The sequence below is a fragment of the Chenopodium album genome, chromosome 3, assembly GCF_948465745.1.
Source record: "Chenopodium album chromosome 3, dcCheAlbu1.1, whole genome shotgun sequence".
NCBI lineage: Eukaryota > Viridiplantae > Streptophyta > Magnoliopsida > Caryophyllales > Amaranthaceae > Chenopodium > Chenopodium album.
The window spans coordinates 5,854,049-5,926,137 of NC_137836.1; the positions used below are offsets into that span (position 1 = coordinate 5,854,049).

At 35.6% G+C, this 72,089-nt stretch overlaps 2 protein-coding genes, 1 long non-coding RNA gene and 1 other non-coding gene across 4 annotated transcripts in view; 2 read left to right on the forward strand and 2 right to left on the reverse strand.

Annotated features, from left to right (window-relative positions):
- The window catches only part of LOC145624768 (uncharacterized), a 2,673-nt gene extending 1,437 nt beyond the window's left edge, over nt 1-1,236 (reverse strand). Inside the window, exons 1-2 of the mRNA XM_081677860.1 lie at nt 921-1,236; nt 1-132 (exon numbers count right to left, since the gene is read on the reverse strand). Coding sequence (XP_081533986.1) covers nt 1-132; nt 921-1,236 — 448 coding nt within the window. The remainder of the gene's footprint in view (nt 133-920) is intronic.
- Nucleotides 1,237-28,674: 27,438 nt separating this feature from the next.
- On the forward strand, nt 28,675-40,367 carry LOC145624769 (uncharacterized). The gene is made up of 6 exons (XM_081677861.1): nt 28,675-29,584; nt 31,901-32,166; nt 32,534-32,745; nt 36,590-36,600; nt 39,129-39,403; nt 40,071-40,367. The coding sequence occupies exons 1-6, from the start codon at nt 28,675-28,677 to the stop codon at nt 40,365-40,367; spliced, it is 1,971 nt and encodes a 656-aa protein (XP_081533987.1).
- A 12,565-nt stretch (nt 40,368-52,932) lies between these two features.
- Nucleotides 52,933-54,010, reverse strand: LOC145623775 (uncharacterized). Its single transcript, XR_014110232.1, has 2 exons — nt 53,559-54,010; nt 52,933-53,210 (listed from the first exon to the last, which is right to left on the reverse strand). It is a non-coding gene; the product is annotated as an uncharacterized LOC145623775 (long non-coding RNA).
- Nucleotides 54,011-57,779: 3,769 nt separating this feature from the next.
- On the forward strand, nt 57,780-57,886 carry LOC145625730 (small nucleolar RNA R71). Its single transcript, XR_014110636.1, has one exon. It is a non-coding gene; the product is annotated as a small nucleolar RNA R71 (small nucleolar RNA).
- The last annotated feature ends 14,203 nt before the right edge of the window (nt 57,887-72,089 follow it).

The following is a 72,089-nucleotide window of genomic DNA, read 5'->3' on the forward strand; positions in this document are numbered from 1 at the left end:
CTGGTTGATACTGTTCGATTTCATCTTGCACGGGAACTCTATCTATTGTTTGGACAATATTGAAAGATATCCTGTCATGGCCTTTATAAACATACTTATACAGATACTTCACTGCTTCAATAGTTGAACAAACTTCAACATTTAAGTGACAATTGAAATAAGCTAAAAGATATGGATTATATGGAATCACCCATGAGTATTGTTTAGGGTAAAAATAAACCCCAAAGACGTGGTCCAATCCCGTAGTGACGCGTGGCCCAGTCAAAGGGCGACACGTGTCCCTACAGGAAGATGACGCGTGTCAGATGCCCTAAAGAGCACCTGAAAACAGCAAGTGAAAAGGGCCTTTATTACATCAGGGCCCAAATCCCGAGAGATATCATTGAGAGCCGCAAAGCGGTGCCCCCCCCCCAAAACAACACGTGGCGTTCTCTGATTGCGCAGCCAATCATGTCACGGAATTTCAGGGTACAAACCCTAAAAGGGAACACTCTCCCACCCCTATAAATACCCCAATCATTTATGATGGGAGGGGTGGATTATGACATTACAAGAAAAAGAGCATTAATAGTTCTAACTTCTCTCTACTTTCTCTCTCCAGCCTTTTCCGTTTCAGATCACTAACTTGATCGTCGGAGGCGAATATGCCGACAAAGAAATATTCATTGTTTTGCAGGTGTCTCAGTCTCGTTGTCAGAAGAATGCGACCAGTATCCGAGGAAATCCAAAAAATACCCGAAACAAGTATCACACGTAGCTCTACTTCAATACAAAGGATACCCATCACTATTACTTTTTGTTTCTTCACAATTTTTCTTTGGATAATCATACTTACAATGTCCACGGTGTTCTTTATGTTTCATACAAGGGCATTTTGGATTAAGATGACCACATGGACCATGCATCATATGCTTGATCACAATCTCTCTTAAAATATCCATTTTCAGAAGATGGAATTTCAGCACAAACAAACTTATCAAAGTCATCAGGAGTCTTTATTTTGAATTCTGATTTCAAAATAATGAGAAGATGGGCATGAGGTAAACCTCTTTTTTGGAATTCAATAACATAAATCATTGCAACCACTTCTCCAAATATTTCTCTCTTCCTAATTAAATGTTTTAAAGCAAGTACCTTTGCTCTAAAAACTCTTGAAATGATATCTGGCCTATTTTGTGCTTCTTCTCCAACAGCAAGTTCTTGCTTAATTTCAGGCCAATTAGGATTGCATGTCATTGTTATAAATAAATCCGGCTTGCCAAACCTCTAAACTAATGACATCGCATTCAGATATCCCTTCTTCAAATCTCAAGGGCCACCTATAAATGTCGCAGGCAATATAACTCGTCTTCCAACATTTTCTGCACATTCTTCTCCACAATCTATAGTATCAAGAAGTCCCTAATAAAGATCAGCCCTTATTGTCTATTGGTTTCTTTGAAAGAAATCCAAGCGTGTATTCTCTACCTTGACATACGTATCAACGATATATTGTTGAAAACATCTTCCAGCTCTGAGCAAGTAATTTCCCGGACGACACTGAAGTCTATATGCATAATATTCTCAAGCTGAAATATGTTTATCCGCCTTAGATGAACCTCCATTTGCACCTACAAATCAATATTTGAAAAAAAAGAATAAAATAAGCAATAAAAGCATGTATATGACATATATAAAATCAAATATACTTTAAAAATAAAAGATATGAACTCATACGCCTAGCTTCTTCATCTAACAACTCCTGAGTAGTATGTATACTACAAGAAGAAACTGGATTTGTCTCAGACTGTAGCTGTTGTACCCCACCCATAGACATCTTCTTTAGTCCTTGATTCCACCCACAATCACCATATGGAAACAGCAAAGGATACTGTAAAGGATCATAGCAACCATAACAGTGTTGGATATTATGAGAAGAATCATTTACACCAGTAACCAATATGTGTGGACTTTCAGACTCACTGGAAGAAGTATTCTCTGGCCAAATAACAGCAACCTCATCTGTAGTCGGAGCATTATAAACACGCTAATCTGGAAATGTAGTCTTATTCAGCTGAATTCGTGTAGAATCACTAATCGAAACTCCCCTCAAAGCTCAAAAGAATCTGGCATACGGATTTAGATTTGTAATCTCCATCAACATAGCCAAAATATTTTCTCTTAATGTAGTAAAACACTTTAGACAATTAGCTAATTCTTACTGTCCATCATAAAAGTACAATTGCATATATTGTGACCCTTTTTCTCCAAGAACTAAACTGGGAATATGATGATGAATCTGTCCATGTAACTTAAAAACATATATTCCATTCTTTGTTTTTTCTTTATGATCACCACCCAATGAACTGAAAGCGAACAAATTATTATACAATCGCACATACTTCCTGAAATGTCTTGCTTCTTCATCTGCAGAAGTTAATAACCACACAAGCTGTGGAGGGTAATCATTAACATCAACCCTGATTTCTCCATCATCACAACAGAAGTGAAGTGATTCAAAAGCAAATTTCTTTGGCCATACACTTATGACAATAGGTAGGTGCAGGAAGTAAATAAGACTTAGTAGGAATTTTTTTTCCAATTAGAGCATCACATCCCTCTGTGAAAAATATGAACAATGATCATTACAAAGTATTTCTAATACAAATATTTTTTTTGTGTAAAGCTGTAATACCAAAAAAGAAAACTCTAAAATTACTTGTCACTTGGACTCTGTTAATTTCCCTTTCCTGAAAATTTCCATTTGGTTGATCCTGTAACCTTTTAAATAGGATTTGAAGCACAAATTCAGTCAAATTTTTACTATAAATACAAATATCAACAATATACCATAAAGTCTCAAAAAACCTTTGAATTTGACAACTACATTCACCCTCCACATTCGTATGACGTTTTTTTTTTGTAACCTTTTGCTAACGAAGCTGCTTACAATAGTAAACATCAAAATCAAAAGATAGAATCTTTAAATCAGCTGTATATAAAATATGCAACACCAAGAATAAGTCACTAAAATTAGTTGTCACTTGAATTGCAGGTAGCGCGAAAACCTGTACAATAACTCATTCACCAGTTATTACATCAAGAACCCATGTGAAAAATGTGATCAATGAAATTTTAAATTCTAATTTGTTGGCATTAATACTTTTTATTATTTTTAAACACATGTAAAAATTCTCTTAAAAAACACTAAAATTACTTGACACTTCAATTGTGCTGCCTTTTTCTTTTCCAAAATTTTCATTAAGCTGCTCCTGTAACCTTTTACAAATTACAGTAACGCATATTAAGTTTAAGTTTAAGTACAAAATTTAATAACAATAACACAACAAAGTTTAAAAAATTCTCTCTAATACCAAAGTGTTCAACCTCTGAGTACCTTTGCATTTGATCAGTACATCTTCTCTCCAAATCTACAAGGTGGCTATTAGTGTCTCCTTTTGTTGATGAAGGTACTTATTAATAATAAACATCAAATTCATAATCAATTATCTCCACCTCAATTCAATTCAATATAAAATATGTTTACTACAAATGAGAGTTCTGAAATTACTTGTCACTTGAATTCCTTTTCTTGTTTTCTTTTTCGACCCATTGCCAGCCTCTACTTCATTACTTTCACTTTCCAACCCTCTTTGACGTTTAGTTCTATATTTATATTATGTCCTTGGTGCTTGTAATAATCGATCTAGATAATCAGTGATTAACATTAATTTTACAAACTATTATCCTCAAATCACTGCACTGTAAATAAAACTTCCCTAAATCTTAATTGTTAGATACATGAAAAAACTCACCCATATTCTGTTGTTCTTTGCAAATTCCACAATACGTCCCTCTTGTGTTCTAATTAATCTGGATTTTCATAACAAGACATACCATAAACTGTAAAATTCCATAAAATAAAATAATTAACAAAATGCAAGAAAGTTTTAAAAAGTAGAGTATAGCAAAAACCAAAAAGAGTTCATTGTCATTAATTATGTATAATCCATTACAATCATTACAAAACCAAAATCTTTACTTTGAACTCTTATCTATGTATTTACTTAAAAGAGTTCAATGCACAAGTATCACCAAAAACTATCTTGTGCAACATACATAAGCCAAGCAACTTCAAATACATGCTCCAACAAAAACCTAACCTAGTTAAAGAAACAAGCAACAAAGACCACACAACAAACAGTTAAAACTTCTTCAATTCCAACTTAAACCTAAAACATCTAATCCTTTAAAAGCCTTACACGCTTAAAACGTCCATGTAAATGTTCTGAGTCTGCCCCCTTTGGGATTTCTTCAATGTTGGAATCAGAAATAGCAAATGATGCTGAATCTTGAGACTTTAGTTCAATGTTACTGAAAGCTATAACAGGTGGATTAGACATTGGAACCTGGAATTCCTCTCCAACAGGAACTACATACACAGTCATGTTCTACAATACCTGTAGAAGGTTCTAGTTGTTTTTTAACTCCTAACACACGTTCCTTCACACTTAAATAACTTTCCCGCTCCAAAACACATAGCAAAGCATCAAACCTACATGTCGTTGCTCTATAATTAGCATCCACTATTTCAAGATTACGCACATCAATGAGATAATCAACAGCTCTCCTAGCTAGATTTTGCTTAGCTGCATCTTGACTCAAACAATAATCACTGAACAAACACCTAAATCCTGAACTGTTCCTATGGTGAATGATGGTAAACCAAGAAATTAAACATATTGATTTGGGAATTGTTCAATAATTTCAATTGGAGTGCACTTTACATCAACACAACTGAAAATAGACCTCAGCACCTCAAGAAAATCTATAACAACTTTCCTCTGATTGTGACCAATGTCAGTAGAAATATCCCCATGAAAATAAACCTTTGATTTTCCTTTCTCAATCGCCTCCAACTCCTCTTTCTTGTATCCATACAATTGACCACATCGTTCATACATCTGCTTATGTAAAGCAGTTACATCTTCAACAACTATGTCATATCTTTTTATAAGATCATACACAGCCTTTTTAGCCGCAATTTCACAAGATTCATCTACATTGTCCGTATCTCCACCAAGATAAACAGTAGGAACAACACTACTATTACTCCTAACAGCCACACAAGCAATGCTTTTTCGGAGATTGAGATATTGGTATTCCAGATCAGGGAAATCCAAACATTTGGTAATTTGCTTCAAGAAAGGACGAAATGATATCACTACTTGTGTGAGCGGAGCATCCATAACCTGTAATTCACGTACAATCAACCAGTTTAGACTAAATTCTGCCCAAAACAAATACAACTACAAACACCAAATATCAAACACTAGACACTCAAACCATATAAATCAACTACCAATAGACCAATAAGCAGTGTTAACCTTAACTTTCTAATACTCAATGTTAACCCCAATAATATCCCACGATCTTCACATAAACTGCATGCAAAAATTATAGACTTGTAAACCATTTCAAGCCCTTGTCAATAAACCAATAAAAATTAAAAACAAAAACTTGTGTCACTCTCACTAATACTTCTCTCAAAACACAAAACTTATACTCAAAACACTAGCTATCACACTACAATTCTTCTTAAAAAAAAAAAAAAAAAAAAAAAAAAAAAAAAAAAAAAAAAAACTACTAAAACTTTCAACCACATACATGCATGCCAACTTTTAAACCTCAAAAATTATTTTCAAAACAAAGATAGGCTCAAGTCATTAAAAAACAATAGCAACCTAAAATGCATGCAATAGTACTATACATTATTTAAGATTAGGAGCATATTGTTCTTCTGCTTCCTCTATCTTAATTTATCAACCAATCTAAATGCATGCACAAATCGAAAATAAACTTAGTGTCACAAATAGATTCTAACCAAATCACTCAAAATAATGCAAACAAATAATAACATCACATATATAACATCAATCTAAAATGCACTCAATAAATCAGTAAAATATTTAGCATCTCAAATAAAATAAAACCATATTAAAACATCAAAATCAAATAGACAAACAATATATGCAAGTAAACTCACACATCAAAAACAAACACATAACATAATTCTTAAAAAATAACTCATAAATTTGCTTCCATGCAAAAAATCAATTAAACACTTAGTATATCAAACGAAATGAAACCATATTAAAACACCAAAATCAAAATCAAACAAAAAAATAATACATGCAAGTAAACTCACACACTAAAATCAGAGAAAAAACATAATTCGTAAAACTTTAACCCATTAATTACCTTAGAAAAGGCAAGAACCATGCACTAATCAAATTCTAAATTAATGGATGCTTGCAAAATTACCTTTTTTTTCTGTAAAACAACTTGCTAATTGAAACATCTTCTATCACTGGAATTTTTGCAATCGAAACAGTTTCAGTAATTGTGTTTAAGTTATCTCACAATGAAGTTCTTTTATAGTCCATATATATATATATATATATATATATATATATGAACAAACAAACAAATACCTAACCCACCCAAAAAACAAGCTAAAAGCTAAATATTTCATGTTATTAAATTAAACTAAACAAAACAAATAAAGCTACATACACATCATCAATTAATTTTAATTAAAACACATAAACCACAATTATTACTAATGAAAGTCAAGAAAGTTAAAAAAGTCAAGAAAAATCAACAAATCTTGATGGCAATTTTGCAATAACCAACAAAGGAGTTAAATTTGGTCATTCCATAACTCATTTTGTCAAAAAAGTCAAGAAAGTCAACAAAATTCAAGGATTTGATGACAATTTTGCAATTACCAACAAAAGAGAAGTAAATTTTGGTCAATACACTATTCCTTTCACTATTTTTTGCCAAAACTCCTAATCTTTCTCAAATCCTCACTTTTAAATGTTGTAGATGCAATGAGAAATGTATGTGATATGTCCAATTTATATAGTGTTTTACCCCCCGTCCCATGGTCATAGTTAGTAGTGTTTTTGGCTCTTTAGAGCCACTTTTATTACTAATTTGTGTTTTCTAGTGTTTTCGTAGTTTTAGTTGTATTTTACAGGAAATTGCACTTTTGGAGCATTTTCCCGGGTTTTCATGGATCAACTACGGAAGCTGGAAGGACACGACCACTCTTGAATCCCATGATCGATGAGAGGCGGTGATTAAGAGATATCGGGGCTATTGGATCGATTAATCAAGACCCGATGAGGAAATCCAGATTGGGCCGAGGAATTGAGCCCAATCGAAATCCAAGCCTCGAAGAAGAAGACTAGGCCCGATCGGGCAAGCATACGCCCGATCGGGCGGCTGTGCACATAAGAACCCTCAAGGAAGAGGCGAACCCGATCGGGTGAGCGTAAGCTCAATCGGGTGCGGCACACCAGCAGCGGGCAAGGCAAAAAGGCGGGCCCGATCGGGCGGCCCTTCGCCCGATCGGGCGCGTGTTTTTCTCAAAGCTGATTAGATTAGTTTTTATTTTTGTTTTGAGGAATGTTTAAGTACGAATTATGTACGTAATTTTGGATTACCTTCTTCTTTAGATTTTCTCTCTCTAATTAGGATATTTCTCTCTCTTAAATTCTCTCTCAACTTTTGTTCTTAATTACTTTTATTAATCCAGATTTATTTTGGTAACAATTTCTTCTCTTTTAATTTCAGATATTTTATTTACTTCTTTGATTATGCTTTGCTTTATTTATTTGATTAGTTTAGTTATGATGATGCTTGAGTAGTTTTATTTCTAGGGTTTATGGGGATCTAATAAATGATATGAAGGGGTAATTTTGTAATTGTTAATTATCAATGCTTGGTTAATTTCCTATTGATTGATTTAATGCTATGCAATTAGGTTTGGCCAGATTTAATTGTATGAGTTTAGCAATATTAATTCGAGATTCGACAGATGAGAATTGATGTTTAGGCTTAGTTTCAATAGGCGGACTAATTTATAAATGGTTAAGTCGAGATTCGACAGATGAGATTTAATACCGGCAAATTAACTCTGTGATTATAATACGTAGCGAAAGCCCTTTATAATCTGATTAATCAATGCTTGATGATTGCTTATTATGATTTGCCCTGGAATATTGTTTATTAGTGAACCTATGCCCTAGGTCTTTTAATATTTGATTTTCCCCTACTTTATTTCTTTCGACCTTATTCTTCGTAGTATAGAATTTATTCACAATAATATTGGTTACTTGGATAATTTAGATTATAATAATTAATTAGGAGTAGAAAGACTTGTTTCCCTATGGAGTTCGACCCTACTTCCCTGTCTACATTAGCTAGAGGACTTAGGTAATTACTTTTGATTAGGGGATACGACTTTACCCTGTCAAAATTTGGCGCCGTTGCAGGGGAAACAGTTTTATTTTTATTTTCTGATTATTTTTTTTGTAGTCTAGATTATCCCCTTTTGTCTCAGAGAACGTTAGTTCTTTGAGGCAATTCTCATATTTGTCTTTTAGTTCCTTGTTTATGCCCAGGTGTTCCAGATCAGGTTACATCCCATTCGATCCTGAGATCGAGCGCTCTTTTCATAGGCAAAGGAAAATCTGTAGACAAATTCTGGCGGGTTCCAAGGAGGACAATAGTCGAAGAGATCCTCCCTCTAATTCTAGTGACACAGATATTCCTTCAGATTCCGAATCAGAGATGACGGCCCAGAAGAAACTCAGTGACTACTCGCAGCCGAAGCTCACAGATTTCCCGCACCTTACTCCCACTCCGGCACTAGATGAAGTTCAGTTCGAAATCAAGCCCCAATTTATCACTATGATAGAGAGGAAGCAATTCAGTGAAGCTAAGGGTGAAGATCCTAATCTTCACATCGCAAATTTCAGCCAGTATTGTAACACCATCAGACAAGCCGGGGTCACGCAGGACCAAATAAGGGAGATTTTTTTTCCTTTTTCATTATGTGGCAAGGCTAAATTATGGTTTAATGGAATGCACTTGGTATTACTAACTGGGAAACTCTTGCTTTGAATTTCTATAATAAATACTATCCTGCAGAGAGAACAGCAGTACTAAGGAGTGCTATTCAGAACTTCGCTCAAGAGGCCGACGAAACGCTATATGAGGCTTGGGAGAGGTTCAAGGATCTACAGAGAGAGTGCCCCCACCACAATCTAGCACAATGGCAACTGATCCAAGCATTCTACAATGGACTTGGAAATTCTTGTAGATCGGTGCTAGATTCTGCAGCTAGTGGGAGGTTCATGAATTTAAATGTGGACGATGCAGGACAGGTTATCGAAGACATGTCAATACACAATTCCCAATTCGGGAATCCGAGAGGGTTTGCAAATAAAGGAAAACATAATGTCGATTCTGTACCCTTTTTGCAAGCTCAATTAACGTTTATTTGTCAAAAATTAGATAATCATACTGTTGCTCCTAACTATGTAGCTAATGTTTCTGCTGTTGCTAACAATGAAGCTTTTTGTGAAAATTGTGGAATTGTAGGGCATTGGGAGCAAGATTGTAGGAGCTCTATGGAACAAGTTAATGCCTTTCAAACCTATGGGCAGAATAACCCATATTCCAATTCCTACAATGCCGGTTATAGGAATCATCCATATCTTTCATACCGGAGCACCAATGTACAAAACCCTCCACCTCCGCAACAACCACAACAGCAAACCCCACCAAAGCAAAAATATTACCATCCTTATTCCGGCCAGAAAAGCCAAGCATCACCCTCATGTTTGCCAATATGCAAAAGAAATGATTGCCAATATGAAAAAGCATATGGAGAGTAGGGATGCGCAAATTGATTCCATTTTATCCCAAAATAAAATCATGGACAATCAAATTGCACAACTTTCATCTACCCTACAATCCCGTCAGCAGGGAGCTCTACCATCACAACCTATCCATCCTACAGATCATGCCAATGCAATCACTCTAAGGAGTGGTTCACATTATGATGGACCTCCTATGCCAAAGGAAGATAGACCAGTTCCTGATATAGATTCCTCTAAGCCAAACGCTAATCCTGCTAGCCCTGCAGGGCTACAAATAGATACTAACTCTACTAATGTTTTTGTGCAGGGTAAATCGCAGGATAAGGGAGGAGATGTGCAGATCCCGGTTATCAAACTTCCATTCCCTAATAGACAACTGAAGAGTAAGTTTGATAAACAATTCGGTAAGTTTTTAGAGGTTGTGAAAAACCTGCAGTTAACAGTTCCTTTTACTGATTTAATCACTCAAGTTCCTGCTTATGCTAAATTTATGAAAGACATTCTGACTAGGAAAAGGGCCTTTAATGAAGTAGAAACTGTAGCTTTCACAGAGGAGCGTAGCGCTTTATTGCAAAACAAATCCTCTCCTAAATTAAAGGATCCAGGTAGTTTTTCTATCCCTTGTCATATAGGGAATGTTTATATTGATAAAGCTTTGTGTGATTTGGGTGCTAGTGTCAATGTCATGCCATCGTCTGTCTATGCTAAACTTAATATGGGAGAATTAAAAGTTACTAATATAACTTTGCAAATGGCAGATCGTTCGGTAAAATACCCCTTAGGTATTTTAGAGGACGTCCCTGTCAGAGTTGGTAAATTTTTTATTCCTGTTGATTTTGTTGTGTTAGACATGGCAGAGGATACGCAAATACCCATTATATTAAGTAGGCCTTTTCTCCATACTGCAGGAGCAATTATAGATGTTAAAAATGGTAAACTAACCCTTTCTGTAGGTGACGACAATGTTACTTTTAATTTAGGGAAAGTTTTGAAAGGGCCTATGCTAGAGGAAAATTGTTGTTATATTGATGTAATTGATATAATGGACGATATTTGTGATGATAGCTTGCCACAGGTTCTTGCGATGGATCCCCTAGAGGAAGTTCTCTGCGAGAATTTATCTAGAGACAATGCAAGCGTTTGGGGTAATGAGGTACAAGAAATTGAAAGGCTCTTTCCTTAAAAGAGTTAAGCCCCAAGGAAACAATGAAGGTAGTAAATTTAGTTCAGGAATCAAAACCTGCAGAGGTCAAGAAACCTGAGCTAAAACCTCTCCCTTCTCATTTAAAATATATTTTTCTTGATGAACAGGAACTATACCCCGTGATCATCAGTACTGCACTTACTGAACTACAAACTTCCCAACTTTTAGGGGTTCTCAAAACCCATAAGAAAGCTATTGTGTACATTATTGATGATCTCAAGGGTATTAGCCCTGATTTTTGTATGCACAGGATACATCTAGAGGACAACTATAAGCCCTGCATTCAACCCCAACGAAGATTAAATCCCAACATGCAGGAGGTAGTCAAGAAGGAGGTTATGAAATTACTTGATGCAGGTATTATCTATCCTATTTCTGACTCCAAATGGGTAAGTCCTGTGCAGGTTTTGCCAAAAAAGGGTGGGATGACTGTGATATCCAATGAAAAAAATGAATTAATTCCCACTAGAACTGTCACAGGGTGGCGTATGTGCATTGATTATCGTAGATTAAATATCGCCACTAAAAAGGACCACTTCCCTCTTCCCTTTATAGATCAAATGCTTGAGAGGTTAGCTAATCATAAATTTTTTGCTATTTGGATGGGTATTCGGGATTTTTCCAAATTCCGATTCACCCTGAAGATCAAGAAAAGACTACTTTTACATGCCCTTATGGCACTTTTGCTTATCGTAGAATGCCCTTTGGTTTATGTAATGCACCCGCTACCTTTCAACGTTGTATGATGAGCATTTTTTCTGATTTCATAGAGTCTATTATGGAAGTCTTTATGGATGATTTTAGCGTGTATGGTTCTTCATTTGATTCATGCTTAATTAATCTCGCTAAAATTTTGAAAAGATGTGAAGAGTGCAATTTAGTTCTAAATTTGGAAAAATATCACTTTATGGTGACAGAGGGAGTAGTCCTAGGTCACATTGTATCTAATAAGGGCATACAAGTAGACAAAGCTAAGATATCAGTGATTGAGCAATTACCTCCCCCAGTTAATGTTAAGGGAGTTAGAAGTTTCTTGGGTCATGCGGGGTTTTATCGCCGCTTTATCAAAGATTTTTCTAAAATTTCTAAACCACTGACTCAGCTTTTGCTCAAGGATGCTCCTTTTATTTTTACTGACGAGTGTCTTGAGGCTTTCAACAGGATTAAGCAGGCTTTGATATCCGCACCCATCATATGTGCTCCCGATTGGAACCTTCCTTTCGAGATCATGAGTGATGCAAGTGACTTTGCGCTAGGAGCCGTGCTTGGACAGAGAAAGGACAAGGTTTTGCATGCTATTTATTATGCAAGCAAAACTTTGGATGAAGCCCAAGTCAACTATGCCACTACGGAAAAGGAGTTTCTTGCTGTTATTTATGCTTTAGAAAAATTTAGATCATACCTTGTTGGTTCTAAAGTCATTGTTTTTACTGACCATGCAGCATTAAAGTACTTGATAGCTAAGGCGGAATCAAAGCCAAGGATACTCCGATGGGTTCTCTTGCTCCAAGACTTCAACAAAGAAATAAAAGATAAAAAGGGAGCAGAGAACGTAGTGGCAGACCACTTGTCACGTATCAGGTATGATGAGGGTAAGGATTCTTTACCTATAGATGATTCTTTCCGTGATGACTACCTCTATGCAGTTGTAGATCAACACCCATGGTATGCGGATTTTGCTAATTATTTAGTGGGTGGAACTCTACCTCTTGACTTGTCCTACCAACAAAAAAAGAAATTCCTTTCTGATGTTAAACATTATTTTTGGGATGATCCTTTTTTGTTTCGTTAGTGTGCAGATGGATTGTTTCGCAGGTGTGTTCCCGAATGGGAAGTCCACGGTGTGCTTAATAGTTGCCACACCTCACCATATGGAGGACATCATGGCCCCACTAAAACGGTGGCCAAGATTAATGAGTCAGGTTTTTATTGGCCTACGATGTTTAAGGATGCTAACATTTTTGTGCAGGCTTGTGACTCTTGCAAGAGGACTGGCAACATCTCGCGGAGGCATGAGATACCCTAAACAGGAATTTTAGAATTTGAAATTTTTGACGTTTGGGGTGTTGACTACATGGGACCGTTCCCTTCTTCAAAAGGGAACCGTTATATTCTTGTCGCCGTCGACTATGTATCCAAGTGGGTTGAGGCCATCGCCACTCCTACCAATGATGCCAAGGTGGTCCACAGACTTTTCAAGAAGACCATCTTTCCAAGATTTGGCGTACCTAGAGCAATAATAAGTGACAGAGGATCTCACTTTCATGAACGGAAGTTAGACACCCTCCTCAAAAAGTATGGTGTCTACCATAGGACAGGTCTAGCCTACCACCCCCAAACTAGTGGCCAAGTTGAAGTTTCTAACCGTGAGATCAAGGCCATTCTAGAGAAGGTGGTGTCAAAGTCAAGGAAAGATTGGAGCGACAAGTTGGATGACACCCTTTGGGCGTACAGAACTGCATTCAAGACCCCTATAGGTACTACTCCATTTAGACTCGTGTACGGTAAAGCATGCCATCTCCCGATTGAATTGGAATATAAGGCATATTGGGCTATTAAGGAGCTCAATTTAGATACCAAACTAGCGGGAGAAAAGAGGTTACTTCAACTTAACCAATTCGATGAGTTTAGGTTGACGGCCTATGATAGTGCTCGAGTCTATAAGGAAAAGACAAAGAGGTGGCACGACAAGATGATCCTTCCGAGAGAATTCAAGGAGGGTGATAAAGTGTTACTATTCAACTCTCGACTTACACTTTTCCCAGGAAAGTTAAGGTCAAGGTGGTCGGGTCCTTTTATTATAAAAAGGGCCAATAAATTCGGTTCTGTAGAGGTTTTCGACGAACATGGTAACGAGTTTAAGGTTAATGGCCAAATACTCAAGCTATATCATGAGGGGGCTACACTTGGTGCTGTTGAATTACTTCACCTAAGCGGTTCCGATTCACTCTGAGTTTCACTGTGGTAAGAGGGTCGTGCGGGACCTAGATAAACCAACGCTTTGCGGGAGGTGTAGACACCCATTTGTGTCTCCCTAAAACCAAACCCAGTGATGAGTACCTTTCGCGTCGAATCATAATCGAATGAAGCGAAAGTGTGGAAAGATTTAGTGTTGCGGAAAGTTTTTATTTTCTTTTCTCTTCTCTCTGTTTTTGAAAACTTATTTTAAGAAAACAGCCAATCCAGTTTGGTTGGTCCATGATATGGGTCCAATAGTGGTTTAGTTGTATAGGGCTTGCAAAGACCTTTCCAACGATATATTATAAGCCCAATTCCGATGAATATTGAGGAAATTATGGCCAAATTACCAAACTGGGCCCGGTTTGAGCTTTATGTACGGCCCAATGATCTTGGGGAGGGCCTAATATGATTTATCATTCCTAATGCAATTAGGAATGGTTTTAGTCTTCTAGAATATTCTAGAAGGTTCTTTTCATTCCTAATTCAATTAGCATTGATAAGTTGTCTTTGTTGACTCTTCAGAGTTTTAATCAAAATCAAATAGCATTTTCGAAGAAATTATATTATTTTATCCTCCAGTACGGTAAACTTATCGGATTTTCGAAAACGCGTTAAAATAAAGCTTGGCGTCCAACCCCAGGCCTTGGCGCCTGGAACCAGGCCTAGCGCCTGGCGCTAGCCATTAGCGCCTGGCGCTAAGGCTGGTGCCTGGCGCCAGCTAGCCAGGGTTGGCGCCAGCTCTGTTTCCTGAGCGTCAGACTCTGTTTTGTTAATTTATCTTTTTTGGCTGATTTTCTCTATAAATATCGTATTTAAAACTCTGTTTTCATTCACGAATCATCATCAATCATCATCTACATCTATCATTCACCATTCATTCACCAATTGAATCATTCATCTCTCTCATTCTCTCTTTTTCTAAACTTTGCTTTTTTGCATACAAAATTCCGCATTCGCAAGATCTAGAAACACCTAGCCATATTCGAAGTTGCCTTCGCCTTAGACGTGAAAGGTTTTAATTTCTGAGGGTTTGGTCCTAAATCTCTCTTTCAATTATTTAATTTAATTGTTGTTTTTATTATTTTCCTTGAAGTTACTAACGTGTGTATTTTGTAATTAGAAAGAGGTACGAGGCATCAAAGTAAGTACTTTAATGGTTTTAATTGATATTATGATGTAGATATCATGTTTACATTGTTATTATGATATTCCTAGTATCATGTCTAGGTTAATTTTAATATTAAATATGATTGCTATGATGCCTTTTATTCTTTTCCTAATATTTATGATTGTTAGTATCATGTTAGGGCTAAAGATTTGATTTTTATTGCTTAGTGACATGCTAGGGTTTGTTATTAATCTTGTTAGTATCATGCCTAGGATCTTGCTATTTTTATTATGCTTTAACATGATTATGAATATTATTATTATTATTTTGATGATGATTATTTTATTGTTACGATTATAATTATTATTCATGATATTGATTATTTATTTATGTTGCTTGATTATATATATTTATTGCTTGATCACCTTTTATGCATGTTTAAAGGGAATTTGTACTTGTAATCATGCTTAATAAGATAATTAATAATCTTGTTAAGGTTAATTGTGATTATAATTCAAGTGATCGCCAATGATAGTTTATTTGTGCATTAATATTCAACCAACATAGATTAAACAGGTTTAGGGTTAATCCTATTGATTGTATGTTAATCAGAAAGCGCACATGAATACGATCAGAATAAAGTAGAGGCCTATTATTAGGGCAGGTTCAATCTCTTTTAGGTTGGATTTGTACCTTCATCCCCGAACCCTTATTTGGTTCTAGACCTTATGGAGTTGACGATCTCTTGGATCGTTAAGGGGTGTAACCTTCACCTCGTGAACGGTTTACAAGTTCCTAAAAAACTTGTTGGCGACTCTTTTGCTCTATCTTCTTCCCATTTGGACGCCACCGTACTTAGTGTATGATCACAGTGGGGTTCAAGCTAGTGGGATTTTAAAGGCTTGAAAATATTCCCTACAGGAGGCAACCCGTATTTCTTGCTTTCTAGACTAATTATTTCATTTATTTTTATTTTTATTTTTTCTTAGAGAGGTGAGGAGAGTGAATTTTACCTTTTATGAGTGTTTTTGTACAGGTTTTAGATTACAAAGTACAGAGGTTTTAAGAGAAAAAAAATAGGCGAAGAAAGAGAAGCTCCAGGCCTGGGTACGGGCCCCGGGTTAGAATTGCAGAAAACTTCGCCCGATCAGGCGCGCAATATTGTTTTTATCGGAGCTTAATTTCGCCCGATCGGGCAAGGAGTCCCGATCGGGCGCGCAAGTCAGGGAAGAAATCAAGGAAAATTTCCCCCAATCGTGCGGAATTTTGGAGAAATCGAATTCCACAAAAAGAAATATCGGGCGAAGCTCGCCCGATCGGGCGAGCAAAGTGCGATTTCCAGGTTCGAGTTCGCGCCCGATCGGCGCACTTTACAAATCTTCCTGAACCACCTTCGCCCGATCGGGCGCGCCTTTTTAATCCGGGGCTTTAAACCCCCTTCTCCCTTTCTCTTTTCTTTTTCTTCCTTACTTCTTCTTTCTCCTTCACACTTTCTCTCTGTAAAACCTCCATTTTCAAACCTTCAACTCCACCTTCAATCCAAGATCTCCTCAAATTCACCCATCAAAACCTTAAATGTCTTACATATTCTTAATTTTCACACCTTCCTCTACATTTTTCACCCATTTTCTCCCACTTTCTCTCATACTTTCTTCAAACCCTTAGAGAGAGAAAGCTCCAAATATCCAATTTTCCACATACAATGGCTTCAAAACGTTCAAGGACACAAAGGGGTGAAAGTTCAAGGGCACAACAACCCACAGTCAACCCGGAGCTTCAAGTATCGGGATGGGAGGAGGTTGTTATCACCTCGGAGGAGCAACGGGCTAGGATGCTAAACCTCATTGATCGACAGGTAATCTCAACCCGCTTTGTTCATCATCCCACACTAGCTAGATTAGGTCTAGATAAATATGTGGAAAAATTGTTTAAAGGTATAGGCATGAGTGGTTTCTTTCAAATGTGCCATGATACATATGACTATTTAACATTAGAATTTATCTCAAGTTTTAATGTTATTAAAATGAATGCATTAATCACTCATGTGCAATTCCGATTGTTGAACAACGATGTGAGATTAACTCTTAAAGAATTTGGAAAGTTGTTTGATTTGAAATCGGATAAACCGATCGAACCCTCTCAAGACCACACTGCTGTGGTCTATAAGAGGCTAACTAGGGAGGATTTGGCTAACCTCCAACACGCCAAAGGGATGTGGATTTAACATCTCGTCCCAAAATTTTGGCAAAGATTTGCCGGCCTCACTATTTTTGGGAGGCATGAACCGGCAAATGTGAGGAGGGATGAATTGGAACTATTGGCATCCTATGTAATTCCTAACGCTGAAAAATTGAACATACCCCATAGGATAGCCAATCACTTTCAAAGGGCGGCCAATGCGGCCGAAGCGAGTAGGTCTAGGGCACCAATTTATTTTGGGGGGTTAATGACCCATATTGCCAAAAAACACCTAGGTTGGAACCTGGATGGGCATAGGAAAGTTGTAGGCTCAAACCTCATGGACCTAGCCTATTTAGGGAGTCTAAACTGGGTGCAACCCGTGGGGGGTGACACTTGGTGGATAGTCCACCGACAATCGGCTAGGAGGGACCAAGCCTTCACCTTACCCAACTCCGCCTTGACCAAATTTGAGAAGGGGAAGCCTTCCTATACATTTGAGATTAACGGTCAAGGTGAGGTTCAAGCACCTTACCCTTCACCACAACCCCACCAATCTCCCCAAGACCATTCACCCCAACACCATTCACCACACTACCCACCACCTCCACCCTTCACCTATGGCGTACCCACTTCCTCGGTCGACTATAACGTCGACCCCAATGCCCCTTATGACTTTTCGGCTTTTAGGAGCCAGTTGGACCGTATAGAGATGGGGCAAGGGAGAGTTGAGGGTATGATGCAAAACCTAGATTCTAGGTTAAGCACCTTGGATAGTCGGGTAGGACACATAGAGAGGAACCTCGGGAGGGGCCTATACCCCATGTACGATGACTATGCACGCCAAGGGGCTATCCCCCCCGAGGCATTAGTTCCCGACAGGTTCCAATACCCCCAATGAGGGTATTCTAACCCCGGTGCATTTGGTACTAATGTGGACTACTCTTCAGTCCATGGATATGGGGGTGACGCTCCTTTTGGGGGTATGGGGGGGAATGTGAACCCTAACTACTTTGCAGGTGGTTCTGGTTATGGTGGTGCTGGAACAAGCCAGGGTAGTGCCGGCTCGAGCTATGGAGGAGGATATGAGAGGATGGGTGACGAGGAGGAGTAGCTTCTCCTAACTACCCTCCCAAGTCAATGAGGGCATTGCTTGATTTGGCTTGGGGGGAGATTTCTTGTATATATGGTAACTTTCTTTCTCTCTTCTCTATTTATTGATTTCCTAGTGTAGTTTTTATTGCTTTTCCTTATGAAAAAAATACAAAAAAATTAGAAAAAAAAATTCAAAAATACGTTCCAATGAATTGTAATTCATGCTTTCCTGTGTCCCATACTTAGAAAATATTGTTTTGATTCTTGGTATATGATAATGAGCTTTGTGAATTTGTTGATCATGATTTGAAGTTTAATTGTCTGGATTCCTAAACATGCGTCAATTTTGCCAACTATTTGTGAATATAGTGCTCGACTAGTTGATTTGGTTAGGAATGTGTGTTAGTTCCTGTTATGTCAATGAATTTGAGTATTGGTTTGCAACTATTAGTAATGTTTATATAGCTCAATATTATGCACATTGAGGAGGACGAAGGCATTTGTTCTCTTAGGAAGCCTTCAGACAAAATTAGATACATTTGTTCCCTTCTTGTTACCCATATTGTTGCTTGTGCCCTTTTATTGTTTATTTAGCCGCATTACAAGCCTATATGAGCCCCATTGGTTACTAGTCCCAAGCTTGGCTTGGGGGAGTTATTAGTTGGTGAGGTGAGTGAGTTGTGGTGTGCACATTATTTGCACAATGTGGGAATAAAAGAAGAGTGATTGTTCTTTGATTTTATGATTGGAAAATATTGATATGTTGTGTTACAAAGTTGAAATTTCCAATATGAGTTAAAAAGAAAAAAAAAAGCAAAGAAAAAAGGTTGTTTCATTTGTTCAAATGTTCTTTTTGAAGGTTGTTCAAGAAAATAAAAAAGAAAAAAAAATTCAAAAGGAAAAAAGAGTTCAAGTTTGAAAAAAAGAAAGAAGAAAAAGAATAAGTGGTTCAAAGTTTGTTTTAATTCACTCTATTTTCTATTATCATACTTTGTGAGTGAATATGTAAGTGTTGGGATTGTTGTTATGTATGGGATTGTTTGGTGGACTTTTGTAGAGTTGGTTGTGTTGGAGATGTTGATCATTATTTATTTTGATCATGGGTTTTATTAGGATTTGCTCCCTTAAGCATAGCTTTTCTCTCACATATTCCCAAATTTATCCTACCCTTTACCCTAGCCTTACATTACAAGATTTAAAGACCTTCCGACCTTTGTGCATAGAGTTGTATGAATGTGAAAGTGTTGTTTATCAATGCAAGTTAAGACTTGACATATTTCGAGTCGACTAGTAGGTTGAGCGTTCATTGTTTTAAACACACGAGAGTGTGAGATGGGTGGGAATTGTTCACAAATAAAGGGGTTGGTTGGAGAGCGACCAAGTACATCTTTTAATCGCCACATAAATGAGAGTTGAGTGTGTGAGCACTAGTCTTGAATTCTATATGCTCATGTGGTTTGCTTTACTTGACAATTGTTGGGGATGAATGATAATTAGATGTATGAGATTGATTGACATTGAAGCATGTTCATTTGATTTATCTTGAATCGTTTGTGCTTGATTTTGTTTATTGGGATGAGGCATGTTTTATATGTTCATTGATGAGCTCTTTGCTTAGGGAAAAGCAAAGGTTTGGCTTGGGGGAGTTTGATATGTCCAATTTATATAGTGTTTTACCCCCGTCCCATGGTCATAATTAGTAGTGTTTTTGGCTCTTTAGAGCCACTTTTATTACTAATTTGTGTTTTCTAGTGTTTTCGTAGTTTTAGTTGTATTTTACAGGAAATTGCACTTTTGGAGCATTTTCCCGGGTTTTCATGGATCAACTACGGAAGCTAGAAGGACACGACCACTCTTGAAGCCCAGGATCGGTGAGAGCCGGTGATTAAGGGCTCGGTATGAGATACCGGGGCTATTGGATCGATTAATCAAGACCCGATGAGGAAATCCAGATTGGGCCGAGGAATTGAGCCCAATCGAAATCCAAGCCTCGAAGAAGAAGACTGGGCCCGATCGGGCAAGCATACGCCCGATCGGGCGGCTGCGCGCATAAGAACCCTCAAGGAAGAGGCGCACCCGATCGGGTGAGCGTAAGCTCGATCGGGCGCGGCACACCAGCAGCGGGCAAGGCAAAAAGGCGGGCTCGATCGGGCGCGTGTTTTTCTCAGAGCTGATTAGATTAGTTTAAATTTTTGTTTTGAGGAATGTTTAAGTACGAATTATGTACGTAATTTTGGATTACCTTCTTCTTTAGATTTTCTCTCTCTACTTAGGATATTTCTCTCTCTTAAATTCTCTCTCAACTTTTATTCTTAATTACTTTCATTAATCCAGATTTCTTTTGGTAACAATTTCTTCTCTTTTAATTTCAGCTATTTTATTTACTTCTTTGATTATGCTTTGCTTTATTTATTTGATTAGTTTAGTTATGATGATGCTTGAGTAGTTTTATTTCTAGGGTTTATGGGGATCTAATAAATGATATGAAGGGGTAATTTTGTGATTGTTAATTATCAATGCTTTGTTAATTTCCTATTGATTGATTTAATGCTATGCAATTAGGTTTGGCCAGATTTAATTGTATGAGTTTAGCAATATTAATTCGAGATTCGACATATGAGAATTGATGTTTAGGCTTAGTTTCAATAGGCGGACTAATTTATAAATGGTTAAGTCGAGATTCGACAGATGAGATTTAATACCGGTAAATTAATTCTGTGATTATAATACGTAGCGAAAGCCCTTTATAATCTGATTAATTGATGCTTGATGATTGCTTATTATAATTTGCCTTGGAATATTGTTTATTAGTGAACCTATGCCCTAGGTCTTTTAATATTTGATTTTCCCCTACTTTATTTCTTTCGACCTTATTCTTCGTAGTATAGAATTTATTCACAATAATATTGGTTACTTGGATAATTTAGATTATAATAATTAATTAGGAGTAGAAAGACTTGTTTCCCAATGGAGTTCGACCCTACTTCCCTATCTACATTAGTTAAAGGACTTAGGTAATTACTTTTGATTAGGGGATACGATTTTACCCTGTCAGTATGGTTGTAATTTACAGAAATTTTTTTATGGGAAGGTAAAAAGCTACGTGGATTATGATCAAATTATGTGGTCTTTCTAGAAACAGGCTCCACATTCTAGGTCATCCAAATGGAAAACAGACACGTAATAAAGGGAGAGATGTAGTAGAAGATATGATTCTAGCTTGAAAATTGTATAAGATTATTTTATTCATTGTCTTTATACCTCCATCTTCAACTATAAATATTGGTGATGGTCATATAAACAAGAGATACGCGCACAAGCCATACCTATACACAAGCCTTCCTACCTTTCTTGTATACTATCCACCTTCTCAATCTAACAATTTCTCTCTTTCCCACCAGTTAGCTTTTTATTTTATTTTTTTTATTATTATTTTTAATATCTTAGCTTTGCCTTATCAATTAACCTATACTAAAAGTGAACCTAAAGTGACACTTGTCACGATGTTATAAAAAAATTTCCCGCCTTTTTTTTTTTTTTTGGCCAAATTTTAATGACTTCTTTTTTATAACCTACCATAATACTTATTTCCATTTTGACAACACATTTAATCCAATCATACTCAATTAATTTATTTTTTATTTTTATTTTTCAACATATATTTTATATACTATAAATCTTTTTGTTACAAATATATTAACATAGTTTAAAATTAAGGTATTGACATATATCATCATCCAAGATTATCATAATATTATTATATTTTTTTTTTCCTCCGACTTAAAATTTATTTTAATTAAAAATAGGAATAATAATATTGGTAGGATAATTTGAATAAATCTTACAAATATACATAACGTTTATAAGAACAACTTAACAAAATCATTTTATTATATTATACTCCTCCTTTTTTTATAAGTTATGGTTGGATTTGCACATTTGTTGAGACACAACTTTGACCATCAATATTTTTAATTAGAGACTATTACTTTGTTACATATATTTTTTTTGGATAAATTTGTTGAATTAACACCATTCTTTATAAATTTTGTTGTAAAGTTTAATTATGACCGTGCATGGCACGGGATTTAACCTAGTTTATTTTGACTAATTATATACCCTCCCTAATATTCTCACACTAAATTTATTATATTCTGTAAAAATAAGTAACTATGGATATATATAGTAAAATTAAGTTAGTTTCAACAAAAATAAGTAGTAACTTTAAATTATTTGTAGTTCAATAAATATTATATGAAGAGAACAGTACAATTCCCTTACAAAAAAAATGTTTGAATTACATTATATAGATGTAAGTAGCCATACAGAATGAAAAGCAGACAACTATATCCGACTATACATTATATAATTAAACTTTATATAAAATTAAAAACCATTACTCTCCATATAAGGCATAGATGAAAAGTAAAATATATTGATCAAACAATTTTACAAACTGTGAAGAAATACATCTCACATCTGTTATGACATAAACAATTTAAAAATAATTTTTCAAAATACAAATTCTTTTGAAAGAATACTATATGAAAAGAACAATTCCCTTACAAAAATGAGGTTTGAAATATATTATATAGGTGTAAGTAGCCATACAGAATGAAAAGCAGACAAATATATTCGACTATAGATTATATATATATTTACTTTCTTTATAATGGAAAAATTAAAAACCATTACTCTCTATCTAAGGCATAGATGAACAGCCAAATATATTGATCAAACAAATTTACAAAATGTGAAGAGATAAATCTCACATCTGTTATGACATAAACAATTTAAAATATACTCTTTCAAAACACAAATTCTTTTAAAAGAATTGACAGGCTATAAGTATCCATTGAGATACGAAAATCAATTCAGTTGAAACTTGGACTGTGCATGACCATTATACTATTTTCAAATTGTGATAAGACAAAACCAAATAGAAAGAATCATTCTTTTGTGTCTCATTGGCATACTCTTCAGAAAATTGGAAAGTTTGCTTTGAATTTGATCTCCAAAATTCGAATTAAACAATGAAATAAAGAAATGCATTATTATTTTCTTGCTCAATTTTGTCATTTTACTTTCGTTGCTCTTTTTTCCTTACAAAAATTAAGTACAATTCAACGATAATGCTACATTGTGAAAGTGATAGATAAATTATTTGTGCAAAATGAAATGCAATCATAAAGATTTTAGATCACGCGCTTCACTCTAAAGGGAGAAAGCACGTAAAATTGTAAACAAGAAAATGATAGAATGAGATGAACTCTCTTGATGAAAAAAACACAAACATAAGTATATAACTACAATAAAACAAGTTCCCGTTTAATTTAATACTATAACGTTTCTATGGACAAATATGTGAAGGTAAAAAATGGATATTTTTACAGCGGTCGTTTAAAAAATGATTACTATATTATTTTATTGATATATAATATGATCGATTAATTTTTTCATGTTATAAAATTAACACAATTAATCTACTAATATCTACCATGCAAATATAATTTTTAAAAATTTTAATCCAATATAGAATAAATATTTTTTGAGAAACTATAAAATAATAATAAAAATTAGATATTAAGAGTATATGTACCATCCGTATACCCCATATCAAATGAGTCCGTAAAGCATAAAAATATGAGAAGGTTTTGCGTGAGACTGTGAGTCTGGATTATAATGCACCCCCACCCATTTCATCGTTGTCTCTATCGATCTCTGTCGTCTCGACCATCACAACCACCTTTGCCCCCGTCATTTCATGCCCTTTTCCATCATCTACAAAACCCAACAACCCGAATTCATACCCCGAACAACCCACCAATGAAAGACCCGAATTCTTACCTCTAATGTTCAGTTCTTTGAGGGAAAGAACCAAGGATAATCTCAGTGTTTTGCGTCGCTTCTCTTTGGTGCTGCTTGTGGTGCTCTTACTGCTGAAACCATGTACTACCTCTGTTTCCTATTATGTGCAACAAAGGAATATTTTATGTCTCACAAATAATACCCTTTTGTTGCACATAATAAGAAACGCGGGTGGTACTTGATTTGGTCCTTGTTCAATGACCGACATGGATCTTACTTGATGGGTAATCAGACATTTCTTTGTTTCGTGGGTAATCAGATATTCTCACTGATTAGTAAAATATATTAAGTATTTTTAGTATTTTTTTTTTATCAGAAATAAGATTTTGTTAGTCAGGTTTTATTTAATTTTTGTCAGGAATTAGATATTTTTAGTCAAGAATAAAATTATTCTAATAAGTAATAAGTTAGTTTTCATCAAAAATTGGATATTTTTAGTCGGGAATAAAACCATTCTAGTCAGAAATAAGTTAATTTTCATCAGAAATTAGATATTTTTAGTCATGAATAAGATCATTCTAGTCGGGAATAAGTTAATTTTCATCAGGAATTAGATATTTTTCTGTTTTATAATTGGACTCACGTGAGTCCGTTCTACCCAATAATTTTACTAAAAGTATAAGCGAAACTGATGTAAAATGGTTGGACCCAATTTAGGCATACATATTAAGGAGAGGTGAGATAATAATAAAGCAAGTGGGTATAATGAGTAAACAAGGTATAAAACTTACCCAAAAAGATAACATGTCAACTTAATACTAGTATAAACTTTCCAAAAGAAACGTGTATCAACTAAAAGTAAACTTCTGAAAAAGAAATGTGTCAATTAAAATTAAAAAAAATAAAATAAAAAATAAACAATGGAGATAAGTATTTTTCAAGCCTAAGGAGCATAAGGACTAAGATCTAGATTCTAGAATATTTGCCTAAGTTATGTACTAGTACCGGTAGTACTAGTTTAAGGACTTTTAAGCATGATGTTGCATAAGTTATGTAGGAGTACTAGTTTTAAGACTTTTAACTGTTTTAAGCATGATGTTGCATAAGTTATGGAAGTACTAGTACTAGTTTTAAGACTTTATTAACCATATGATGTAACACTAACATATGAATGTTTTCTTAATGTTATATGTTATATTTGATTAATGTAAAACTACGTGTAACTTTGATACATCATAAAAGAATGGATTTGAGCGTTTGAGTTTGATAAATAAAAAAAGGTTGAAATGTCATTATAAGCTAAATCCTCTGTTTGACGAAGAAAGTGCTAAAAATACTTTTATTTGTTTAAACAATTTTTCTGAGGAAAATTCTTTAGCAGAACAAAGGAATTGGAGCAAGTAGTGCACCATAATGACGGGAACTTTTTTTTTTTTTTTTTTTTTTTTTTTTTTTTTTTTTTTTTGTCAACCGGTTGTTATGGTACGAAAAAAGTCAAAATATGATGATCCCATTAGACCATGAATCCATTGGACTTATGGTGTGGGACTTCATACTCCGTATTCGTATTTTTAATTAAAAGTTATACTCCGTATTTCGTATTTTCTTTTGTTGGGATCGATGGCTTATGGTGTGGGACTTTATACTCTTTACCTTAGTTTTGCCAAATTAAAATAATTTTTATTAATTACTAAACAAAAATAATTTTTATTAATATGAAATTATTTAGATTTATCCCCTCAAAAAAAAAAAGATTTATTTTTATATCCGTTCTTTAAAGAATTTTACACATGTTTTACTACTATTACAAAGTTTTAATTTGTAGCTGGTCACACCGCAGTCGAAATTATCTGTTTAGGGGTTACTCAATCAGGATTTACTTGGTCAAGGGTAACTTGATCAGTTAGAGGTTATTCAATTGGTGTTTTGGTGTGTGACAGCTAGCTACACGGTGATCAGCCACATCAACCACACAAAAAAAAACATGTTGTAATACTATAATTTCTTTAAAGATACTAACTTTTATTTATTTAAAATTATTTTTATTGATCTAAAATAAGTCTCACCTATAAGTTCGATGTCACTCGCCCACTCCACTGCACAACTATGTTATTAAAAATATACTAAATGATGGTTAAATTAAATATATTAATGTTGTACTATTCATTTAGCTTATATGTTTGGAGTGGAAGCTAAATAAATGTGTATTTACTATTCAAAACAAATTAAAAAAAAATGTGTAATAATTTGTTCAAAAAAAAAGTGTATAATTAGCTACCAATATCTATATCTATTTAATTTTGTTGTATTATGAATATCCAAAAGTAGTGTGGAGTATATATAGTAATATTGATGTCAAATTCAAGTTTCATACCTAATTGGTCCAGTTTCTAGCAAGAAAAGGCAAAAAAATAAAATAAAATAAAAATGATGACATCATATGTAAAATTTGGAGGGAAATTTTTTTAATGAGAGTTTGACACGTAAACACTTTAAGAAATTGATGACATCATCAACGTTTTGCTTTAGTAATAGTTAATAGACATAGTGCATTGATTCTGTATTATGATATTATCCCTTCCCTACCTTATCCCTACCTTATAAAAAGTAGAAAGTAACTCTTAGGAATAGTGTGCTACCAACTATATTTTCAAAAATATGTACAAAAATGTGTATTTACTTTTTTAGCCTCATAAATATGTTTCATGTCATTAATATATATATATTTTCATTAAACACATCATTAATTAATTCAAAGTTTTTTAAAATTTTTTTTAAATATAAAAATTATACTTCATATGTTATTATTATTATTATTATTTAAAAAGAAAAAAAATTGTATTTACGAAGAGACTGTTTATTACCAACTACCAAGAGACTTCGTGGTTACTCTTCTTATTTACAATCTTGTTGTCCTTTAATTGCAACAATATTGTTAAGGTTTATTAGCTTTGAAATTGTACGTTGTTTGATGACACATAAATAACATTATGGAGTTTGAATGATATTCATTTAAATAGTGATATTTAAGCAGATGTTATCAAGAGGTATAAAGAATTTTAAAATCCTAAAATCAAGGGAAATTAATGGAAATAAAAAGGAAAAATTGCTCCCATTATTCTGAACTTTGACTCGTCCGCCCAAATCAATCCATACTTTCGATGTTTATCTATCACTCCCAACTTTAGGGGGTATTAATTTTTATTGCACCAAACAGGTCATCCAACCTGATGTAGCAGGCTACCTAGACATGTGTCACCGTATAATTGGCTTAATTTTTTATATATATATAAAAAAAAAAACCCACAAACCACCCATGCCCAGCAGCTGCCACCACACCCCCACCCCCACCCCGCCAGAAATCAGCCCCATCCCCGAAAACCCCTCCCTTGCTGCCGAAAATCGCCGCCCAGCCTTCCCCTCCCTTGAAACCCACCCCTTCCCTTCCCCCACCCTCGAAAACCCCTTCCCCACCCCCGAAAACCCCTTCCTCGCTCCCGGAAACCGCCACCCAGCACTCCCCCTTCCCTCGAAACTCACCCCTTCCCCTCCCCACCCCCGCAAACCCCTCCCCCGTTGCTGGAAAATGGCGCCCATCCCTCCCCCGCCCTCGAAACCCATCCCTTTCCCTTCCCTCACCCTCAATTTCACCCCCTTCCCCGACAATTAGCCACGAAAACGGCACCCCCTTCCCCCGATAATTAGCCACGAAAACGGTTGTGCTGGGTTGTTACCAAGGTCTGAGAGTTGTGGTGGAGGAAGGTTAGTGGTTTTTAGTGGAAGTCGGAGGTTGGCTGACCGTTTGCCGGTGAAATTGAGGGTTGGGGTTAGGGTTTCGACGTGATTGAGAGGGTGGTGGTGATGGAAGTGGCTGTGGTGGTTTTATTTTTTTAATTTTAACCTATCATGATGCTACACATGTGCAACTAATCACAAGTCAGCAATGTTTACCTGATTAACCGGTTGCAAGTCATTTGGGTGCAATAGAAATTAATACCCCCTAAAGTTGGGAGTGATAGATAATAATCCAAAGTAGAGATTATTTTGGCGGACGAGGCAAAGTTCAGATTAATGGGAGCAATTTTAAAATTGCTCCCATTAATCTAGACTAGTACGGAGTATTAATTATGGAGAGAATTTTCAAGGAAAAAAATAACTAAGTGGTTATTGATTTAGTATTAGATGTAGATATAGATATTTGATGGTCATAAAAAAAACAAAAAAAAAACCCTTATATTATTAAACATTTCACATATTATTACTCCATATGACCAAAGCTAAAAAAAAAAAAAATCATTCGAAGAAAAACATGCTAGATATAATTATTGAATCATGAAAATAAATTAAGAGTTCTAAACTAACAATAGTTTAAGATATGACGGGATGCAAATCAATTAAATATTAGGGTTATTCTACACAGTACCCCTGATGTATTTACTTTTCCAAGTTATGCCCACCTCTTTTTCAAAATTCCACGATGTAACCCCAAATTACCTTTAGTGTGTACGATGTAACTAGAGGTGATCAACATTGGCCCGGCCCGAAAATAGGGCGGGTGTAGAGAAGTAACAAATGCTTCTGCTGTTCGAAGTATTTGGAGTCGTATGTGGAAGCTACAAGTGCTCCCAAGAGTTAAAATCTTTGCTTGGCGTGCCTGCCAAGATGCCATTCCGACGAGAAAAGGTATCAGTATACGAGTTCCTGATAATGACCCTATGTGTGTTGTCTGCTGTAGGGAGGAGGAGTCTGTTATTCATGTGTTGAAGAATTGTAAGGCTGCTAAGGCTGTCTGGGAAAGTAGTGAATATGGCTTCGTTGCGGAGCTAAATTCACGCAATATTTTTGATTGGTGGGAGAGCTGTTTTGTGGAGCTTGCGGAAGAGGATGTGACTAATGTTATAACATTATGTTGGGCAATTTGGAATGCTCGAAACTCGCTGATTATGGCAGGTGAGAACTCGGTGCCTCAAGAAGTGGTCAGGTATGCTATGAAGGTCAGTAGGGAATGTAGAGAGAACCAGGGTGGGGCTGGAGGTAAGGGTGGTGCTACATATGACCATCCTGCTGTCTGGTCTCCTCCTGATGTTGGTTGGGTGAAACTCAACGTGGATGCGGGTGTTGTGGGAGCTTTAGGATCGGGGTTTGGTGCTGTAGTGCGTGACTCAAGTGGGGCTATTAGTAGCTGTGCAGTTCTTCAGTCCGTAGCAAAGTGGGATACTCATATTGCGGAAGCGAAAGCTATTGCTTGGGGTATGAGATTTGCGTTGGAGGTGGGTTCAAGGAAAGTCATTTTGGAGAGTGATTGCTTGAATGTTATTCAAGCTTTGAAGGAGAAGTCTGCTGGCTCTAACTCTCTTCATTTAGTTTTAGATGATATTTTACTTTTATGCTCTTCTTTTAGTAGTGTTAAATGGTTTTTTGTGAAGCGTGTGGGTAATAAAGTAGCACACGATTTGGCTCACTTTCAACCCTGGGAGGTTGGTCAACGTGTGTGGAGCGATGATTTCCCTCCATGTATTCTTGACGTTGCTTCCTCTGATTTATTAATATAACCCCCTTTATGGGTTTTTTCAAAAAAAAAAAAAAATGCATTTTTAGTTAAAAAGCCCGAACCCGGACCGAAAAAGGCCGAAAAGCCCATTTTGGCCCGATAAGCCCACTACTTTTTTATGGGTTTGGGTACGAGAAATTGTGTTAAGGCCCGGCCCGGCCCAATTTTTGATCACCTCTAGATGTAAGCCTCCACTAATCCTAAAGTTAACGCCGTTAACTTTTGCTAAAATATCTGTTAAAAAATTAAAAATAAACCCTTACTCCTCCAAACCCACCCACCACTAACCCCTCTCTCCTCCAAACCCAGCAAACCACCCAACGAACCCCACCCCAGCCACCGCACCCACCTTACGAACCACACCCATCCTGCGAATCGCACCCAGCAACTACTGCGCCTAGCAAACCACCGCACCTAGCCACTAAATGTGCCGCGCACCACTGCCGTTCCTTAGCTTGGAAAAATTTCGACCAAAATTAAATGCATATTCATGCAAATTTTAATTGAAAAAACAATTAAAACAAGTTTTGTGTATTTAATCTCAAACTAATAAAGCAAAATTGATGAATTTAATAATGAAAATCAAATTGGGGAAAAAAATTAGGGTTTTCTGTTGTTTCGAACCAAATCTTTAGTTTCAAAACGATAACAACAATTAACAACTTAATTTTGCAATCCGAATCCGATGAAACTAAAGCCCTAAACTAATTTGTTGAAATTTTCAGCAAATTTTCGAACAAAATTCCTCCATTCTTGCGAACACTTTCTTTGGTGTAGGTGAGGCGATATGCGATGATGGGGTTGTTGGTGTGTGGCGGTTGCTAGGTGTAGTGGTTGCTGGGTGCGGTGGTTAACGGAAGGCTACAGTGTAGACACTAAATGTACCTTGAGGGTATAGTGTAGAATTTTGAAATTGGGTGGACACACCTTGGAAAAGTCAATACCACAGGGACACTGTGTAGAAAAATCTTAAATATTATTTAATAATAATTTTGAAACAATAGTGTCAAACTTTTGAGGGTTTCAAATAATAATTGTCATAAAATATTTTGGTGGTCGATCTTTTTATACTTCTATAAAGTCACCATACTCACCACATAGGCATACAAACCAAATAGTACGTAAACTAGCAGGTCTACCACCCAAACCCAAGGTGTAAATATACGCCAATACAACTTCTCCACAAGAGCTAAGTCGATGCGCGCGTAGGCCACCCTAGTTACAACAAAATAATTAAGTTTCGATATTTATTTGGCTAACTTTATGTAATTCCTTTATATTATTACAATTTTATCTATATTCTAGGTAATAAATTTTTAAGAGCATATTGTAATTTCATCCAAATATAAATGTAGGAAGTTTAATTGAACAAGGTAGGATGGGATAAATTAAATCTCATTTTTGCATCTAGTAATTTTAATTTCCTAAGCAATTCCACTTAGAAATACTAACCAACCAATTATTTTTAATTACAATTTTTATGAATTTGTATTTCCCCAATTATTAAAGTGCAATCAAACAAGGCCTAGGCTTAACTTCGTAATTTTTTTCCCTAGTTATTGATGTACTTTTACTGTCTCACATGTACATTTTAAATGTTGGGCAACTATCTTACAATTCAACCTTGAATATTCAGAAACCAAAAAAGTAAATAAAAAACATAAAAAATACTATTCCACGCTTTGACGGATTAATTTTATTATTTGGGAGCTTAATTTTCATATTATATCGCCTATATATAAGTAGGCAAATACAACCTTGTATAGTAAACTCTTTTCTAAATTACCTGAATTAAGAGAAAGAGAAAATGAAAGTTGAAGAGTAGTATGCAAACATCAACAGCAAGAACAAAACCATATACCCCAATTTTTCAAGGTTTGTCATCGATCCTATCAATCAATTAATTTTAAAATGTTTGTTTTACACACGTATATAATGTGTGCATATTAAACCCACCAAATGACCGAATAATGATCATATATGTATACTTGGGTATATAATATAAAATATAATTTACTTGATATTTCATATTTTTTAAGTGTCGTCTGTATATATAAAAGCTGATACATTATTGAATTTGGTTTTACTTGGCATGTGCAAGTATTTTTATACATATGCTGATATGCGTATAGCCCAATCAGTTTACCATCAAACCATTATCAATAAACATAAATTTTTTGTAACTTCATCAATTCATTATAATAAAAGTAATAAATTTATTAGCAATCTAATTTATGCATGAGCGTTAAATTTAAAGATAATATTCATCATAATTTCAGGTATGAGTAAGAAGACTTTTGTGTTATTTGTGCTTGTTGCTAGTTTGGCTTGGGTTGATAGGGCACTCCGTCCACCACCACCAAAACTGTGTGGTTCGTCCGGCGGTCCATCGATAACGGCTCCGAGAGTAAGGCTAAGGGATGGAAGGCATTTGGCCTACAAAGAGTATGGTGTCCCAAAAGATGAGGCCAGACACAAATTCATCTTTATTCATGGCTTTGACTCTTGTAGGCATCATGCTTTCATTGCCACAGAAGTTTCATCGGTATGTTTAGTTTTACTCCCTTTCCTTCGTTCCTTGTTGTTTGTCCCCAGCTAATTTTTTAACACATTTTTCAATGCACTAGCATATAATAATATTTTAAAATTAATATCGAGATAAATAAAATTTAATCAAATTTTACGTGAGTATGTAGTTCATGAATCTGTTTTCTACTTTTCTTTTCTTATAATCTTGTATATAAAGTAGTCGATAAATATTTTTGGTCATATATTTTACCTTATGCTTTAATTTTATTAAACATTGATATGCTTAATCAAATTTTCTCAAGCACACTATTATGAGTTAGATTTCATACACATCCATTTATTATGATCAATGGTTTTTTTTTTTTTTTTTTTTTTTTTTTAAGGATACGATTGAAAGTTTGGCGCTACATATTGTGGGATTTGATAGACCCGGATACGGAGAAAGTACTCCGGACCCGAATCGAACACCGAAAAGTCTTGCTTTAGATGTTGAAGAGCTAGCTGATCAGCTTGGTTTAGGCACTAAGTTTTATGTCGTCGGCTACTCCATGGGCGGAGAAGCTGTTTGGGGCTTGCTCAAGTACATTCCACATAGGTGCGATTTCAATTAGGTTTTTTCAATTCACTTGTAAAAATAATCCTAAATTGGTGAACTTTCACGTTACTTTTATACTATTCTAATACTCCTTATAACTTTATTAAATAGCTAGGGTCTTATTAAATTGTAAAATATAGTTAATATCGACGCACAATGTCAACTTGCCTAATCTTAATACAATTTTTTCATAATGCATAATTCAAATTAATTGTAAAAACACATTTTAGATACCTAATAAAGGCATATGCTACGAAAGACATATGTTACGATAATTGTGAAATTTCAAGAGAACTTTGTAAATATCACGCACTTCGAATTACGGCATTAGTTTATTACGATATTGCTCATACAATTATTTGTAATCAAACTTTGTAGTTTGCTGTGTTACAAATCTTACAATGAGACTTTTCAATTTAATTTTTTTGGCTACATAATTATAGGTTAGCAGGAGCATCTGTAGGAACAAATATTGATAATAACCGGAACAACTTATCTGAACCAAGTCGTGGCGTGAATAAACACTGCCCTAAAGTTGAATTTACCCCGTTACGTACACACGGACTCTTGGCAATCAACCTCCAGGGTTACACGACCTCTGCCTCGTTGGTGTAGTACAAAGAGACAGATTGAGAACACTATGATCAATGCCCAATAGCAAGAGATTTTATGTAGTATTCATTTTTGAGAAAGAAGAAGAGTAGTCTGAATATTTTTTTCTGTCGAAATGAGGTAAAAGAGCTTCCTTTATATACTACTTCCACTAAGTCTGATAAAAGGAAAGGAAGAAAGTCAACCATGCAAAGAATCAATTCTTTCCCATAATTATGCATGTAATCTCAAGCAATATCAATTACCCAGCATAAATACGAGAATGATGATGGCAATTGTCCACTAATTGATACACTCATGCATGTGAAATCAATTAGTCAATCAAGCAATATTTAGTCCATCAATCATGCTAACGGATAGATTAAAGAAGGTAATTAGGAGATATTTTGGTGGCCACAGTCAACTAATCAATGCAAATTTGTAGTTGATCTTTTGAAGCAAAATAATTTAGACTTGGAGTTATATCATGGGAGATAAGCAAATGTATTTAGACTTGAAGATTTATCATGGGAGATAGCTAATTATAATTAGTAACTCCAACATTCCCCCACATGATTCAAAAGATCAAGGTAAAGAAATTTGAATTTGGGCAATGGATACTCGATTTTTAAGATACCAATGTCTTGTGGACTTGAATTGATACCCAGCGCATACAAACATGTTACACAACCATGTCTAGTGGACTTCGCCTTGAACTTTACATGGGGTTAGTGAAAACACATTTGCGCACTAAACCTTTATCAAATCAAAAGTGTTCTCGCAATTTGTTATTATAAAAATGCCCCACTGTTTGCCTGGATTTCATGAATGCTCTAGAGACCCAAGCCTAAGTATTCTCATAGGGGATTGGGCGTAACCCCCACATTCACATAGGTAAGTTCATCAAGTTTGTTCTGTCTCAAACCACCTTATCAGGTTATGAACTTATTAAGAGCCTATATGCTCATCCTTACAAGTTTGACAGAAAATATACTACATCACTTTATTAATTAGGAATGGTAGTAGTATACAACTTGAGATCTTTTGTGATTTCGTTTGACCCGTTGAACTTAGATATATCTAAGTTGGGTATCCATCACAATTCACTCCTCTATAGGCTTTAAACCCATTCCTTGTGCTGACTCCAGCACCATTTTTCTACAAAGGCCTTTGGTGAGAGGATCTGCAATATTCCTCTCTGACTTTACATACTCGAGTGATATCACATTATTTTTGATCAAATTTTTAACTATAGCATGTCTTAAGCGAATATGCCTCCTTTTTCCATTGTAAGCCTTATTATTCGCTACCCCAATTGCAGCTTGCGAATCACAATGCATGGAAACTGATGGAGCTGGCTTCCCCCACAAAGGAATGTCAGCTAGCAAACTTCTCAGCCACTCAGCTTCTTGTCCTGCCAATTCTAAAGCAATAAATTCAGATTCCATTGTAGATTTGGCAATACAACTTTGTTTAGATGATTTCCATGATATAGCACCACCAGCAAGAGTAAAGATAAAACCACTAGTAGATTGAATTTCATCATTATCTGACACCCAATTGGCGTCGCAATATCCTTCTAATGCACAGGGTGTTTTAGAGTATTGCAGACCCCAATTGATTGTCCCTTTTAAATACTTTAACAATCTAATCAAAGCAACCCAATGCTCACGACTAGGATTGTGAGTATATCTACTCAATCTACTAACAACATATGCTATATCAGGTCTAGTATAATTCATCAGAAACATAACACTTCCAATTATCTTGGCATATTCCTCTTGTGAAACGCTATTACCTCTGTTCTTTTTCAAATGTATACTAGAATCATATGGGGTTTTCACAGGAGTACAATCAAACTGGTTAAATTTCTTTAAAAAAATTTCAACATAATGAGATTGATTTAAAGACAACCCATATGAAGTTCTAGTAATTTTTATGCCAAGAATTACATCTGCCTCTCCTAAGTCCTTCATGTCAAAACAAGAACTTAGAAAATTTTTTGTTGCATTAACTACATTTATATTGGTACCAAAAATCAACATATCATCCACATACATACATATTATAACACAACCATACTCATCAAACTTGGAATAGACACAAGCATCAGAATCATTTACCTGAAAACCATTAGAGGTAATAGTTTGATCAAATTTATCATACCACTGTTTTGGTGCTTGTTTTAAGCCATATAATGATCTGATCAGCTTGCATACTTTTTCCTCATGTCCAGGAACTACACATCCTTCTGGTTGCTTCATATATATTTCTTCATTTAAATCACCATTCAAGAAAGCTGTTTTCACATCCATTTGATGTACAACAAGATTATGTATAGATGCAAGTGCTATTAATGCTCTAATGGTGGCAACCTTAGTTACAGGAGAATAAGTATCAAAGAAGTCTACTCCTTTCTTTTGATGATGCCCTCCAACCACAAGTCTGGCTTTATATTTATCTATTGACCCATCTGGTTTTAACTTCTTTTTAAAAATCCACCTACTACTTAAAGCCTTACTTCCTCTAGGAAGATCAGTTAAAACCCAAGTATTATTACTCATGATAGATTCAATTTCACTATTTATGGCCTCTAACCAAAAGTTTGAGTCTACTGATTGCATTGCCTCCCTATAGGTCCTTGGGTCTTCTTCTAAAACAAAAACATTTACTTCATGCTCATTTATAGATTCATGTTCGGTTAAAAAGGTAGTAAGAAAATCAGGTCAAAAACTAGACTCAATTCTAGCTCGCTTACTTCTTCTAGGTTCCAAAGGCTCACTTGATGATGCATGTTCATGATAAGAAGAAGATGCAGCAGGTAAAGAGGATTGCACAGATACTTTCATAGGAAAAATATGTTCAAAAAATTCAATATCCCTTGACTCTTTAATTGCACCAAAGCCAGATGCATCTTTAAGAATAAATCTATATGCAGCACTATTAGAAGCATAACCAATAAATATTCCATCTACAGTCTTAGGACCAATCTTAATCCTTTGAAAGTCAGGAAGACCTATTTTTCCTAAACACCCCCACACTTTAAGGTAACTTAAGTTAGGTTTATAGCCTTTCCACAATTCATAAGGGGTTTTGTCTAATTTTTTATGGGGAACACGATTTAATACATAACAAGCAGAAAGAATGGCCTCGCCCCACATATTATTAGGCATACCTGAACTGATAAGCATAGCATTCATCATTTCTTTAAGTGTTCTATTTTTGCGTTCAGCTATTCCATTCTGTTCAGGAGAATAAGGGGTTGTGGTTTCATGAATAATCCCATTGGCTTCACAAAAGTTTTTAAGTGGAGTCCCATCATACTCCCCACCCCTATCGGATCTTACCCTTTTTATTTTTAGGTCTAATTGGTTTTCGACTTCAGCCTTATAAATAAGAAATTTTTCCTCGGCTTCATCTTTTGAACCCAACAAAAAGACCCTAGTAAAACGAGAAAAGTCATCCACAAATGTAATGTAGTAACGTTTACCTCCCCTACTCACATAGTTCTTAAAGTCACCTAAGTCACTATGTATAAGTTCTAAAAGAGTAGAAGTACGAGCCACGGATTTTTTAAATGATTTTTTGGGGTGCTTAGCTTCTACACAAACTTCACATTTATCAAAAGAGGTATTGCTAAAATCAGGTATAAGACTAAGTTGTTTAAGTTTCTTTATAGATGCAACATTCACATGACCTAGTCTAGCATGCCATAAAGAAACAGACTCAGCAATATAAACAGAAGTAGAAGTTTTATTATTATCAGTTACAACATCAAGAACAAACAAACCACCATTACAAAATCCTTTACCCACAAAATCACCATTTTTAGTAAGTACAAGTTTATCAGATTCAAAAGTTAACTTGATACCAGCTTTGTTTAATAAAGCACCAGAAATGAGGTTTCTACGAATATCAGGCACATGCAAAACATTATGCAAAGCAATGATTTTTCCAGAAGTAAGTTTTAGAAAAACCTTTCCTTTGCCAAGTACACTCACAGTGCTAGAGTTACCCATGAAGACACATTCTCCTTCGGTCACCTTTTCATAGCTTTTGAACATCTCCTTGTTTGAGCAGATGTGACGGGTGGCACCTGTATCTACGACCCATTCCATGATATTGCTTACAAGATTAACTTCAGAGACAACAGCAGCAATTATTTCTTCAGCAAGGTTAGCTTGTGCTTGTGATTTGTTGTCTTTGGAGTTTGCACCAGGTCCATGTCCTTGTCTGCATTGTTTTGCTGCATGTCCATATTTACCACAAGTAAAGCAATTTCCTTTGAATTGTCTCTTACCTTTGAAGTGGTTATTATGCCTTCCACCATGGAGTTGGTTCGGGCCCTTGCCTTTTGGTCCTTTGTTTCCTGCATTTTTTGATTCAACAAGGTTAGCAGAAGAGGAGGAATGATCAGTGGACTTCCCCTTTGTTTGGATTCGATTTTGTTCTTCTATTTTGATGTGGGAAACAAGCTCTTGGAGGGTAAAGTCTTTTTGTTTGTGTTTCATAGAATGGACGTAGGTTTCCCAAGAAGGAGGTAATTTTTCAAGAAGACAATTGGCTTGGAAAAGTTCACATATTTTCATTCCCTCGGCAATAACATCGGCACATAAATGTTCGTATTCATGAACTTGATCAAGGACAGATTTATCATCAGACATATGGAAATTCAACCAACGACTACAAGCATACTTTTTTGTTCCAAAATCATCAGTACCATATTTAGACTTCAGAGCATCCCAAATATCTTTTGCATTTTTTGACTTACTATAAATCATATATAAAGCTGCAGTCATATAATGCAATAACATCCCACGACATGTTTTATTATCCTTCTCAAAATCTCTAGTGGAATTAACAGGGGGTTTATCATTAAACAAACAATAATCAACACTAATTTGACCCAAGAAAAATTCCATTTTGTCAGACCACATCTTGTAGTTTTTGCCATCAAAGGGGTCTAGCTTAGACATGTCGGGAATGAAGGAGTTTGAAAGCATGGAATTATTAAGAGGGATAGCAGAATGAATATTGGTACCATCCATAATAGCAAAATGACGGGAATAAAAGAAAACTAAATTCAACTTTAGAATGTAGGAACAAATATTGATAATAACCGGAACAACTTATCTGAACCAAGTCGTGGCGTGAATAAACACTGCCCTAAAGTTGAATTTACCCCGTTACGTACACACGGACTCTTGGCAATCAACCTCCAGGGTTACACGACCTCTGCCTCGTTGGTGTAGTACAAAGAGACAGATTGAGAACACTATGATCAATGCCCAATAGCAAGAGATTTTATGTAGTATTCATTTTTGAGAAAGAAGAAGAGTAGTCTGAATATTTTTTTCTGTCGAAATGAGGTAAAAGAGCTTCCTTTATATACTACTTCCACTAAGTCTGATAAAAGGAAAGGAAGAAAGTCAACCATGCAAAGAATCAATTCTTTCCCATAATTATGCATGTAATCTCAAGCAATATCAATTACCCAGCATAAATACGAGAATGATGATGGCAATTGTCCACTAATTGATACACTCATGCATGTGAAATCAATTAGTCAATCAAGCAATATTTAGTCCATCAATCATGCTAACGGATAGATTAAAGAAGGTAATTAGGAGATATTTTGGTGGCCACAGTCAACTAATCAATGCAAATTTGTAGTTGATCTTTTGAAGCAAAATAATTTAGACTTGGAGTTATATCATGGGAGATAAGCAAATGTATTTAGACTTGAAGATTTATCATGGGAGATAGCTAATTATAATTAGTAACTCCAACAGCATCATTAGTGACGCCAGTTGTGAACTATTGGTGGTCAAGTTTGCCAGCTAATTTAACAAGGGAAGCATATTACATGCAACGTCCACAAGATCAATGGTCACTCAAAGTAGCACATTATGCACCATGGCTAACTTACTGGTGGCAGACTCGAAATTGGTTCGCACCATCAAGCGTTATTGCTCACAGTCGTGATATATTGTCTTGCCAAGACAAAGAATTAATGGCCAAATTTGAGAAACCTGAAAACGAAGGACCATCTCAACCAAAAGCTCAAGCTGATGGTCGAGGTTCAAGAATATGTTATAAACTCTATCACTCCCCCTCACATGAAAGGTCCTTTGGGCTTGAAATGTGGATGCAGCACAGGCCCTCTCATACCCGACGCGAATTAATTCCACTTTAAAGGAGGGGTGGATGAGATTCGAACCCGTGACCTCTATTTCACGTTGGCTCCGATACCATGTTGGTGGACCAACTCAACCAAAAGTTTAAGCTAATGGTCGAGGTCCAGGAATATGTTATATACTCTATCAGAATATATGTTGAGCTCATGAGAAAACTCCCATGTGAGTGAAAGTGTTGTCTCACGTTAAAATAATATAAAAGTGAAGAGAGAACATTTTTTTATTTTTTTGAATAGCAATGAAGAGAGAATATTAGGATGTGTATCCCACATTGAAAAAAAAAAAGAGAAAGTCGTGTCCACTTTTTAATGTTGGGCTACTCCCCTCATTGTCATATGGTTTTAAGGTGGAACCTCCTTAGTCGTATAAAGTGAACAGTTCTGACGGGTGTAGCCCAGGCCCGTTTATCAATGAGACTTTTGTTACGTAACTGACCCCATCCATTTATCAATGAGACTTTTGTTACGTAGTTTTCGTGTGCACATATATACGAGTACCATATAATTTAATTTGCATTTGTATGTGGTGGTTGATTAGGTTCCCGTGAGACAACAAGGAGTACACGAAAGCATCCACTGTGACATGATCGTTGGGTTCGGAAAATGGGTGTTCGATCCTGTACAATTGACGAATCCATTTCCGAACAACGAAGGGACCGTTCACCTTTGGCAAGGTGATGAAGATATGTTGGTGCCTGTGACGCTACAACGGTACATAGCTCAAAGGCTGCCCTGGGTTCACTACCATGAGCTCCCTGGTGCTGGACATATGTTCCCTTATGCTAAGGGATTGAGTGATGTTATTGTCAAATCCCAATTATTTGGTGATAAGTAGTAGCCATGACATAATATATACAAGTAATTAAATAAGTTTTAATATTAAGGATTTTTTTTATTTTGGCAATTAAAGTTGTTAATTTAATTAATTCTAAACATTGATCGTTCTTTTATACGGAGTACTAATAAGTATTCTATATATCACTCATATTTATACTATTATTAAAATTTCAATGCACGCAATGCATGCCATACTACTTGAATTAAGAAATTCTTCTCAAATTTCAAAACAAACTACTTTCGTTTCATATTCATGACTAAATCCTTCACCTCCAAGTAGTCAGCGCCGATTGATTGATTCTTCATTACTTCACAAAAGTTCCCTTGATCCCAATTGAATAGATTTTGATGTTAATCTTGGAATTTGGATTACACATAAACATGGTGCCTATTTTTAAGATAAATGTGTAGTTCCAACTCGGGTTTGAGCCACCATTTATTAGACACGGTATAGTGTCTCCTACGCAATTTGATCCATACTAGAGTATATTACCATTGGCATACCTAAGCTCTTCCACAGTTCCACCGGCTTCAACGTCGGAGTTTAAAGGCTTTTGCTTGACTTCATTGTCATCAACTCTATAAAGAACCTTGACTCAGACGCTGTCTCAGTTGCCACGTTGCAATTCCTCAAATAACATATCTCTTTTTTTTTTTAAGGTAACAATCAAATTTCATGCGTAGCTAGCTAGTTAGAAGAATATGTGTTTTTGCAAATGATGTCATACAAAAATAGATGAAATTTATAATCTTGAATCTTGTGGTACTGGTTTGAATCATATCAATAAATAGTTTATTAATATTCAACTGTTATAATTTTTTTTCATTAATAATTAAAGATATTATTAGATTTGAAAATTTTATACTAATTGTTTGAAATATAATTACCACAATGTTTTAATGATTATATGGTTCATAATTAACATATTTTTTTAAAAAAAAAATAGTGCACCATGCCAGAAAGAACATTACACATATTTTAAAGAACATAACATGAAAAAAAAACACACTAGTGTTTGGAAAAGAACATATATGTGTTTGATAAATGAACATGTGTTGAACTTGATGATGTTTTGATGATAATGGTAATAATTAAGCAAACTTCTATCTAATAAGAGTCTTCTAGTGTTTTGATGTTTGTAGGATAGGTAAACTTTGTGAGTTGAAGTGAGGGCTGAAATAGAGGAACCTTAGAAGACTAAGGATGACAAGTAAAGCAGAAGAAGAGTTCCATAAAGAAGTTCTACGAACAATATTGGATGGAACTAACTACAAAGTGTTCCCTCACAGGAACACATCAAGAGCCTCCTAATAGAAGTAAGCTTCGGTGTAATGCTGGAGATGCCAGGTTGTAATGACTTGGTCTACGAATTCTAGTGTAATGCTAGAAGAATCAATAAGTTGTAGTGTAATGCTTGAACTTGGCATGCGGTTCCAGAAGTGGAACATTGCCCCGAGATCCAGAATATATTAAGACTACACACTAGGTGAAAAAAGGCATTTGGCAGCGTTCAAACCCGATCTAAGGCACCGGTTTGAACCGCTGCCTATGTGAGGGGTGCCAAAAACCAAGTTTTTGGCACCGGTTCAAAACCGGTGCCATAGGGTGGAATAGGCACCGGTTAACCGGTGCCAAAAAACCCCCAAAAATCATTTTTTTTTTTTTTTGCTTAAAAATTAAATAAACTAAATTAAATAAAAACACAAAATATAAATCAAACATCACAATCAATATAAACGATTCTATTTAATATATAATCAATAAAATTTTACAACATAGATCAATAAAAAAAATTACTTATAAATAAAAAAAAATTAAAACATATAAATAAAAAAAAAAACTACAATATAAATCAAAAAAAAATATTACAACATCACAATCTAAAAATCCCCATATTCTTTATTCTTGATTCTTGATTCTTGGATTATGTATACCTGCGCCAATTAAAACATCAAAAATAAATTGATTAAAATGAACAAGCTGCCAAAAAAATAAAAAAAAACCCAGAAAAAAAAATCGAATTAAAATCGATTAAATTAAAAACAAAATTGAAAAAAAACCCAGAAATCAAAAAATCAAAACAAAATCGAAAAAATAAAAACAAAATCCAAGAAAAAAAATGAAAAAAACCCAAAAATCATAAAAATAAAAACAAAATCGAACAATTAAAAAACCCATAAATCAATTAAAATAAAAACAAAAACAAAAAAAATTGAAATCGAAGATTACCCAGAAAATCGAGAAAATCCAGAAAATTGAAAAAAAAAATTAAAACCCAGAAAATCCAGAAAATGAAGAAAAAATTAAATTAAAACCCAGAAAATCGAAGAAAATTAAAACCCAGAAAATTAAAAAAAAAATCAAAAAAAATTAAAATCGAAAATTACCCAGAAAAAAAAAATAAACGAAAAAATACCGAGAAAAAATTGAAATCGAAAACCAAATAATAATCCCAAAAATTGAAAAAAAATTCAAACCCAGAAAAACTTGAAATCGAAAAAACACAGAAAAAAAAAATTGAAGTCGAAAAAAAAAATCAAAATCTAAAAACAAAACCCAGAAAACAACCCCAAAACGCATGCATGAAAATTAACCCAGAACTCGATTAATTAGCCCAAAAAACGATTATTTTAATCGAAAATTAACCCAAGAAAAATCGAAATAAAATCTGAAAAAAGATTTAAATCGATTAATGAAACCCAGATCAATAGAATTAAAATCCAAAAATCGATTTAAATCGATTAATTAAACCCATAAAAATCCAATTAAACCCAAAACTCAAATAGCTAAACCCAGAAATCTCAAAATAAAGAAAAAAAAACCCCCAAAAACCACATGCATGTACCTAGAATCGGTGTTCTTGGTGGTCTTGGGTGTTGGTCTTGGTGGTGGCCTTTGGTGGTGGAAACGAGTGAGAAGGAGATGAGAGAAGGAGATGAAATCTCGAACAGAGAAGAGAGATAGAAGGAGAAGAGAGAAGGAGAAGGAGGAGGAGAGAGAAAGAGAAGGAGGAGCGGCTGAGGGAGTGAGGGAGAGTTAGGGTTATATATGGGGCGGGGTTTTTTTTTTAATTATGTAGGTGAACCGGTTTAGTGGCACCGGTTCAAACCGGTGCCCTTTGTATTTTTGGCACCGATTTGAGTTGAACCGGTGCCATTTCTCTTGGTCTGAAATTCCGCCCATTTTTAGACAGGTATTTGGCACCGGTTTGGCCTGAACCGGTGCCTTTTGGGGGTTGCCTTTTTGTATTTTTCTACTAGTGACAGGATTCCAGAACAAGAGTTTCAAAGAAACAACATGAAGACGGAGAAATAAAAGTATATTGCTCTAGGATTCATGTAAATATATTGGACATAAAAGTCGGTGTGGAACAAGTTTATATAAAACCAAGGTGAACTCCAGACAGTCAATGAAATTAGATTTACTGACTTGTCAGGAACTCGGAGACTGTCAGAGTTCCAAACCTAACCTAATAGGTACTTAAGTATGCATTGTTAAGGTTGGTGAGTGCACAGTGGAAGTGAAGATGTGTTTGATTGAGAAGTACAAATTGAATTGATAATTAGCAAGATAATTAATATAAATGAACACACGATTTTATGTAACGACGAGCACTTTTACTCCACTATTTGAAAATAGGAGAGTACATGTAACACCCCAATAATTCTCTCTTTAAACCTGTAAGGACCCTGAACAATATTCAAGAGAATTACTGGCGTGCTACCGCCACGTGTTCAAATGTTAATAAGGCTTTTTCAGAAAATAGCAGCGGAAAAACTAAATCATTTATAAATAAGTTTCAAAACCAATAACCAAAACCAAACTAAATTTTACAACTTGGAACCGTTAAGGCCCTTATTCAAAACTCAAACCATTAGAAATAGTACGAAAGTAAAGTTGAGATTAAATAACTTTAAAAGTAAATTACAATAAAAATATGAAAAGCAACCAATACTTCACTCAAGATCCCACCATCTAAAAACGGATGCTGCATGTGTAAGAACGTGTGGTTAATAATCTGCTCCCCAATATTACAAGTGTAAGAATTGGATCGTCACATGGTCATTGAAAGGCGAAGGTCATGACCAAAGAAAGACACACAAAGCACGCAATCAGCAAAGCTGAGTACATATATACAAGCTACAAAACATAAAAGAAATCCCTAACATGCTACTAATAATTAACCATTACGCATCATTAGTTTATACACTCGACACATGACTCAACTATTTATATTACTAAGACTCCATTAATTAATAATATGTCAATCATTATTTTTTTTATTCATTGGATTACGCAATAAACAAGGTTGTTGATAGGGTAAAGTCGTATCCCCTAGTCAAAAGTAAATACCTAAGTCCTCTAAGTAAAGTAGATAGGGAAGTAGGGTCGAACTCCACAGGGAAACGAGTCTTTTTACTCCTAATTAATTAATATAATCTAAATTATCTAAGTAACCAATTTTTTTAGGAATAAATTCTATACTACGAAGAATAAGTTTAGGGAGAAAAACAATAATAATAAAGCCTAGGGTCACGGGTTCACCAATAATTAATATTCCGGGATAAAACATAGTAATTAATAATTAACATTGCACAAATAACATGATTAACATGCTCTCGCAATTTATTAACCAACATAGATCTAACAGGTACTCGCAATTTACTAGATCTAAGTTCCTATTAAAAATAGGCTTTAATATTAAATTAACATCTGCTCGATTCATCAATTCAATATTGCTAAACATTCACAATCAAATTACATCTGCTCGATTCATAATCTAATTGCAAAGAATTAAAAAAATTCAATTAGAAATTATCATGCAATACCAATAATCAATATTAACAAATTAGCCCTTCATATTAATTATGGATCCCCATAAACCCTAGAATGAAACTACTCAGACATAATCATAACTAAACTAATCAAATAAATAAAACAAAACATAATCAAATAAGTAAATGAAATAGCTGGAATTAAAGGAGAAGAAATTGTTACCAAAGAAAATCTGAATTAATGGAAGTAATTAAGAACAAGAGTTGAGAGAGAATTTAAGAGAGAGAAAATATCCTAAATAGAGAGAGAAAATCTAAAAAAGAAGGTAAACCAAAATTATGTACATAATTCGTACTTAAACATTCCTCAAAACAAAAATTAAAACTAAACTAATCAGATCTGATAAAAACACGCGCCCGATCTGGCTAGAGGCCGCCCGATCGGGCGTGCCTTTTTCTTCGTGCCCCTTCTCAGCAGCGCCGCCCGATCGAGCTAGATGCTCGCACGATCGGGCGCGCTTTAGGCCACGCACCAGCACCATGCATGCCGCGCCCGATCGTGCTAATCCTTACCCGATCGGGCCCTTGCTTCACTTCGAGGCTCGAACTTCGATTGGGCTTGATTCCTCGGCCCAATCCGAATTTCCTCTTCGGGTCTTGAATACTCGGTCCAAGTACCTCGGTATCCCGATTACCGAGCCCTTAATCACCGACTCGATGACTCTAACCGGCCTTGGGCTTCAAAGATGGTCGTGCTCTTCTAGTTCCCGTAGTCGCTCCATGAAAAATCTGAGAAAATGCTCCAAAGGTGCAATTCCCTACAAAACTCAACAAAGACTACGAAAACACTAGAAAACACCAATTAGCAATAAAAGTGGATCGAAAGAGCCAAAAACACTACTAATTATGACCAAGGGACGGGGGTAAATTACTATATAAAATGGACATATCAAACTCCCCCAAGTCGAACCTTTGCTTGTCCCTAAGCAAAGAGCTCATCAATGAACATATAAAACATGCCTCACCCCAATAATCAAATCAAGCACAAACGATTCAAGGCAAATCTAATGAACATGCTTCAACATCAATCAATCTTATTCATCCAATCACCCTTCCTCCCCAACAATTGTCAAATAAAGCAAACCACAAGAGCATATAGAATTCAAGTCTAGTGCTCACACACTCAACCCTCATTTATGTGGCGAGTAAAAGATGTACTTGGTCGCTCTCCAACCAACCCCTTTAATTGTGAACAATGCCCACCCATCTCACACTCTCGTGTGTTTAAAACAATGAACGCTCAACCTACTAGTCGACTTGAAATATGTCAAGGCATAACTTGCATTGATAAACAACACTTTCACATTTTCACAACTCTATGCACAAGGTCAAAAGGTCTTTAAAGTTTGTAATGTAAGGCTAGGATAAAGGGTACGATAAATTTGGGAGTATGTGAGAGAAAAGCTATGCATTAAGGGAGCCAAATCCTAACAAACCCATGATAAAAAGTAAATGATGATCATACATCTCCATCATTATAACTAACTCCAAACAATATAAACAATCCCAACACTTACAATTTTCACTCATAAAAATATGAAAATGTAGAACTTGAGTGAAATACAAACTTTGAACTCATTCTCTTTTTTTCTTTTCAAACTTGAATTTTTTTCTTTTTTTCTTTTTTTCTTGAACAACCTTCAATTAGAACATTTGAGCATTAAATTTTTTTTTCTTTTGCTCTTTTTTTTTTTCCTTTTTAACTCATATTGGAAATTCCAACTTTGAAACACAACATATCAATATTTTCCAATAAAAAATCAAAGAACAATCACTCTTCTTTTATTCCCACGTTGTGCAAATAATGTGCACACCACAACTCCCTCACCTCACCAACTAATAGCTCCCCCAAGCCAAGCTTGGGACTAGTAACCAATGAGGCTCATATAGGCTTGTAATGTGGCTAAATAAACAATAAAAGGGCACAAGCAACAACATGGGTAGCAAGAAGGGAACAAATGTATCTAAATACTCTGAAGGCTACCTAAAAGAATGAACGCCTTCGTCCTCCTCATGTGCATAATAATAAGTCATGAAACACTACTCATAGTTGCAAATCAATACTCAAATTCATTGACATACCAGGAACTATGAAACTATCACACATTCCTAACCAAATCAACTAGTCAAGCACTATATTCACAAATAGTTGGCAAGATTGACGCATGTTTAGGAATCCAAACAATTAAACTTCAAATCATGACCAACAAATCTGCAATGCTCATTATCAATAACCAAGAATCAAAACAAATTTTCTCAAGTAAGGGGCACAGGGAAGCATGATTCATAATTCATTGGAACGTAATTTTGGATTTTTTTTTTTTTCAATTTTTTTTTTTTTTTTTTTTTGTATTTTTCATATATAAGAAAGCAATAAAAACTACACTAGGAAAGCAAATAAAAACTATACTAGAAAGCAAATAAAAAAGAGAAAAGGAAGAGAATTACCAAGCGAAAGATCTCCCCCCCCCCCAAGCCAAATCAAGCAATGCCCTCATTCTCGTCCATCCTCGAATAGCCCCCTCCATGACTAGAACCGGCTCCTCCATGGCTCGAACCACCACCTCCATAACCCGAACCACCTGCAAAGTAGTTAGGATCCAAATTCCCCTCAAGCCCACCAAAAGGAACATCGGTCCCATAACCATGGATCGATGAGTAGTCCACAGAGGTACCGTAGGCACTTGGGTCCGTGTATCCTCCTTGAGGATATTGGAACCAATCAGGAACAAGTGATTCGGGGGGAATAGCCCCCCGACGTGCATAATCATCGTACATGGGGTATAGACCCCTCTCGAGGCTCCTCTCCACATACCCCACCCGTCTATCTAGAGACCCAACTCTAGTGTCCAAGTCCCTAACCATACTCTCGACTCTCCCTTGCCCCATCTCAATCCTATCCAATTGGCTCCTAAAAGCCGAAAAGTCATAAGGGGCGTTGGGGTCAATGTTGTAGTTGGTTGAGGATGTGGGAATTTCATATGTGAATGGTGGAGGTGGTGGGTAGTGTGGTGAATGGTGATGAGGGGAGTGGTCTAGGGGAGAATGGTGGGGTTGTGGTGAAGGGTGAGGTGGTTGAACCTCACCTTGACCGTTAAATCTCAAAAATATAAGAAGGCTTCCCCTTCTCAAATTTGGTCAAGGCGGGGTTGGGCAAAGTAAAAGCATTGTCCCTTCTTCCCGATTCCCTTTTAATCACCCAACAAGTCTCACCTCCTATGACATTTATCCAATTTAGGCCACCTAAATAGGGTAGGTCCATAATAGTTGGGCAGGCTACCTTCCCTTTGTTGTTAGGGACAAAGTTGAGGTGTTTGACCGCTATGTAGGAATGGCAACGGATCGGATTCGGGTCGGATGTGGCTAAATCCGAATCCGATCCATTTAGTAAACGGACCCTGGACTTGGATCCGAATCCGAGTCCGAATCCGAAAAATCCGAGTCCGAATCCGATCCGACTCGTAATTTTCGGATCTGAATCTGGTCCGTTTATTCAGACCTCCGAAATAGTCCGAATGTTTTTTTTTTATTTTTATTTTTTGTAATGTCATATACCTATAATTGCTTGTATTGTCATACCAATTAAAGTATAAACATAACATATTTAAATTATAAACTAAGTTACATAACAAAATTTTGCTACAAAACAAGCAAATAATTGTCCCAAGTTATAGAGCATATGCTTATACTCTCGGATTCGGACTCGGATCGGACTCTGTCGGACTTTGCGTAGGGTCCAAGTCCGATCCACCTCCTATTCGGATTCGGATTCGGACTACTTTTAAACGGATTCGAATCGGATTTTTTCCTTCGGATCGGATCGGATTCGAATCGAACTCGGATTAAATTGCCATCCCTACCGCTATGTAAGTTACTAGACCACCAAAATAAATTGGTACCCTAGACCTACCCGCCTAGGCCGCATTGGCCACCCTTTGGAAGTGGTTGGCCATCTTATGAACAATGTTGAGCTTATCACTCCTAGGTATCATGTACAACCCTAGCAATTCTAGATCATCCCTCCTAACATTGGCGGGTTTATACCTCCCAAAGATGGTAAGGCCAACAAACTGTTGCCAAAACTTTGGCACGGGATGTTGTATCCAAGTGCCCTTGGCATGTTGGAGGTTCAAGTTGGCATCCCCCGTAAGGGATTGATAGACAACGGCAATGTTGTCTTGAGGAGGTTCAATTGGTCTATCCGATTTTAACTCAAATAATTTGTCAAATTCTTTCAAAGACAATCTAACATCATTATTAAGTAATCTAAATTGAACATGAGAAATCAAGGCATTAGATTTTATGACATTAAAACTAGAAATAAATTCCAAGGTCAAATAGTCATAAGTATCATAGTGCAAGTTAAACAAACCACTCATGCCAATTCCTTTAAACAACTTTTCTACGGGTTTATCGATTCCTAATTTAGCAAGGGTGGGGTGATGAACAAAACGTGTAGGAATTACCTGCCTTGACCTGAGATTGATCATCCTTGCTTTTGCTCTTGGGTGGTGATGACCACCCTCTCCCATCCCGGAACTTACAACTCCGGGTCAATTCTAAGCTCTTGTTGCCTTGAGCTTTCCCCCCTTACGGTCCTAGATCTTTTGAGAGCCATTTTTGATGAGAAAAGGTAGGAATTGAAGTTTTCTCTCTCTTAGGGTTTTGAGAAAAATTGAGAGAAAGTGGTAGAAATTTGGTGTAGATTGTAGAGAAAGATGAAAGGATTAAGAATATGCAAAAATATTTGAGTTTTGATGGAAGAATTGGAGGAGATCTTGAAAATAAGGGAGTTTGAAGGTGTGAGAACGGAGGTTTTAGAGAGAGAAAGTAGTAATGAAGAAGATGAAAGAAGAAGAAAGTGAGGAAAGAAAGAAGGGAAAAAAATATAAGGCACGGCCATAATTAGGCGCGCCCGATCGGGCGAAATTAAGGGATTCCAGATATCTGGTTGCGCGCCTGATCGGGCGAGCTTCGCCTGATCGGGTGCGAATACGAAGTAAAAATTCGCCCTTTGAGCTTCGCCCGACATATCTTTTCCTTCACTCGATTTTCCACAAAAATGCGCCCGATCGGGCAACCTCGCCCGATCGGGCGAATTAAGCTCCAATTTCCAACTCTAGTTGCGCGCCCGATCGGGCAGCCTTGCCCGATCGGGCGAATTAAACTCCAATTTCTAACTCCAGTTGCGCGCCCGATCGGGCGGCCTTGCCCGATCGGGCGAATTAAGAGCTGAAATTTTCCTCGCTTTCGCACTCGATCGGGCGAGCGCCGCCCGATCGGACCCGTGCCCAGTCGGATTCTCTTAGCTTCTTCTTCGATTTCTTTTCGTCTTCAATTTTTCCAAGTCTCTTTACCTCTCAAGCCTATACCTGTACAAAAACACTTATAAAAGGTAAAATTTCACTCTCCTCGCCTCTCTAAAATAAAAATAAAAATAAAGAAAAAGGAAAACTAGTCTAGAAAGCAAGAAATACGGGTTGCCTCCCGCAAAGCGCTGGTTTATCTAGGTCCCGCACGACCTTCTTACCACAGTATAATAACTAGGGCCCTTGGCCTAATACTTGATCGGGTGGTTTCTCACCCGGTCTAGCGGTGTTTCGGCTACGACGCGGCTTCTTGACATGCCCTGTGGGACGCCAATTCACCTTATCTGGTGGATCCTCCTTTACTTGGACTGGGAGATCTTCAATGCTACGCACTAAAGATCCTTCTTTGATCGAGGGTTGCTTCAAATTGTCATTGCATTCAACACTTGCAACTCGATCTGGTGGAACACTTACCGTAGGCTCAAATCGCACAACTTGCTTGATCGGTTCCACCTTTTCATCCTCGAAACCAAGACCAACAGTGTAAAGTGCTCTTTCTATTGCATCGACTTCCCTCTGCCATTTGTCTATCTCATCTGAAAGGGATGCAACAAAAGATACCGTCTCCAAGGGATCTTTTTCAAGAGCTTGGGGCTTGTTAGAATAATTCTCAACCACATTAACACTGAAACATTTTCCTCAGTCATGGAGCTTTTAGGGGCATTATTAAGATTAAAAATAACTTTATCATCCCCTACTGATAGTGTTAACTTACCACTTCTCACATCTATGATTGCTTCTGCAGTGTTAAGGAACGGTCAACCCAAAATAATTGGGGTTTGCACATCCTCAGCCATGTCAAGAACAACAAAATCAACAGGTATATAAAATTTACCTACTCTAACGGGGACATCCTCTAAAACACCTAAGGGGTATTTAAAAGAATGGTCGGCCATTTGTAGAGTAATATTAGTAGCTTTTAATTTACCCATATTTAGTTTGGAACACACAGATAATGGCAGGACACTAACGCTAGCTCCCAAATCACATAATGCATTATCAATCATTAGATTGCCTATATGACAAGGGATAGAAAAACTACCCGGATCTTTTAATTTAGGTGGAGACTTATTTTGAAGTACGGCACTACACTCTACAGTGAAAGCTACTGTCTCTACCTCACTAATAGACCTTTTCCTTGTCAATATTTCTTTCATAAATTTTGCATATGAAGGAATTTGTGTGATTAATTCAGTGAAGAGAACTGTTACCTTCAAATCTTTTACCATCTTCAGAAACTTACCAAACTACTTATCCAAATTTTTCTTCAAGTGACGATTGGAGAATGGAAGCTTGATAATTGGCTTTTGAGCATTATTACTCTTCTCTGGGGTAGCCACCTTCTCTGGAGTCGTACCCTGCAATGTAGAATTAGATATGTTAGTATTATCCTTTAGCCCTTCAGGGCTATTAACTACATTGTTTGGTTTAACAGAATTAAGATTAGCATTATTTAATAAATCAGGTCCATCAACTCTAGGCATAGGGGGCCCTTTATAGTTTGAACCACTCCTTAGAGTAATTGCATAGGCTTGATCTGTAGGCCTGGTCGGCTGTGCCGGTAGAGCTCCCTGTTGGCGGGCTTGTAGAGTAGCGGAGAGTTGCGCAATTTGATTATCTACAATTTTATTATGTGCTAGAATTTGATCAATTGTCGCATCCCTACTCTCCATGTGTTTTTGCATATTAACCAACATTGCTCTAATTTCCACCAAAGAAGGGTGTGGTGGAATAAATTCAAGCGTTAACCCCTATCTTGAACCCCACTGTGATCATACATTAAAGTACGATGGCGTCCAAAAGGGAAGAAGATAGAGCAAAAGAGTCGCCAACAAGTTTTGAAACTTGTAAACCGTTCACGAGGTGAAGGTTACACCCCTTAACGATCCAAGAGATCGTCAACTCCATAAGGTCTAGAACCAAATAAGGGTTCGGGGATAAAGGTACAAATCCAACCTAAAAGAGATTGAACCTGCCCTAATAATAGGCCTCTACTTTCACTACCACAAAATAAGGAATAGAGATCGCCTAAAACAAGCAATATAGATCGCCTGTAGGGCGCTCCTCTGAGGGGGTGCCCTATAAAGTCTATAGAACGCCTCTTTGAGGCGATCTATATCTTACACCATATAGAGCGCCTATCTAAGATAGGCGCTTCATATATTATATAAAAAGTAACTAAAAAACTAGGAAAATAGAGCGCCCATCTTTGCATAGGCGCTCTCTATTCCTCACCTTTTTTAATAAAACAAAATATTATTATTATTATTACTATAATAATAATAATAATAATAATAATAATAATAATAATAATAATAATAATAATAATAATTCATGCATATATTAAACAAACCACAATAATGATAAGTTTTTCATATCAAATAAATTAAAAATATAACAATTTCAATTACAACTTAACATGCCAAAATAAAATTACAACTTCAATCCTTTAGGAAAAATATAACTTTACAAGTTCACTAAAACCACCACCATTGCTGCCACCCCTTGCAACTCGTTACCACCACAATCATCGAACCTAATAGTTGTGCTTCCACCAACAACACATTAGAACAGAGCATCCCTACCAAACACTTACAAATGGCGCATAAAAACAGAGTAGTCGCACTAATAAACACCTGCTTAATATATTGTTTAACAAAATTTGAAGAAATTTTAAAAAATAAATAATGATAAACTTTAATCAGTTAAGCAAAATGGGGGAATAAAATACATAAAATTTAGATCTAAAGTAATAAGCTAGCACAAAACTAACACCCAATGCTTTACGAGAAGAAGATAAACTAATAGAAAAGTTAGATCTAAAGTAATTTAAAATTTTAAATGAAATTTTTTTTTTAAAAAAAAAGGATCAAAATGTTAGATATAATAATATAATAGAAAAATAAAACCAAATCATATGATGAAAATCAGAAATTAGAAAATTAAAAAACAAAGAATTAAAATGAAAAGTTACTACTTCGTACAGTGGTAGACGATGGTTACTACTTCCGGTGTGAGGGAGATTTGGGCGGATTGACGGAAGTCGTGTAGAGTTCGATCCGGGTGGTGGCCGGTGTTGTGGGATGGAGCACGGAGAAGCAAGTCGGGCTACGACAGCTTGTTGGTCACTGGTGGCCGCTGCGAGAAGTGAGGTTGTATTGGGTGAGCATTGTTGGGTACGACATCTTGATGGTGGCGTCTATGATGATGGCGGTGGTGATTATATTTGCTAGTGGTTGAGGGAGTAAGAGGAGTTAGGGAAGTGAGGTATGGACTATGGAATGAAGAGTGAGAAGAGTTTTAGATCTTAGAGAATGGAATGAGGAGTGAGAAGATGAGAGGAAAGGGAAGTGAAGGGGACGGCTGGAGAGGAAAGAGAGAGAGTGAGGGTTAGGTATATCCTAATACAAGTGAGGATTTTGTTTTTATTTGCTTGTATTTTTTTAAAAAAATTATTTTAAACACTTATATAACGGTTAATGGAGAGGGGCGTTCTATATCGTATAGTGTAAAATTTGGATGTATCACATAGAACGGTTGACTAAGGGAGGAGTTCTATAACTTTAACATACAAAACACTCATCTTAAATAGGCGTTCTATAGAATTCTAGAGATCGCCTATATAAGATGAGCGTTGTGTATTATGTGTTACTTATTCCGTTTTTTGTGGTAGTGTTTATTCTGATCGTATTCATGTACGCTTTCTAATTAACATGCAATCAATAGGATTACCCTAAACCTGTTTATCTATGTTGGTTGAATTTTAATGCACAAATAAATCTATTATTGGCGATCACTTGAATTATAATCACATTAAACCTAACAAGATTATTAATTATCTTATTAAGCGTGATTACAAATACCAAATTCTCTTTAAACATACATAAAAGGCGTGATCAAGCAATAACAATAAATATCAAGCAACATAATAAATAATCAATATCACGACAATAAAATTATAATCATCATCAAGATAATAATAATCATAAAAATAATAATCATCATCATCAAAATAATAATAATAATATTCATAATAATTATAACAATTATAATTATAATCATAATCATGTTCATGTTAACTAAAGCATAATAATAATAGCAATATCCTAGGCATGATCTAACAAGATAAATAACAAACCCTAGCATGTCACTAAGCAATAAAAATCAAATCTTTAGCCCTAACATGATACTAACAATCACAAATATTATGAAGAACATAGGAAGCATCGCAAGAATCATAATAAGTATATTTGATATTATAACCTTTTCCCTAAACATGATACTAGGAATATCATAATAACAACGTAAACATGATTTCTACATCATAATATCAATAAAATCAATTAAAGTACTTACTTTGATGCCTCGTACCTCTTTCTAATAACAAAATACACACGTTAGTAACTTCAAGGAAAATAATAATCAAACAATTAAATTAAATAATCGAAATAGAGATTTGGGACCAAACCCTCAAAAATTAAAACCTTTCACGTCTAGGGCGAAGGCAACTTCGAATATGGCTAGGTGTTTCTAGATCTTGCGAATGCGGAATTTTGTTTGTGAAAACAAAGTTTAGAGAAAGAAAGAAAGAAAGATGAATGATTAAGGGAATTAAGAGAGTTAATGAATGAAAACTGATTGTAGGCGAATGCTAATTAAAACTGATTATTGATGATAATTGGTGAATGAAAACGGAGTTTTTAATACGTTATTTATAGAGAAAATCAGCCAAAAAGATAAAATATCAAAACAGAGCACTTGGCGCACGTAAAACAGAGCTGGCGCCAACCCTGGCTAACTGGCGCCAGGCGCCAATGGCTAGCACCAGGCGCCAATGGCTGGCGCCAGGCCTGGTTCCAGGTGCCAATGCCTGGAGTCAGGCGCCAGGCCCGTTTTTGACGCGTTTTTGAAAATCAGATAAGTTTGCCGTACTGGAGGATAAAATCGTATCTTTTCCTCGAAAATGCTATTTGATTTTAATCAAAACTCTGAAAAGTCAACAAAAGTCGATTTATCAATGCTAATTGAATTAGGAATGATAAATCATATTAGGCCCTCCCCTAGATCATTGGGCCGCATATAAGGCTCCAACCAGGCCTAGTTTAGTAAATTGGCCATAACTTCCTCAATATTCATCGGAATTGGGCTTATAATATATCGTTGGAAAGCTCTTTGAAAGCCCTATCCAACTACACTACTATTGGACCCCTATCATGGACCAACCAAACTGGATTGGCTGTTTTCTTAAAATAAGTTTTCAAAAACAGAGAGAAGAGAAAAGAAATTAAAACTATCCGCAACACTAGACTTTCCACACTTTCGCTTCATTCGATTATGATTCGACGCGAAAGGTACTCATCACTGGGTTTGCTTTTGGGGAGACACATTTGGGTGTCTACAAAGGGTCGGAAGATGAGGAGGGTTGTTGTGGTTGGTTCTTCTGGCCAGCATTTGGATGATAATATTTCTGCTGCTGTTGCTGTGGCGCCTGTGGTTCTTGTGGTGGTGGATTTTGAACATTAGTACTCCGGTAGGAAAGGTACGGATGATTCCGATACCCAGGATTGTAGGTGTTGGAGTATGGGTTATTGTGCCTATAAGCTTGAAAGGCATTAACTTGCTCCACGGAACTCCTGCAATCTTGTTCCCAATGACCTATAATACCACAATTTTCACAGAAAGCATTAGCTACATTAGAATTATTATTAATTGCAAAAACATTAGCTACATTGGCAGTGCTCAGATTATCTAATTTTTGGCAGATAGAGGTCAATTGAGCTTGCAAAAACACTACAAAAATAAAAGCTTTTTAGCAACTAAGTTTGGCAACAGATTTTTTAAACGTTGCTAAATTGCAACGAATATAATTTTTTTCGTTGCCTAATTAAAAGCGACATTTTATGCTTTAGTTTTTAATAATTAATGGCTACATGTTTTAATTTGTTGCTATTTAAAACAAATTGTCTTACTAGTTGTTACTAGATGACATCATATTTTTCTCTTGTTGCCTTGTAGTGACAAACTATGACAACAAATATTTTATTTGTATTGATTTAGAAACAAACTAAGGCAAGGAATTTTTGATTTGTTGCCATTGGAACGAAACAAGTTGTGTTACGTTTTGCTGTTAATTTATGTGTAGGTCAGTTTTTGCTATTATGTATAAAATTATTTGAAGACACTCTTCTTATTATTGGTTGCTATAATGACATCAAATAGAGACGGATTTCAATTTCGTCTCTAATTTAGAGACATATTTTTTATTTTGTCCCTAATTTAGAGACAAAATTTTCAATTTCATCTCTAATATTTCGTTCACTTATTATAAATTATATGTATAGAAGTAAGCAAATAGTACTTTGTATGGTTGGTAAGAGATTCACCATGTGACTTTGAGGTCACAAGTTCGACTCTTACCAACTGCGATTCTTGAGAAAGAGGATTTAATGAGCCTTACATGCAAAGTCGAGCCAAGTTGACCTGAATTGAGTGAGATTTCAGATTGATAAAGGCCGGGATTGGGTTAAACCGAATTGCTAATAGGGATTAGGTTTTTGTCTCTTAGTGTTGATAGCAACCAATATTTATGATTTGTTGCTATTTTTATGAACCAACTTTAAGAATTTGTTGCTATTTTTAGGAACCAACATTAATAATTTGTTGCTATTTTAGGAACCAACATTAATAATTTGTTGCTATTTTAGGAACTAATATTAATAATTTGTTGCTAATTTTAGCAACGACCAATGGTAATCTGTTGCCAAAGTTGGCAACGAATGCAACAAAAACAGCAACCATCATGGAAACCGTATTTAAATGGATGCAATATTGCAACAAAATTGCTTTGCAATTAGTAGCCAAAATCCCATGGCAACAAGCCTTTTAGCAACAAAAAATTTTTGTTTCCAACTCGTTACTAAATAGAGTTGGCAACGAATTTTTAATGAATAGCAACAAATTTTAGTTGATGCTATATTGACTTGATTTTGTAGTGAAAGGATACAGAGTCAACACTATGTTTCCCCTTGTTAGCAAATCCTCTAGGATTCCCATATTGGGAATTGTGTATTGCCATATCTTCAATAACCTGACCTGCATCATCAACATTAAGATTCATAAATCTCCCACTAGCTGCTGAATCTAAAATTATTCTGGAAGAATTTCCAATGCCATTATAAAAGGCTTGGATTAACTGCCATTGTGCTAAATTATGGTGAGGGCATTCTCTTTGTAAGTCCTTGAACCTCTCCCAAGCCTCATATAAAGATTCATCGGCTTCTTGGGCGAAATTCTGAATCGCACTCCGTAATACGGCTATTCTCTCTGCAGGGTAATACTTGTTATAAAAATTCAAAACAAGAGTTTCCCAATCAGTTATACCAAGTGCAGTTCTATTTAAGCCATTAAACCACAATTTAGCTTTTCCAGTTAAAGAGAGGGGAAACAGAATCTCCCTGATTTGGTCTTGAGTGACCCCGGCTTGTCTGATGGTATTGCAATATTGACAATAGTCGGCAAGGTGAAGATTCGGGTCTTCACCCTTAGCTCCACTGAATTGCTTCCTCTCTATCATCGTTATAAATTGAGGTTTAATTTCAAATTGAACCCCATCAAGAGCCGGAGTGGGGGTGAGATGTGGAAAATTTGTAAGCTTTGGTTGTAAATAGTCACTAAGCTTCTTTGGAGCCGTCATCTCTGATTCTGCGTCTGATGATACCTCTGAATCGCTATAACAAGTCGGAAGATCGCGGTGATTATTGTTATTATCACCAGAATCCGCTATGATTTGCTTGTAGAGATTTTTCTGTCTATGGAAGGAACGTTCGATCTCAGTATCGAATGGGATGTACCCTGATTCTGAACACCTAGGCATAAACAAAAAACTAGAAGCAAATATGAGATTTGCCTCAGAGAACTAATGTTCTCTGAGACAAAAAGAAAATAACCTAGACTACAAAAATAATCAGAAATAAAAATAAAACCGTTTCCCCGGCAACGGCGCCAAATTTTGATAGGGTAAAGTCGTATCCCCTAGTCAAAAGTAAATACCTAAGTCCTCTAACTAAAGTAGATAGGGAAGTAGGGTCGAACTCCACAGGGAAACAAGTATTTTTACTCCTAATTAATTAATATAATCTAAGTAACCAATTTTCTTAGGAATAAATTCTATACTACGAAGAATAAGTTTAGGGAGAAAAACAATAATAAGAAAAGCCTAGGGTCACAGGTTCACCAATAATTAATATTCCGGAATGAAACATAGTAATTAATAATTAACATTGCACAAATAACATGATTAACAGGCTCTCGCAATTTATTAATCAACATAGATCTAACAGGCTCTCGCAATTTACTAGTAAGTTCCTATTAAAAATAGGCTTTAATATTAAATTAACATCTGTTTGATTCATCAATTCAATATTGCTAAACATTCACAATCAAATTACATCTGCTCGATTCATAATCTAATTTCAAAGAATTAAAACAATTCAATTAGAAATTATCATGCAATACCAATAATAAATAATAACAAATTATCCCTTCATATTAATTATGGATCCCCATAAACCCTATAATGAAACTACTCAGACATAATCATAACTAAACTAATCAAATAAATAAAACAAAACATAATCAAATAAGTATATGAAATAGCTGGAATTAAAGGAGAAAAAATTGTTACCAAAGAAAATCTGAATTAATGGAAGTAATTAAGAACAAGAGTTGAGAGAGAATTTAAGAGAGAGAAAATATCCTAAGTAGAGAGAGAAAATCTAAAAAAGAATGTAAACCAAAATTACGTCGTACATAATTCGTACTTAAACATTCCTCAAAACAAAAATTAAAACTAAACTAATCAGGTCTGATAAAAACACGCGCCCGATCGGCCTAGAGGCCGCCCGATTGGGCGCGCCTTTTTCTTCTTGCCCCTTCTCAGCAGCGCCGCCCGATCGAGCTAGATGCTAATCCTTACCCGATCGGGCCCTTGCTTCACTTCGAGGCTCGGACTTCGATTGGGCTTGATTCCTCGGCCCAATCCGGATTTCCTCTTTGGGTCTTGAATACTCGGTCCAAGTACCTCGGTATCCCGATTACCGAGCCCTTAATCACCGGCTCGATGACTCTAACCGGCCTTGGGCTTCAAAGATGGTCGTGCTCTTCTAGTTCCCGTAGTCGCTCCATGAAAAACCCGAGAAAATGCTCCAAAGGTGCAATTCCCTACAAAACTCAACAAAGACTACGAAAACACTAGAAAACACCAATAAGCAATAAAAGTGGCTCGAAAGAGCCAAAAACACTACTAATTATGACCAAGGGACGGGGGTAAATTACTATATAAAATGGACATATCAGTTGTCCAACCCATGCTCCATTTGGAGCATCAATAAAAGAAAAACCCTTTGCCTCCTTTCGGGAACATCAATAAACATCCGACGACCACAGGCGCGACTCCGTGACCGTAGTTAGTATGAGATCTCACCTAACTCCTTGTTTAAAAAAAATATTTGAAATAAGAGACTCGTAGATGAGATGGCCTCGAGAAAATTACACGGCTAATACCCCGTGTACCCCAACCCCTGATTGTCATTACTCAAGATGTACACCAATCCAGAGTTTTATTGCTGATCCATCTTGCACTTTACGTGATTTACAAGTTTAGACTTGGTGATGACTCATCACTACGTGAAAAAATGAATTTGGCACTGGTTCAAACCCGGCCTAAGGCACCGGTTTGAACCGGTGCCAATGTGGAGGGGTGCCAAAAAGGGGTTTAAAAAGGCACCGGTTCAAACCGGTGCCAAAACTTGAAATTGGCATCGGTTAACCGGTGCCAAAAATGGGTTAAAAAAATTATGGAATTGTTTTTGGCACCAGTTAACCGGTGCCAAAAGTGCCAAATATATATATATATATATATATATATATATATATATATATATATATATATATATATATATATATATATATTTTAGAACATCAAACAATTAAAAATCAACTTAAATTATTTAGAACATCAAAATATAGATCGAATTTCAATCAACATAATAAAAAATTTACAATATATAATCAAAACAATTTTACAATATAGATCAATACAGTAGTAGTTCAATTACAACATATAAAAAAAAAATAAACTCAATATTCTTGCATCTTGATTCATCCATTTAAGATCTAACTCAAGATACCTGCAACAATTAAACAAAATAAACAATTAATATAATTAAGCTTCGAAAAAAAAACCAACTAAGATTCAAACCCAGAAAAAAATTTGAAATCGCAAAAAAATTAAACCGAACAAAAATTAAATCGATAAAACCCAGGAATGGAAATAAATTGAAATCGGAAAAAAAATTGAAATCGAAAAAACCCAGATAAAAAATAAAAATTAAAAAAACCCAGAAATCGAAAAACAAAAAATCAAAATCGAAAACAAAATATATTAAAATCGAATAAACAAAAACAAAAATAAAAAAAAATTCAAAATCAAACATAAGAAAAAATATAATCCAGAAATCGAAAAATAAAAAATCAAAAACGAAAACAAAATATATTAAAATCGAATAAACAAAAATCGAAAAGAAAAATCAAAATTGAAATTGGAAAAAAAAATAACCAAGAAATCGAAAAACAAAAAATCAAAATCGAAAACAAAATGTATTAAAATCGAATAAACAAGAAATAAAAATCAGAAAAAAAAAATCAAAATTGAATTCGGAAACAAAATAACCTAGAAATCGAAAACAAATTAAACTAAATTTTTTTTGATGAAATCCATAAAAAAATAAAGAGAAGAGATGGTGGCGGCGGCTTTGCGGTGTTGTTGTTGCGGTGGTGTTGTTGTTGTCTTTGCGGTGGTGGTGTTGTTGTTGTTGTTGTTGCGGAGATGCTCGAAGAGAAAGAGAAGAGATTGGGAATGAAGGAGAGCTAGAGGAGAGAGAAGGGAGAGCAGAGGAGAAAGAAGAGGCGGAGTGATTTAGGGTTAGTTATAAGTAAAGGCCGGTTTTTTTAAAAAAATAATTAAAGGCCCGATTCACAAAGGCACCGGTTCAAACCGGTGGCCTTTATGATTTTGGCACCGGTTTGAAGTGAACCGGTGCCTTTTACTCTGGTTCAGCTTCCCACCAATTTTATAGGCCATTTTTGGCACCGGTTTGGAATGAACCGGTGCCAATTTGGGGGTGCCTTTTTGATATTTTCTACTAGTGCATATGCATAACAATACAAGCATTCCGATAACAATTCAATCAAGCAAGGCAAGTTCCAATTTCAATTCTTGATTTATTAGTGACAAACAACATTTATTATTTAATCCTTTAGCTACCTCGGTTTTAAACACCTTGAGTGCATAAGGCACCCCACAAACTTAACCTCGTCATATAAGATAAATTCTTCCTTTACTCATCCTGTTTGCATAATCATGAATGAGTAATAAAATAATCATTACACCAATCACATACCTTTGTCTCTAAGCGCACCTTGCATAACTAGAGCACAAATAATACTTGCAATATAAAATAGTGCACATCATATGAAATTCACAATGTATAACCAAACAATTTAACTCAATCATCCCTATACATGATACTAAGTTCTCGATCCGCCCTTAAACATGCACCTAAAAGCAAGGTTTCGTAACTTGTGCGTACCTTGTGTAAATAATTCGGTTGGCCACTTTAAAACTAGAAGTCGTCTTCTACAAAGTCCTCTCCTAAACCAAACAATGAGAAATAAATCAATACCCAAGCAAATAATTTTACAGCAATACTAAACTACTTTAAAACCTCTTAAATCATCAAAATAAAGCTTTTAAATTGTTCCCCTTAGTTAATAATAATAATATAACATCCCAACTATAAGTTTATATGTTAAAATCATGAAAATATAGCGTATAATATAAAATTACAGCAAGTTTAACTTAATAACATATGCTGAAAATTTGTTTTATTAATAGTTTTAGCAATTCAAATAATCTATACTTATCATATTGCATAAATAGTTGTTTAAAACATATAGAAGCATTCTAAAACTTTATTTTTGGCTCAAAACTAATAAAAATCAGATTAAATGAAATCTGAAAATTAATTTAAATTATAAATTTCAAACTTTTGAAGATCTACATTCATAATTCAATAATTAGAATAGTATATTACACATTAAACCTTAAAACCCTTCAAATAAACAACATAAAACTCCAACTTCACCAAATATATAATCTGAAAATTAATTTTAAGTATAAAATTGTGGGTTTTGTCATTATGAAATCATAGTATTGATAACTAACTTGCTTAACAAGTTTTTAAACCCTAAATCAGGAAAAATTAATATTTAAACCCTAAATTATACATAACATAAAATCTGAAATTTTGTATCATAAATTAAACATACTAAAGCTCATAAATTAATAATCTTTTATAATCTAAAAATACTATCAAACCATAATAATATAATTTAGAACAAAATTTTAATTAAGGGTTGAAACTTTAAACAATTTAATTAAGATAATAAAGCAATAAAAAGAAATAAAGGAAGAGAGGGAGAAGAGGGGCGAATGGCAGCAGCAAGGGGGGCGTCGGCTGGCGGTCGGCGGTGGCTGCAGGCGGTGGCTGCAGGCGGCGGTGGTGCTGCGGGTTTCGCTGGGCAGCAGCTTCAAGGTTCCTTCTTATTTTTTGTCGTGAGAATTGAGGGAGGAGAAGGGAGTATGAGGGTTTTTTTTTTTTGTTTTTCACGTGAAAGAAGAGGAGAGAAGTGAGGGGAAATAAGGCGAGTTTAAGGGTTTATGTTTTTGTAAAAGTATGGGCTTAATTTTCTTAATCCAAGTAGAATTAGGATTGTTGTTTGGGCTTGATTAAGTTAGTGTGTTAGGCCACTAAACTAAAGGGGATTTTGATTTCAACCCAAAAACATAATAGTTTTAGTTTAATAATAATGAAAATCTTATTACTTTACATCAAAATAATTCATACTTATAAAATAAAAAATAAAAATATTTGTATGAATAATAAATAAATACATTATAATTAAGTTGAAAATATGGGGGGATTACAGTACAAGTATCCCTTGAAAGGGTTTATATTGCAATAGGACTCTCTCTATATTATTCTCTAAGGAGTATTACAAAGTAGAAATAGTGGATTTTGTAAAGAAAGTAAATAGTACAAGGAGGTGTAGTACGTAGGAAGGCTTGTGTATGGGATGGCTTCTAGTGTTGTGTTGTATTCAATGATTGAATGCCCATGACCTATATTTATAGGTGTAGATGGAGCTTGGAAGAAATGGTCGGAATATTCTAGAAATTCCTCCGTCATTCTTGTATCCATAATGTACTAGAAAATTTACAAACCATACATTATATTCTAGCTAATAACTTCCAATGTCAATAATTCTCTAGAACATTCAAGTAAGATATTATTCTAGAGATTACGAAAGCCTCTAGAATATGCACAATACTCCACCAAAATAATGGACTTATAAAATTTGGGCCATACCCAGACCAACATGCACGTCTTTAAAAGTCGGTTTCAAGGATATATATTTACCTAATACGTGCATATTTTTTAGGGATTAGGTTTTACTGAATAAAGAAATTTATTTTCTAATAAATCTCTTTTGGAAAAAGATAAATTTGTTTAGAAAGTATTATTAAACAAAAAGATAATAAAATCTAATATTATGTTAATTATATCTTTATAATTATTGACAGACTTTATTCTTAACATTAAGATAAATTTTCGGAAAACTTCTTTTTAGAAATTATCTTTTAAACTTATCTTTTGATAAAACCTATCTTTTTCAAGATGAAACGAATCATTCGAGTGTACTATATATATGCTCATATGTATTCATTCAAAGTTGAGGTTGACGTAGTGTAGTGGTCGTGCTTAATGGTTTTATCCTTCACCACGAAGCTAAGTCAGTCCTCCTAGTCAAAGTTCCTATCCGGCTTTGGTTTTCAGTACATACTGTGAGTTCTAGACAGATCTCAAGTGTCCAACATATTAGTTTAATCTCTTTTTTCATGTATATATGTATTTAGAGTTATTCAATGAGATATTGTAATGGGAAAAAGGGTTGAGTATTTTGGGTATTAGGTGTGATCAGTTTGAAATCTCTAAAATTCATGTATGAGTTTGAAATATTTATAATCCGTGAGGAGTTTGAAAGTCTCTAAAATTCGTGTGGTAACTGTGAGTGCACAATGAGTGAGCTTCTATTGTGAAGCCGAGTGTAGGCACTCCGAGAGTACTGAGTGAACCTAAGTGGGACTTAGGCTGGGTAGGATAGGGTCCTATTAGGTAGCAAGTAGTCCACTGAGAAACTTGCGAGAAAGATCTGTGTGTAATAGGTTGTAACTAGGAGTTGCCCTATTATAGTGAAATGTTTGTGTTGAAAATCTCTTGGAGGATCAAGGTTTTACTTTCAATTGGGCCCTGGAAGGTTTCCTCGTAAAATCCGTTTTGCACTCTTTAAGTTCCTAACTTTAACTGTTTTATATTTCGTGAAAATTAGGCATTAGGAACTTACTACAATTCACCCCCCCTCTTGTAGTATACCATCCAAATAACATGTTTGTAATTGACAAAAAATATGGCATTACAAAGAAAATAAAGTTTTTACTAAAAGAACATGATAATACATAAGAGAACATGTTATTTGTCATGGTTACTCAGGTGGTTGAATGAGTTTGAAAAAGAACCTTGTGTTTGACAAAAGAACATGTTTGTGTTTGACAAAGATAGAGGTGATCATTGGGTGGGGTGGGTTCGGGCTGATTCGAGGTCATAAAAAGCAGCCCATTTCTCAGGTCGGGCTAGAATTTTGGTGCCCAAATTAGCCCAAAATGTTTGGGCCATGTGGGATTTTTAGTTCGGGAAAAAAAATAAAAAGTAAAACTAAAAATGCATAAAAACGCATCCCAAACCCGCCCAAATAAAAAAACATTTTTTTTTCATGGTTACTCAAGTGATTGAATTTAACATTCTTTTTTTATGTACATACATTATTAAACATATTGTATAATTGTAGACACCCATATGTGTCTCCCCAAAACCAAACCCATTGATGAGTACCTTTCGCGTCGAATCATAATCGAATGAAGTGAAAGTGTGGAAAGTCTAGTGTTGCGGAAAGTTTTAATTTCTTTTCTCTCCTCTCTGTTTTTGAAAACTTATTTTAAGAACATAGCCAATCCAGTTTGGTTGGCCCATGATATGGGTCCAATAGTAGTGTAGTTGGATGGGGCTTAACAAGAGCTTTCCAACGATATATTATAAGCCCAATTCCGATGAATATTGAGGAAGTTATGGCCAATTTACTAAACTGGGCCCGGTTTGAGTCTTATGTACGGCCCAATGATCTAGGGGAGGGCTTAATATGATTTATCATTCCTAATGCAATTAGGAATGGTTTTAGTCTTCTAGATTCTTCTAGAAGGTTCTTTTCATTCCTAATTCAATTAGCATTGATAAATTGACTTTTGTTGACTTTTCAGAGTTTTAATCAAAATCAAATAGCATTTTCGAGGAAATTATATGATTTTATACTCCAGTACGGCAAACTTATCTGATTTTCGAAAACGCGTTGGAAATAGGCTTGGCGCCTGACCCCAGGCTTAAGGGCCTGGAACCAGGCCTGGCGCTAGCCATTGGCGCCTGTCGCTAGTGTTGGTGACTGGCGCCAGTTAGCCAGGGTTTGCGCCAGCTCTGTTTTTTGTGCGTCAGACTCTGTTTTGTTTATTTTATCTTTTTGGCTGATTTCTCTATAAATATCGTATTAAAAACTCCATTTTCAATCATCTACATTCATCTACAATCAGTTTTAATTAGCATTCTTTAATCTTTCAATTTTCTCTTTTTCTTTCTTTCTTCTTACTTTGCTTTTCACATACAAAATTCTGCATTCGCAAGATCTAGAAACACCTAGCCATATTCGAAGTTGCCTTCGCCCTAGACGTGAAAGGTTTAATTTCTGAGGGTTTGGTCCCAAATCTCTATTTCGATTATTTAATTTAATTGTTTGTTTATTATTTTCCTTGAAGTTACTAACGTGTGTATTTTGTTATTAGAAAGAGGTACGAAGCATCAAAGTAAGATGTAGAAATCATGTTTATATTGTTATTATGATATTCCTAGTATCATGTCTAGGGTAATTTTAATATTAAATATGATTGTTACGATGCTTCCTATTTTCTTCCTAATATTTACGATTGTTAGTATCATGTTAGGGCTAAAGATTTGATTTTTAATGCTTAGTAACATGCTAGGGTTTGTGATTAATCTTGTTAGTATCATGCCTAGGATCTTGCTATTATTATGCTTTAATATTAACATGAACATGATTATGATTATAATTGTTATAATTTATGATGATTATGAATATTATTATTATTTTGATGATGATTATTTTATTTATGATTATTATTGTTATGATTATAATTTTATTATTCATGATATTATTATTATTATGTTGCTTGATATTTATTGTTATTGCTTGATCACACCTTTATTACATGTTTAAAGGGAATTGGTACTTGTAATCACGCTTAATAAGATAATTAATAATCTTGTTAGGGTTAATTTGATTATAATTTCAAGTGATCTCCAATAATAGATTTATTTGTGCATTAATATTCAACCAACATAGATAAACAGGTTTAGGGTTAATCCTATTGATTGCATGTTAATTAAAAAGCGCACATGAATACGATCAGAATAAAGTAGAGGCCTTTTATAAGGGCAGGTTCAATCTCTTTTAGGTTGGATTTGTACCTTCATCCCCGAACCCTTATTTGGTTCTAGACCTTATGGAGTTGACGATCTCTTGGATCGTAAGGGGGTGTAACCTTCACCTCGTGAACGGTTTACAAGTTCCTAAAAAACTTGTTGGCGACTCTTTTGCTCTATCTTCTTTTCCTTTGGACGCCACCGTATTTTAGTGTATGATCACAGTGGGGTTCAAGCTAGTGGGATTTAAAGCTTGAAATTTATTCCCCACGGTTTTTGGCGACTCCGCTAGGGAGGATTTCTATTTTAATACCTGAATTTGTTTCGGCAATGATTTAGAATGAGTGGATGAGACTCGAAAAGTTCTAAGTATTTCATGTGCGTAATTTTGATTAACATTATTGTCATATGCATAAAAAAGATCTCATTGGAAAGACCATCCGTAATGAGTTAAAAACATAGGATTTTACACGTAGGAAATTTGTGAAACGTCTTTCACAAGTAGGACTGAAATAACACCGCGCGAAACTGGAAAATTTTATCGAGCACAGAAAGCTGCTGAGGCATGTGGGAAATAGCGTCAGTGACCAGAGCATTGGCGCCAGCATTTTAGCCGTAGCGCCAGACGCCAGCATTGGCACCAGGCGCTACAGTTAAAAGCTGGCGCCAGTCTCTGATTGTTGGTGCCAATTTCCCCCAATACCGAGCCAGAAATATGCGTTCTAATTTCGACCAGTTTTTCGTATTGTTTGCTCGATCCTACTTCCTGATTGAATTTTTTCTCACTTTTCTGAAACCCATATGTGTTCTACATATGGACATAACCCTATGGGAATTCATGCTCCATCTACCCGACTGAACGCTCCGTGCAACAAAGGGTACATCCGAGATGTTGAATTCACCAAACCATGGAAGCGAGTTTTTTCTAAAACTCGCGGTGTCCCATCCACTCGCGCCAACCCTTCCCGGTTAGGCTTCCGCGCGGTGCATCCGGACAATTAACCATGGACCCTCTATTGGCTAAACCATATCCCGAACTTTAGAGAACTAGAGCCATAGTTAGGTTGCAAACTCATTGCATCATATTGTGTCTACTTGACTAATTGTGCATTATTTTGTTGTGCATACATTCTATGTTTTTCCTAACCGTTTGTTTGACTTGTGTTAAGACTAAATAAACTGATTAATGACTAAAGGACTTTGTTTAATTAATTAATTAATTAATTTGAGCTAATAAATAAACATAAAATCGAGTCATAGTTCCTTTAAGTCGACCCGGATTTTTATTCCCGTATACTGCACAAACGTCAACTTGTTTTGGTCATAGCCGGAGTTATAGGAAGAACTAAGAGTCGTACAACCTATGGATCTGTAGCCCTGAGTTTTATCTTTAATTTGGCGTTGGTTTCATCCCAATCAGAGTCACAGATAAAAAAGTTATGACTAAAATACCACAGCCTATCCAGTTTAATGCATATACGTGAGGTCTTAACTTAGTCTTTAATCGAGTCTAGTCACATAGTCTAGCCACATGGTCATGACACGAGTCTTAACGCACCATCTACACTCACTAGTCTTAGCACACACTTTGAGTATATGTCACCATGACCATGTCTTAGGTTCATGCATGAGTCGGTCTTTTCCGTCATTTGAGTTGGGGGTACATTCTATTCCTAATTCTCCATATCCCTCCATCTACATCATTTTCCTTCACATTCCATTCCAATATTTCTTCACTTCCTCCTTCCATTGCATGTTGAATAAAGTTTGAGTCAAATAATTAACAATGAATATCCCCAAATTCCTTTTCCACAGTACTTGGTCAAGGAGAGAAGGGCGATTAATTAAGGACAACACCTTTGTTCAGGTCTCGCTTTTTGATAAACCGATTCGTCAAAGGAGGAAGTCTAAGAAGATAATGGCAACTCAAGAGCAAGTTAATGAACTTAGGAGTCAATTGACTAACGTGACTAGACACTGAAGCTACTCACACTCAAGATCGATGATCCCGTGAAGCAACAACAAATGAGTCTCATGCAAGAGAGTCTAAGCAAGCTATCTAGCGACTATAAATTTCAGGGCATGAGTTCACAAGGGGTCTCGCTGGACAAGGAACTTCTTCCACATAAGTTCAACGCCAATGACATCGCTAAATTCAAGGCAACAGATAATCCTTATTTTCATCTAAGAGCTTTCGAAACTATAATGAACATTAAGGGTATCGATAAGAAGGTTTTCCCCTCTCTGTTCTCACTATCTCTTGAAACCGTTTGCCAACAATGGTACTTCTCCCTTGACAAGGAGAAAACCTCTACCTGGGAATCGATAGTAAACGCTTTCGTTGATAGGTACAAGTGCAATATCCAAGTTGAAACCGACCATAGACAACTTGAGATGCTAAGACAAAAGGAGAATGAAGGCTTTACTTCTTTCTTTAATAAATGGAGGGAAACTTCCGCCAAGATGATTGAAGTCCCCACCGAAAAGGAATCTGTGAGGATGTTTATCAAGAATCTCCAAGAGAAGTATTCGAAGCATTTAAAATATCAACACAATTTGAATACTTTCAAGGCCGTTTATGACATCGGAATTGAAATCGAAGATGACCTCGCAAAGCAAAAAGCTACTAACAATAGTAACCACGGTGGCTGGAAAGGAAAGAAGAACGACAATCCTTCTTCTTCTGAAAACGCCCACTCTAGTAACAATGTTAGTACCTTTGATCTCAGTGAAGTTTTAGCCATAGATAACCAAAGATCTAAGAAGCAACTAAGGAAAGACTTCACCCCCATTGGGATGAGCTACGATACTGCCTTCGATCGACTCCATGCCAAAGAACTCATTACTCCCATTGGACCTATTCAAGATCCCGCACCTGAAAAGAGATTGCCTAGTTGGAATCCAGACGAACACTGCAAATACCATCAAGGTAGGGATCATACTACTGAGAGCTGTTGGAAGCTAAAGGAGGCTATCCAACATTTGATTGATAATAACAAGCTTCCCATACCTCCAGTTTACAAGAAGAGCGAGTGATGATAAAGGAAACAACACAAGGCAGAGGCGAGCTTCAACGACAAGATTTCGTGACCTCTTTTTTCTATTTCTTTTTCATTTTTTCCTTTCCCCAATAAGTCTAGCATAGGCACCCTTCTTTTCCCTTAGATTAATTTTGTAGATTCTTTCTTTTTCCCTTTTTAATAAAATGAAAATTTATTTCCTTACATATGATCATTTCATTATATTGCATTAAAAAAATAAAAAATAAAAAAATAAAAAAACAATGTCGAATTAAACACAAGGTATACCAATGATTTAAGGCAACCCTTGTAGCCACATCATATCTCCTTTCGCCCTTCAATTATACAATCCTTTATTCATAAACCACTTTGAGCCTCGTCTAACGATAGACCTTTCTTTTTTCAACCCACATCTACCTAACCTTGGGACGGGATGGTGTGTAACTTATGCAATTCTAAAAGGCTTGAGTGACTTCAAAATATTAAAATAGCAAAAATAAAATAATAAGCAAAAATAAAAAAATGAAAACAAGTGTACAAAAGGGAAAGTGTTCCAATGTCTTTGATATGAAAATATCTTCGATAAGAACACGTCTCAGATTGCGTCTCTTATCGAGTGCTCGGTACCGTGCCTGAGAAACATGAATGCCAAGTGAGTGATAGACCGCATGATCGGGATTGCCCACACTTATAAAAATAAAATAGATGCTAAAGTAAAAGATAAAAGAGATCTAAAAAAGAGTAGAAACTCAAGCATAAAAATATAAAGATCAAAAGCGAGGTGCACACCTTGGGGGCTTATCTAGGGTCTTGAGCCTTTATCCCCTTCTTCTATAACCTTTAGCCTAACCACGTTACAACCCTTAAAAAGACCTTTTTGAGGTATACACACACTTGTGCGAGGTTCGGCTAGAGCTACGTTCGGCCTGATTCCTAACGGATACGTAGGTAACCTCACATCGAGGTGCGGCTGTGATAAACATGCATTCATATTTACATTCACAATTGATCATATCAGGGGATCTCCTATGCTCATCCCTATTTACTTATAGCTAGACTTGGGGGCTTGATCCCTATATCATTAGCTTACCTAGCCTAAGAGTCACCATCATTTGACTCTTCTAAAAATAATATTTTCCCACACACTTAGCTCTTGCGGCCTAACTTTAGTGTCACTTTCACACACTGCACAAATACATGACCAAATATACTTCCCTTAGGAACCCTTTGTCATGAAATCTTAACATAACGTTGAAGCATGCCTTGTCATATCAAAATCGCTTATTAATCATAATTGTCATTGTACATTGAAGTATGAAGTACTTAGCCTCCGTGCCTAAGTTACCCAAATACTTTCATCATGGAGTCAACCATTGAGAAAGCCTAGGATGAATTAATCCTTGCACCTTGAGAGATAGTATCAAACAACATTTGACTAATCTCATTCAACATGCATCTTCAAACTTCGATTCTTTTTCGCGTCTTTCTTTTTCGGGAGAAAGTCGGTACCCTCCACAAAAATGACGGAAAATTTTTGCTTTTTGCATTTTTGAGTCACATTGAGTCAACACTATGCACACACGGGTCACGAGTCACACGTGTCACTTCACTTTGAGTCGAGTCAACCTCGAGTCAGTCAATCACAGAGAGTCAAGTTTATACCTTGAGTCGTGTCAAGTCGATGAGTCAAGCAATGCTAAACCTTAGGTCAACCCTAAGATAATTAAAGAGATTGGCAAAGTTCTATAGTCAAAATAAATACAGGTGCAGCAGA

Excerpts from the sequence above, each read along its gene's own strand:
- LOC145624769 (XM_081677861.1), top strand. The coding sequence starts at position 28,675 with ATGTGGAAGCTACAAGTGCTCCCAAGAGTTAAAATCTTTGCTTGGCGT. Across the intron at positions 29,585-31,900 it reads GAGCGATGATTTCCCTCCAT|GTATGAGTAAGAAGACTTTT; the intron begins GTATTCTTGACG and ends TCATAATTTCAG. Across the intron at positions 32,167-32,533 it reads TTGCCACAGAAGTTTCATCG|GATACGATTGAAAGTTTGGC; the intron begins GTATGTTTAGTT and ends TTTTTTTTTAAG.